Raw genomic sequence first — 72089 nt, forward strand, 5'->3', positions numbered from 1 at the left:
CAGTCTCTAAGTATGACTATGTCAGGCCTCTGTGGTAGCTCAGTGGGAGGATGAGGCTGAAGAAATGATGCTGATACAGAAGTAGATGACAGAGAAATGGAAGTGTTAGGTAGGTAGAATAGGGAAAAGGAGTCCAAAATGGCGGCGGCTAAAAGACAAGGAAGGTCAAAGGAAGGTCCAAGGACCAGAGTGAAAACTTCAGGCAGAACAAACAGCACTCCTGGCTAAGCCCAATTTGCATAGGGCAGGCCCAGGTGGAAGAAATAACATATAAAAGGAGGAGCCAAAGTGCTTTCTCTCGGACTCTCTCCCGCGTGCATGCGCGCGCGCTTGCTCTCTCTCTCTCTTTCTCTCTCTCTCTCTGTTTCTCCCTCCCCACGCACTCCTCCACTCCCTTCTCTTCGAGTCTTGGATTCTCCTGCTATCTTCTAAATAAAATGGAGCTGTAACACTGTGTTTGCCTAAGAGCTGTAACACAGTTTGTCCAAGACCCGAGAGCTCTGATGCGCCGAGGGCTTTAATGTCCGTTGCTCCAAATCTTTGTTGTGACGAGACAAAGAACCAAGGAACATACACTCGCGTGACAGAAGGAACCACCATACCCTCTGTCTTTGATTCTTCCATAGGCCAGAATACACTATCTGATGTTGAATTTGTGTCTGTTTAATTAAATTGATAGGAAAATCCAAAAACATAGAAACCAACTTGTGTTTTTGGTCCAGTGATGACAGGAAGTACCTATTTTTCAGAAAAAGAAAATAAAATTGCTGCCTAATATCCCTGAAAGAGTGAGATTTTTGCTAAAATATCTAAAGTACACATTCTACAGAAGCTCATCCATGCCAAACTCGGTGAAGCATGGGTGTAAACGAAGTCCTGTGATATAAATGTCATTTCTACTGTCTCTTGTTTTGAAGATTTTTTTTTTGGATGTGACCTTTTGGGGGGTAAATTTTTTTTAATTTATATTTTAATTGTAGTATAATTACTTTATAGTATTGTGATGGTTTCTGCCATACATCAACATGAATCAGTCATAGGTATACATATGTCCCTTCCTTCTTAAACTCCCCTCCCACCTCTCTAGGTTGTCACAAAGCACAGGCTTCAAGTTCCCTGTGTCGATGATGTGGACCATTTCAAAGTCTTCATTGAATTTGTTACAAGAGTGCTTTTATTTTATGTTTTTTGGCCATGAGGCCTGTGGGATTTTAGCTCCACAATCAGGGATCAATACCCCCTCCCACCCCAATCCCAACCCCTACTCCCCTGTATTGGAAGATGAAGTCTTAACCACTGGGCAGCCAGGGAAGTCCCTCTGCTGTCTCTTCTATGTGCACAGGAGGACACTGTGCCCCCTTCCATCAAGTTAGATTGTGGCCACGTGACTCAGGGCAGCTGTGATGCCAGCTGCTTCCAGGCCTGGAACTTAAATTCTCTTTGGGTGGCCCTCAACCCCTCCCTTCATTGTGGCAGTTGACATCCTGACCTAGAGACTACATATTGTGCATTGTGAAGTTGTCAGATAGAGGAGGCTCACCTAGCCTGAATTGGCTTTATATGAATGAGAAGAAAATATTTTATTGTATTAAAGCCACTAAGATAGCAAGTATAGATTCAGTTCAGTTCAGTTCAGTTGCTCAGTCGTGTTCGACTCTTTGCAACCCCATGAATCGCAGCACACCAGGCCTCCCTGTCCATCACCAACTCCCAGAGTTCACCCAAACTCATGTGCATTGAGTCGGTGATGCCATCCAGCCATCTCATCCTCTGTCGTCCCCTTCTCCTCCTGCCCCCAATCCCTCCCAGTATCAGGGTTTTTATCATAACTAATACATGACCCCTCCCACAGTGAAGAAATGTGTTTTCTGCTTAGTTCTATTTTATGGTAGTTTTCCAAAACACTGGTTCCAGCTAATTAAAAGGATTTAACGACCCCTAGTGGGTCCTGATCCCTAGTTTGAAAAACACCCTTTTAAAGAATGCTGGCATTCAGATAAGGCATTGCAATGTTCCCCATTTAAACAAGTGAATGAAATCACATTCTTGAAGACTTTGGGCCTATGGTTCAGACTGATCACAATTAGTTGGTTCTGTCGTCTCCTTAAGAAGCTAAAATCCTATGTCAGCCTTCTCATCAATTGCTAACAATAGGAACCACCTCTAGAGACTTGCATTCTTCAAAATGAGGCAAATACTATTAAAACATCATGCATATTAATGACACACTCCATAGAAAGGACAAAGGAAATGAGGTATAAATTTCTAAATAATTGTTTGTTTGTTTGTTTTTTCTTCTTAATCTGTGATGGCTTAGACTGCCTTACTGGGTTTTATTTTCATGCACCATCTTCTTCCTTATAGGATCCCAAGCTCTCACTCGTATCTACAGCTTCCTCGAGCAGCCTGGCTGTGGAAAATCCCCAAGAACTGCTACAAGGCCAACAGCTCTTCCTCTTTGAGGCTTAAATCCTCCAGGATAAACTTGAAGCCTTTTAGGTCTTGACCTTTTAATAGCATTTACCTTCAATGCAATGTTCGATCCCTGAGTTGGGATGATCCCATCGAGAAGAGAATGGCAGCTCACTCTAGTATTCTTGCCTAGAGAATTCCATGGACAGCGGAACCTGGTGGGCTACAGTCCACGGGGTTGCAAAGGGTCGGACATGACTTCGTGACTAACACACACACATGCACACACAATTAACTCCAATACTTAAGCTCTAAGAAAGGTTGTCCACTCACTGGGGAGCCAAATGTTTTCTCAGTGTGCTCATGGCATCCTCAGCCATGAAACTGTTCGAAGAAACTTTGAAAATGTTTTCAAACAGAAGAATGTTGGCAAAGTAGCACCCTCACCCCCTTTTGTTTGTTTTTGATTCTTTGTTTAAAGTAATATGTTGGTCAAGCAAGATGGTATTGGGCTTGGAGTCAGCAGGTCTCTATCACTTCTGAAAAATGTAGGAAGTCTGGATAGGGGTGTATTCTAGGCTTAGACCTGAGTCCGTCCACCCTTCTATCTGTCAGTTTCAAATGATTTTAAGTGGACTTCCCTGGTGGTGCATTGGATAAGAATCTGCCTGCCTATACAGGGGACATGGGTTCCATTCCTGGTCTAGGAAGATTCCACCTGCCAAGGGGCAACTAAGCCCATGCCCCACAACTACTGAGCCCATGTGCTGCAACTGATGAAGCCTGAGTGTTGAGAGCCTGTGCTCCGCAACAAGAGAAGCCACTGCAATGAAAAGCCTGAGCACTGCAATTAGAGAAAGCTGACGCAAAGCAACAAAGACCCAGTGCAGTCAAATACAAAAAAATAATAAATAAACGTAAAAAAAAAATTTTAAGCACTCAGATTTTTTCGGTCTGTCTCTACTTGAACTGTTGGGAAAGTTTGATAACAAGGAGCCAAGTTAACTTTCTGCTGATAAGAACTTTTATTCTTAAATTTTTTTTCATTAAGCCATCTTAATATTTCAACATAACATATTAGGAGCAAATTTAAAACAGATTCTGACCTAACTTCCTCACAAGTTGAAATCCCCCGATGTTACTTAGTTTGAGGGGGGGAAATGGTTAGTAAATGTTTTCACCCACATAGTTAAAAGCATGAGGTCATGCTCTTATGTGAAGATTCCACATTCTGTGGATTTGCAGTATATGAAGAGAAATGTAAGAAAATATATGAAAATCACGAAGTGTTAGATAACAAGCAAAGGCATAAATAATTAACATTCAACAGGGCTTCCTGGATAGCTCAGTTGGTAAAGAATCTGCCTACAATGCAGGGGACCCTGGTTCAATTCCTGGGTCGGGAAGATCCCCTGGAAAAGGGATAGGCTACCCACTCCAGTATTGTTGGGCTTCTCTTGTGGCTCAGTGAGTAAAGAATCCACCCGCAATGCGGGATTTGATCCCTGAGTTGGGAAGATCCCCTGGAGAAGGGAATAATCCATGGGGTCACAAAGAGTCAGACATGACTGAGAGACTTTCACTTTCACTTTGAGGTTACCGTTTACAACAAGACTAAGAGTTTACTAAAAGTGATCACTTATTTCAGACATTTAAAAACAGAAAGGCAGAAATCATGGTAAAAGTTAAAGTGCCATCTTGGAGGACTTATTCTAGTTACAATAAATTAATCCCTACCACTAGTTCCTATATGCATTGTGAACAGTGATTATTGTTTAAGGTCACTGATAACTGGAATGAACTATAAACAAAGGTAATTAGGCTGTTAGAGCCACGGGTTGCTGCTGTTATTTGGGGAGAAGTAGAAAGCACCAGGACTTTCCTGGTAACTCAGTCGGTAAAGAATTCACTGCCAATGCAGGAGACCAGGATTTGATCTCTGGGTTGGAAAGATCCCCTGGAGAAGGGAATTGCAACCCACTCCAATACTGTTGCCTGGAGAATTCCATGGACAGAGGAGTCTGGCCGACTATAGTCCATAGTGTTGCAGAGTCAGATGCTACTGAACAAGTAAGACACACATTTAATATGTATATATATATATATATATATATATATATACACACACACATATAACTGAATCACTTTGCTGTGTACATGTAACGTAAATCAATTATGCGTCAGTTAGTAACAAAAAGAACACAGTAACGAGATGGTTTTGGGCATAATGTGATCAATTCAGTTTTGAACCATTTGAGTTAAAATTTTGTTAAACCCAATTTATGATAGTCTTTGAAAATCAGGTTCAAAAGATTTAACTTTGATACTGTAATTAGACAAGGACAATTGAGCAAAATTATGGAATTATAAAGATGGTATTAAAATATAATTGATTGTATATCCATGTATCACTTTTAAGAAAAAAATAGATTAAGAGAAATCTGTCTTTGAGAAACTAATGATATAATCATGGTGATAGCAATAGAAAAATTTAGGAAGAGACCACAGAAGGCAGATTTGACATCATGTCATGTAAGGAAGACAGAGTCTGGGACCTATGTAGCATCTGTACCTAAGTAAGAAGGAGGCCATTTCTCCAGGTAAAGTAAGTCCTTCAGGTAGAAAGTTTGACAAGTGGACCTAATTGGTGGGGTTGGGCGGGTGGTGGGGGTGGGCGGTAGGGAGGTGCGTGCATGTGTACTCACTCAGTCGTGTCAGACTCTTTGCAACTCCATGGACTGTAGCCCACCAGGCTCCTCTGTCTATGAAATTCTCCAGGCAAGAATACTAGAGTGGGTTACTATGCCCTCCTCCAGGGCATCTTCCTGACCCAGATGTGGAACCTGTGTCTTCTGCATTGCAGGCAGATTCTTTACCACTGAGCCAACAGGGAAGCCCTAATGGGGTGGGGGAGGGCTTCATGACAATTATATAAGACACCCCTCCTGTGGTTGTCCACAGCTCTATGTTGGAGCTCAACACCTAGCACAGAGCCTGAAATTCAGGCTGAAATTTCAGGCTCTACTCATGTGTTTGACCTAACTACTCTTTGCAGAGCAGGTGTTGGTGCTGGAGTAAGGGTAGGTAAGCCTGGAGGCATTTGATGAGATAAGAGAAAAGAAAGGGAGCCAAGTTTTGTTTTTATTTTAAGTAGATAAAAGGAGCTTCCCTGGTGGTTCAGACAGTAAAGAATCTGCCTGCAATGAAGGGCACCAGAGTTCGATCCCTGTGTTGGGAAGATCCCCTGGAGTAGGGAATGGCTACCCACTCCAGTATTCTTGCCTGGAGAAGTCTGTGCACAGAGGAGCCTAGAAGGCTACAGTCCATCAGTTTGCAGAGTTGGACACGACTGAGCGACTAACACTTACTTACTTAGATAAAAGACACTCTTGGGGAAGGAAGATTAGACTTTTTCAATTGGGTTTACTGGATGTAATCATAACCAGCAGACCACTATTTTGAAAGAGCAGGTAAACATTTTAAGTAAATAAAACTGCTCAGAAGCATGACTACATTTCTTGAGAGACAGTGAACTCAGTCATTGGAAGTAATAAAATGGACTCTGGATACCTAATTGATAAATATTTTATAGGGGAATTCTTCAAGAAGTCTTTCAAGCCTGTGATTTGATGATTACTTGGGTGTTATGACCAATAAATCTGTGACCACAGAGGAGAGCTAACTGGCTGGAATGAGGGAGACTGAACTTGGTTAGGCCCTTGTAAGAGGAATATTTTCTCAAATACAAAGATTTGGGGAAGAAATAGAAGAGCCCCTTCCCCCACTCCCCAGTTATTTTGCTCATATTTGTATAGCTGCATAATGTTTGTTACAGTTGACTATGATTTAACCTATCAGCTTCATCCTGAAAGTCCTGGATTGGATTGATGGATTAATCTAGTAGAAGCTGGTGTGGATGAAATCTAGATTTGGCTTTGGTTACATTATATGTCTGCATCCCCAGACTTTCTAATGTAGATAATTGGATAGCTAATGTTTTTTTGCTTTCTGTTTCTGCATTCAGTTGCTTTTGATTTGGTATATCTCACATCTAGAACATTAATTTTATTTCAAAAGGGAGGTCTTCATTATGATCCAGGTCTGAAAGTATATAGGTATCATGTATTTGTATTTAACTGAAATAAGAAAGTAAGAAAAATAAGTATCAAAGATCTAGTTTCATTGAATATTAAATTAATTGACAAACTAACTTCAGATCAGATCAGATCAGATCAGTTGCTCAGTCGTGTCCGACTCTTTGCGACCCCATGAATCACAGCACTCCAGGCCTTCCTGTCCATCACCAACTCCCGGAGTTCACTGAGACTCACCTCCATCGAGTCAGTGATGCCATCCAGCCATCTCATCCTCTGTCATCCCCTTCTCCTCCTGCCCCCAATCCCTCCCAGCATCAGAGTCTTTTCCAATGAGTCAACTCTTTGCATGAGGTGGCCAAAGTACTGGAGTTTCAGCTTTAGCATCAGTCCTTCCAAAGAAATCCCAGGGCTGATCTCCTTCAGAATGGACTGGTTGGATCTCCTTGCAGTCCAAGGGACTCTCAAGAGTCTTCTCCAACACCACCGTTTAAAAGCATCAATTCTTTGGCGCTCAGCCTTCTTCACAGTCCAACTCTCACATCCATACATGACCACAGGAAAAACCATAGCCTTGACTAGAGGGACCTTTGTTGGCAAAGTAATGTCTCTGCTTTTGAATATGCTATCTAGGTTGGTCATAACTTTCCTTCCAAGGAGTAAGCGTCTTTTAATTTCATGGCTGCAGTCACCATCTGTAGTGATTTTGGAGCCCAGAAAAATAAAGTCTGACACTGTTTCCACTGTTTCCCCATCTATTTCCCATGAAGTGGTGGGACCAGATGCCATGATCTTCATTTTCTGAATGTTGAGCTTTAAGCCAACTTTTTCACTCTGCACTTTCACTTTCATCAAGAGGCTTTTGAGTTCCTCTTCACTTTCTGCCATAAGGGTGGTGTCATCTGCATAGCTGAGGTTATTGATATTTCTCCCAGCAATCTTCATTCCAGTTTGTGTTTCTTCCAGTCCAGCATTTCTCATGATGTACTCTGCATATAAGTTAAATAAACAGGGTGACAATATACAGCCTTGACGAACTCCTTTTCCTATTTGGAACCAGTCTGTTGTTCCATGTCCAGTTCTAACTGTTGCTTCCTGACCTGAATACAAATTTCTCAAGAGGCAGATCAGGTGATCTGGTATTCCCATCTCTTTCAGAATTTTCCACAGTTTATTGTGATACACACAGTCAAAGGCTTTGGCATAGTCAATAAAGCAGAAATAGATGTTTTTCTGGAACTCTCTTGCTTTTTCTATGATCCATCGGATGTTGACAATTTGATCTCTGGTTTGAAAAAAAGTATAAGCTAATAAAAATCGGGTTTTGGGACTTTCCTAGCAGTTTGGTGGTTAAGATTCCATGTTTGCACTGCAGGGGCCAACAGTTTGATCCCTAGTCAGGGAAATAAGATCCCACTTGCCAAACAGTATGGCCAAAAAGAAAAAAAACAAAACAAAACTGAAAAAACCGAATTCTGTTTAGACTTCAGCAGTAAAGAAAGTTGAAAGAAAATAGGAAAAGGAACACAACTCACTAAGAAGGACAAAGAGGAATCTGAACCAGTGGGTTAGTTTCACAGCTAATGTTGTTTCTGTCATTTTAAAGGATAAATAGAAGGTCAGGAAGACAAATACACAGTTTCCTGATTCAGAGGGTTACTGCACATCTTGGAACATAGTCTACCTTCCAAATAACAGCTCTCACTGGAGATTAGAAACAGATTCTAACAGATCATTGTGTCTAAAAGTTAATAGTTTTGCTAAAGTGGAACATTGGGTCTAGTAGTTATGTAAACCAATACTTTGCTGGCATTATGGTGCCCAGCTAGTAGGTCAAACCTTATCCTGGTGTTTCTGTGAAGGTGCTTTGGATGAGATTAATACTTAAACTGGTGGACTCTGAGTTAAGTAGCCTGCCCTCCCTAATGTAAGTAGACCTCATCTAATTAGTTGAAGACCTGAATAGAGCAAAAAGATCAGCCCACCCAGAGTAAGACAGAATTCTCCAGCCTGCTGGCTTTCACATTGGAAAAGTGGCACTGGCTACGGTGAGTCAATAGCATACCTGTGTACCTGCAGAGTTTGAATTTTCCACCCACTATTGTACAAGTCAATTACAATAAATCTCTTCATATATATTTAATATATTTATATCTATATCCATATTTATATACACACATCCTACTGGTTCTATTTTTCTGCAGAATACTGACTAATACACAGATTATACTTATTTCATGAGGGTGGGCAGAACACTGTGCCATTCCTTCTCTCACCTTGGCTCCAGGGAATAAATCCTCTCCATTCTCTTCTTGGTCTCAGTTAAACTCCTCAAGTGATTCAATATGCACATTCCTAAAGTTTATTCCTAGCTGAAACTGAAACTCTAGTACTTTGGCCATGTGATGTGAAAAGCCAACTCATTGAAAAAGACTCTGATGTTGGGAAGGCTTGAAGGCAAGGGGAGAAAGGGGTGGCAGAGGATAAGTTGGTTAGATAGCATCACCAACTCAATGAACATGAGTTTGATAGTGATGATGATCACTATTATCACTAGATAGTGAAAGACAGGGGAGCCTGGTGTGCTGTAGTCCATGAGGTCGCAGAGTCAGACACAAATTAGCGATTGAACAACGACAACAACAAAAATCCAGTATGACTGGTGTCCTTATAAAAAGTGGAAATTTAGAGAGATGGACACAGTGGAACACCATGTGAAGATGGAGACAGAAATCAGAGTGATGCTTCTCCAAGCCAAGGAATGCATGAGGTTGCCAGCAAACCACCAGAAGTCAGGTGAGAGGCATGGAACATAATTCAATGCCTTTGGAAGGAATCAACTAGACTGACACTTTCTGATTTCTGGCTTCCAGAGCTGTGAGACAACAAATTTCTGTTGTGTCACCCAGTCTATGGTGCTTTTTGAAGGCAACTCTGGCAAACTAATATAAAGATTGCAGGAAAAAAGACAAATATACAAAGGATAGTTGACATTGACATTGACTTTCCCTTACAAGTATCCATAGATCTCAAGGATATACTGAACCTCCCCTATTTCTCAGTTTTGGTATAGGTACTCAAATAGGACATTTTGAACAAGGTCTGCCCTATTATGGCCAATACTCTAAAGGATAGTTCCATCTGAGTAACTTTTTATTCTGATATGTTCTTAATTTTTGTTGAGATCCATGTGATACAGGAGGCATGGGCAAGCCAATCGAACAATGAGTCTCTGGGAGAAGCTAAAAGAAAATTGAAAGGCAGTTTCACATATAAAGAGAATAGATTTTGAGTAAGAAAGATATTGGGGCTTACCTGGTGACTCGGTGGTAAAGAATCCACCTGCCAGTACAGGAGACGTGGGTTTGATCTCTGGGTCGGGAAGATCCCTTGGAGAAGGAAATGGTAACTCACTCCAGGTTTCTTGCTTGTGAAATCCCATGGACAGAAGAGCCTGGCAGGCCACAGTCCACGAAGTTGCAAGAGTTGGACATGACTTACTGACTAAACCATCATCACTAAGAAAGATACAAGTTCTAACACCTGCACTGTAACTTTGGGCAAATTACAAACTTTGTTACTTGGGATGTTTTCATTCACTAATCTCATCTCTAGTTTTGCTGCCCTGTGTCTTCTGAGAAATCCTTAACCCACTCTGCTGGCCCTATACATTCTGGATCTCCACTTGAGATTATTCACCTGTGTTTTCTTCTCTAGATGATGTCTTATGTTGCAAACCTGTCCTTACCTTGCTCATATGCAAACCCCTGCTCTGACCAGAATCTATTTTCCACAGAGATAAAATAGTTTCAGGGAAACCTATGAGCTCCTTGTGGACAGAAAATATGTCCTGTGGTTTCATCCTCACTGCTTACCTTGCACAGTATCTGGCACCTTACAGGTCCTTGATGAGTACCTGCTGAATGACTATTCATCTGAACTTGGACATGAGGGGTTCATGTGTTAAATCTCAAGAGTAATTTTATTTTTCTCATTTCAGTGTTCTTCATTTGTTTCATCTGAAGAGACCCTACTTACCTATCAAGACTGAACCCCTATGTCACCCTTCCTTGGAGGCCTTGTACAGGTGACTGATGAAACAAATTATTCATTTCTTCATGCTCACCAAGCACTTTGGCTATTTACTCTCATCATCTTCTCCTTGGGTAGACTATGATCTCCTATTCATCATTGGATTCCCAGTGCTCAACAGATTGAATAAAGTGTTCAATAGTTATTGAACACTTTCTTCAACAATCGAGTTGAATGGGAAGGGAGGCTATATTTAATTATTCCTATGACATTCAGTTTCAGATTGTTTTAAGGAGAAGCTGATTTAAATAAACTTGAAGGACAGTAAGTAAAACAGGCAATGTGCAATAATTGGGGCATGCAGGGGATGAAGGGATAGACTAGGTTTGATTGGTAACCACAGTTTATGGGTGTATGTATAGAGACCAACTTTTCCCTTTCTTGGCTGCCTCTGGTTTCTGCCTGGTACCAGCAGGAAAGCCACTAGAGATGGCAGCACATTTCATAAAAGTTAGCAAATTAGAAGTCATGCTCTAACTTTAGAGACATCCAGATATTAAGAAGAGATGGCAAGAATACACAGAAGAACTGTACAAAAAAGATCTTCACGACCAGATAATCACATTGGTGTGATCACTGACCTAGAGCCAGACATCCTGGAATGTGAAGTCAAGTGGGCCTTAGAAAGTATCACTACGAACAAAGCTAGTGGAGGTGATGGAATTCCAGTTGAACTATTCCAAATCTTGAAAGATGATGCTGTGAAAGTGCTGCACTCAATATGCCAGCACATTTGGAAAACTCAGCAGTGGCCACAGGACTGGAAAAGGTCAGTTTTCATCCCAATCCCAAAGAAAGGCAATGCTAAAGAATGCTCAAACTACCTCACAATTGCACTCATCTCACACGCTAGTAAAGTAATCCTTAAAATTCTCCAAGCCAGGCTTTAGCAATATGTGAACTGTGAACTTCCTGATGTTCAAGCTGGTTTTGCCAACATCCGCTGGATCATAGAAAAAGCAAGAGAGTTCCAGAAAAACATCTATTTCTGCTTTCTTGACTATGCCAAAGCCTTTGACTGTGTGGATCCCAATAAACTGTGGAAAATTCTGAAAGAGATGGGCATACCAGACCACCTGATCTGCCTCTTGAGAAATTTGTATTCAGGTCAGGAAGCAACAGTTAGAACTGGACATGGAACAACAGACTGGTTCCAAATAGGAAAAGGAGTTCGTCAAGGCTGTATATTGTCACCCTGTTTATTTAACTTATATGCAGAGTACATCATGAGAAAAGCTGGGTTGGAAGAAACACAGCTGGAATGAAGATTGCTGGGAGAAATATCAATAACCTCAGCTATGCAGATGACACCACCCTTATGGCAGAAAGTGAAGAGGAACTCAAAAGCCTCTTGATGAAAGTGAAAGTGGAGAGTGAAAAAGTTGGCTTAAAGCTCAACATTCAGAAAATGAAGATCATGGCATCTGGTCCCACCACTTCATGGGAAATAGATGGGGAAACAGTGTCAGACTTTATTTTTCTGGGCTCCAAAATCACTACAGATGGTGACTGCAGCCATGAAATTAAAAGACGCTTACTCCTTGGAAGGAAAGTTATGACCAACCTAGATAGCATATTCAAAAGCAGAGACATTACTTTGCCAACAAAGGTCCGTCTAGTCAAGGCTATGGTTTTTCCAGTGGTCATGTATGGATGTGAGAGTTGGACTGTGAAGAAGGCTGAGCGCCGAAGAATTGATGCTTTTGAACTGTGGTGTTGGAGAAGACTCTTGAGAGTCCCTTGGACTGCAAGGAGATCCAACCAGTCCATTCTGAAGGAGATCAGCCCTGGGATTTCTTTGGAAGGACTGATGCTAAAGCTGAAACTCCAGTACTTTGGCCACCTCATGCGAAGAGTTGACTCATTGGAGAAGATTCTGATGCTGGGAGGGATTGGGGGCAGGAGGAGAAGGGGATGACAGAGGATGAGATGGCTGGATGGCATTGCTGACTTGATGGACGTGAGTCTCAGTGAACTCCAGGAGTTGATGATGGACAGGGAGGCCTGGCGTGCTGTGATTCATGGGGTCGCAAAGAGTCGGACACGACCGAGTGACTGATCTGATCTCTGATTGATGATGGAATTCCAGGCCGCATGGCTGACTTACGGCAGATATTTATAACTTTTCAAAACACACTTGGAAGCCTCTGAGTGGAACGGTCCTGCTGAGACAAGTCCATGGGCCTTCCTTATGTAACTCATTAAAGGAAATATGTGAGTAACCAGAGCTGCAGTGGAAGGCAGAGGGATAAATAAGGACCAGCTTCAGAATCAAATTGGTTATCTTGAAAATCTGTCACTTCACCCTTGCAATACCTCATAACTTTCGGTTATTCGTAAATTTAATTATCATGCTTTTGATTCCACTTCTCAATCCAAAGATTGAGGTGTTTTTAAATAGACTGAACTTCAGTTTCCTAAGTTTTTTTTTGGAGATATTTAACCTTTTCCTTTTCAGCATTTCTAAGAAATGTTTCATTGATCATATATGGTCTTAAACCATCACGGAATCTGCAGGCATTTCCTTTTCACTCCTTATTTTATACTTGAATACCCTAGTGGTAAAGAATCCATCTGCCAATACAGGAGACATAAGAGACACGGGTTCTATCCCTGGGTTGGGAAGGTCTCCTGGAGAAGGAAATGGCAGCCCACTCCAGTATTCTTTCTCGCCTGGGAAAACTCATGGACAGAGGAGCCTGGCAGGCTACAGTCCTCGGGGTTGCAAAGAGTTGAACACAACTGAAGTGACTTAGCAAGCCCGCATGCACCCATTTTCTAGTTTCTACTCTGAAATGTTGAACAAAACTAAAGTCAAGAATTTGTGGATACAGTTTTTCCAAGGATCACTGTCAAGAATTTCATTTTTTAAAAAATTTATTTATTGATATTTATTTTGGCTGCATTGGATCTTAGTTGTGGTTAGTGAGACTTCTTAGTTGGATATGTGGGATCTAGTTCCCCCATGAGGGATGGAACCTGAGCCCTCTGCATTGAGAGCAGGAAGTCTTACCCACTGGACCACCAGAGAAGTCCCCAGGAGTTCCATTGTTAATAGAAAGACCCTGAAACTCCTCCTTCACTGTGGGGTTGATAAGAGAAAGTAAACATTGTTGAGGAAAAAAGGATTTAGCCTTGGAAAAATTTTGTTTCTCTCCGTATGTCTGGTTTGACCTCGGGAAAAGGAGTAAATGTTATTGTTTTCAGACGTCAAGTAATCTGTGGGTTTTGAATTTTCTATCCATGTGTGGAATCAACATATGCAGGAAAGGGAAGAATAGGAGACTGAATATTTAATTTTTTAAAATAAAACTGATGAGACAGCAAATTATATTCAATCCTATTAAAGAGACTAAGCACAGACCTTAACAAAAAAAATCCTTACATTCCTTGCATTGGGATTGTGTGATATGGTTCCACAATTCAGGGAGATTGGAAATTACAGAACATCTGCAATGAAATTGGTTTTCTGTGGAAAACTGATGAATCACTTACTGCCAATGACTAGAAGGAAAAGCACTTGTTTATGCCCTTATGTAATGAATTTTTATGAGGTGAAGTTTGCTGTTTATAAAAAAAATACACTTTAAGCTGCTGTAGATGTAAAATAATAGAATTCAAAATTCGGAGCAATGCATTACTGCAAAGACAGTCACTAGCAGAATATTATCTGCTTACAAAACACCAAAACAGGGCTATTACTTCTATAATGGAATTAAAAAAAAATCTCATCTACCCAGTTGGATTCTAGAAGAAAAAGTATTTAAAGAGACATAGCTGAAATTGACAGCTCCAAAATTGCATGCATTTTCAAAGAAAAGTTATTAATTCTCTTATTGTGCTCCTGAATTCCAACTGTTTTCCCTCAAAGTAAGAATGCCACAGAATATTTTAAATTAAAAATGGTACTCCTAAGATTCACCACAAAGACAAACTGGGGGTGCTGGCTTCTCTATGGTGTTACAGAAATGCATGTAGAAATCTTTTCACAATAATACCCTTAGTTGTTCAGCTCCATGCTTATGAAAAGCTTCATGATCAAACCCCAAAGCCTCCTGCCTTCTTCAAACACTGAGCATTTGCAATGTGCCAGTCACTGTTTTTGGCTGCAGTGTCACAAAATAATGAGCAAGACACAGTCTCTATCTTCACAGCCTGTTTTGACATTTGAGAGAGTCATCTGTCTGAAATTGAGGACTATTCTGGTTGCTTTGAGAAGGGGCACTAAGAAATATTGCATATAATATTAGATGGGGGCTTTCCTGGTGGCTCGGATGGTAAATAACCTGCCCACAATGCAAGAGATTTGGGTTCAATCCCTGGTTTCGAAGATCCCCTGGAGGCGGACATAGCAACCTACTCCAGTATTCTTGCCTGGAAAATCCCATGGACAGAGGAGCCTGGTGGGCTACAGTCCATCGGGGTCTCAAAGAGTCGGACACGACTGAGTGACTTCCACTTTTCCATCTCAAAGAATTTATCTGCCTTTTGTATTTGGTCTGGAGCTAAGCATTTTTAAAGCAATTAACTATAATTTCCATGAGTGGAAAACAATTGTATTTTAGAATTTTGTTGACTAAAAAGGCACTCTTACAAATGATAGGGGTTTGAAAGAAAAGAGGCTGTTAGGAAAAGATGCTATTTCCTGAGTGCTTAGGGAATATGTTTACCAGGGAACCATCCTTGACACCTTACAAGACGGTAAAGCCTCTGGGTCTGCTAATTCAGGACTGTGACTGTTTAGATAAAGTATCAGCTGCAGTTCATTTGTATTATTGGCAACCAGATCATAAAAATATCTTAGAAATGTCAGGATTTCTGTGTCCACATTTGGAAGGAATACAAAATCCTGGGTCAGACTCTGTCTTGACTCTTAGTTGAGGATATATGGTCACCTTACAGGCTTAGGTGAATTGCTAATATATTTATGTCATTTGTCTTGATCTACTGTACTAGTTCTAGATATTTTAAAGTAACTAAACCACTTTCGTTTAAAACTACGTTACATGTATTTATAAGTATCATACAAATACTTTTGGAAAAGGGTCTGGGGAACTTTTTACCTTTTTGTTGCCTACATATTTCTAAGTGGTTGAAAAAAATGTATATGCTATGAGTCAGAGGTTTAAAATGTAATTTAAAATGCATGAAATAATTCAGACTGTTTTAAGAGTTGCGGGCAGTTGGCCATAAAAAAAAAGACAGACTTTATTTATTGTAATGCAAAAATAGGTACTCTAAGGTTTTTAGGATCTTATATCTCCTAAATTCATATTGTTCAAGGATTTGTTTACAAGCTGTGCAGATGTTTACCTTTGAATTGAACTGAAGCGAAGCTGGCCAGGAGATTTTAAAGAAATAAGTAACTTGTTTTGTTGTGATTAAAAAGTATTACATGCTCCTTGTAGAAAATATAGGAATACAGAAAAGTATTTTTTAAAAAAAGCAAAACTGAATTACTTAGACACTGATTGTAAGATATATGTGCATGTTTATCTTAAAATTGAGATCACATTGTACTTTATATCCTCCTTTCATTTTAATAGTATATTGTAAGTATGTTCCCATTATAAAATTGTGTATATTTTTACATAAACTTTTTCCCATGGTATTTATAACACTGACTTATTAAACAGCTATACCATTTTACTCATTTCCTTATTTTTGAACATTTGTGTTATTATTATGAATAGTGCTATATTGAACACCATTTCAATAAATCTACATCTAAAATCTTATTGTTTCCTTGAGACAGATTCTTAAGGTCAGTGGTATAAACATGTCCACATCCATTTGATTTTAAATTCAGCTTTACTTCAATAGATTTATGTTTTATTGGTTTGCGGATTTCAGCAGTGGCATGACCCAAAACCTGTTAATGTGAAGTTACTTTACTGCTAATGAGAAGGAAAGAGTACTACCCATTGAATACTGTACACTTGGATTTCCTGGTTTTAAGAGTGACTTGGTTTAACCTCATTTGACTTGTTTTAATTGCCAGAATAACAATTCAAAGACAGGTTTCCATGAAGGCCCTTGCTCAAAATGGTGCTTCCTTTTTTTAAAATGACATTCTAAAAACCATAAGATTTTTTTTTAAAAAAATAGAGAAAAAATAAGAGATGACCTGCAAACATAAAAGCCTATTCTGTCTTGTTACATGATTTACATACTCTTTGAAGGAAAAAAAAAATACACTCGAAATACTTGCCAACTTACTGGTGGTGATGCATATAAAATTTACTCTACACACTAATTTTAGCTGCAGAGAACCATGGAGCATCAGTTCTATAGACAATATGGCCTACTGGCTTGGCTAAAAAGTCTGTTTGGAATTGTTTCGTTGCTGAAAATATCTTTTCTTAATAGAGTAACACTTCATTTAGGGAGTGCTGTTAGGAAAAACAGCTTTTTAAAAAGCAAATGTTCCAAATGAATCAAGTTTTTGCTTTGAGTAGCAACACATTTTGAAGGCTTCCTCAAATAAAACAATGCTAATGTCACTGCCTCCTTAATCAAATGATACAGATTATATGGTAGTTTTTATTGATGATTTAAGGTCATTTTAAGCCACAATTTTGCCGTTGTTGTCATTTAGTCTCTAAGTCATGTCCTACTCTTTTGTAACCCCATGGACTGTAGCCCGCCAGGCTCCTCTGTCCATGGGATTTCCCAGGCATGCATACTGGCGTGGGTTGCCATTTCCTTCTCCATAGGACATTTGCACCCATGGATCAAACCTGCATGTCCTGCATTGGCAAGCAGGTTCTTCATCGCTGAGTCACCTGGGAAGCTCCAAGCCAAAATTACTCTTCAGTTATTCTTCAAAGAAGTCCATGGGTCCACTCTAAATATTACCAGATTAGTTTTTAAGTTTTTTTTTCCCATTGATATCAAGTTTTCTATTATTTCTTGTTATTGTAAACAGGCTTGCGTTTTACCAGTGTCCTCTGTCTCGCATCTCTTAGTTTTCACCTGGTGGTGAAAGTTCACAGAAATCTAGTTAAAGAAAAGCAGCTTCTAAATGGGGATTCAAGGAACCACCCCATAGGTAGAACTTTGGTGCATGAAATCTATCAACATCTATTTTAGTTTCTCATGGCTTTGCTGGTTTCCATGTCTGTGACCATTTCAGAGAGTGATGCTGTTAATGTACCACAAGCCTAATAGAAATTGTAACAATTGTGGCTTGTTATTTGCTGTAGACTTTGAACTTGTTTTCTTGCTTTTACTCATAACTCTACACACATCAGTCATTGTGATCCTTTAAAAGAGTGTGTTTGATGCCATTTCTTGGTTTAAAGTCTTCCGGCAGTTTCCTCATACTTAGAATGTGTGTGTGAAAGTCAGTTGTGTCTGACTCTTTATGATCCCACAGACTGTAGCCTGCCAGGCTCCTCTGTCCATGTAATTCTGCAGGCAAGAATATTGGTGTGAGTTGCCATTCCCTACTTCAGGTAATCTTCCCAAACCAGGGATAGAACCCAGGTCTCCCATATTGCAGGCAGATCCTTTACTGTCTGAGCTACCAGAAAAACCACACACTTGGAATAAATTCAGGTACTTTTTCACCGTGGCCTGCATGGGCTGGCCTGGCATCCCCTCGTCTCATTGCCTCATGTCCTAGTCTTGCTTGCTCTGATTTCTTGCTTTCTCAGAACAGGTGATGGATGCTCATCTGAGACCTGGGACACTTGCCATTTTCTTATCCTGGCACCCCTCCTCTGCTTGGCTTTCTCTCTCTTTTCATTCAGATCTCTTTAAACTTAAGCTTCTCAGAGAGGACTTCCAGGAGCATGTAATTCAATACAGCATCCCTTTTCACTCTCCATTCTCTTAGTTTATTTTATTTTTCTCAGAGTATTCTAACATCTGAAACGATCTTACATGTGTTTATTGTCTATCACCCCTCCAAGAATGTAAACTCCATGAAAGCCAAGGTTTTGTTTTATTCACGAATGCATCTGAGTACTGAAGAATGCTTGTAAGGCCTCGAGAAATAATTTTTGAAAGAATGATATGCTATTTAATTCCCCATTACAGTCTTAGTGGAGTCGCTTAGTTGTGCCTGACTCTGTGACCCCACGGACTGTAGCCCACCAGGCTCCTCCGTCCATGGGCTTTTCCAGACAAGAGTACTGGAGTGGGTTGCCATTTCCTTCTCCAGAGAATCTTCCCGACCCAGGGATCGAACCCAGGTCTCCCACATTTCAGGCAGACGCTTTACCGTCTGAGCCACCAGGGAAGCCTCAGTTACAGGCTTAAGAGGTCAACATTACTAAATGTCCATCTCATAGGTTGGGCAAATTGATTAGAACTCAGGGAAGTTAAATAAACTTGTCCAAACCCCACAGACACTAAGTACTGAAGGCAGGGGAGCTGGGAATGAGGGAACAGGTCATGGCTTGTGTTCACCTGGACTGATGTCTTTTAGATACGGTCACTGAAGCCAGTTGGACACACTAAACACACAAGGAGCAAACCTGACTTGAGAACAAGGTGCATGGGAGGGAGAAGAAAAATGTTAGTGTAGAAGTTATTTTCCCAAAGGACCACACTCAGGGCTGAATATTAGGTTCTGAATGCTAAAGTGGGAACATACGATGTAGCTAGATACGACCTAGTAGTCATGAACTTGGAGCCCTGCAGCCACTGGGGAGTGGGAACAGAAGCACCAGTGTTCAACCAAGTCCCCTGGCAGCCCTGGGGCAGCAGGAACTAGGTGGCATCTGGGCCTGTCATTGCAGCTTGGCCAGCAGGCCTGTTTCTGGGGTGAGGTGAAGCTCCCTTAGGTGGCACTCAATGTTCACGTCACCCACTGATGAGAAGCTGCACACCAGCTGCCCTCAGTGTGCTCTTTGCCAAGAATCCTTACAAGCAGGAAAAACAAATGTGGAAAACTATGAAGAAAAAGGATGGAGAGACAGGGTCAGGTGTGATACCCAACTGGCCCTTCCTTTAGGAATGGCTTTGTGGCCCAGCTGTGGGGGTGGGGGTGGGGTGACCAGGGCAGCAGGCTGCCTCGGGAACAGAGCTGCCAGGCCTGCGGTCGTGCCCTCCTGAGTGGCCACCACCAGCATCTGACAGGTGGAGGTCAAAAGCCTGACTGCTCTGGCTCCACCTAGGACATCCAGGCCTTCAAAATGCTCCAGGGCTCTCCTCTGGGTTGGACAAGTTTCCTTCAGCTTATTCCTGCTTCTTCACCATTTGCTTTCACAGGCATGGATTCCCTAATGAGTATCTTGTACTTCAAACCCTTTCCCACCATAGAACCCAATCTGTGATAGGTTTCGCCACTGGCTCACAAGATGTCTGTCTCGGTACCCTGGAACATGTGGCAGGGTCTGACTATCCAGTGATGGGCAGAAGAGCTATAGGCTCTGACCTCATGGGGGGATATCACTTAGCGGGGGTGGCAGATACTAAATTTAAAAATATGTATTTTGTACTAAGTGCCATGAGGGTCTATAGAAAGTATCCGCCCACATCCATAATACTGACAACTGTTAGCATGCGTGTTGTGTTTTCATGTTAAAATTATGACAATGTGGGCACCTGCTCAGAAACTGCTATCAAAATCACACTGTAAAAAAATTGTTGGTAGAACAAAATCGTGACCTTATTTCATCCTTTCAAATCTGCAATCTAAGATGACCATTCAGTTGCTAACGTACTTGCCAGACTAGATCACTGGTAAAATTAGAGGCTGGTGTAGACCTCCAGGACAGAGGGCAAACGGAGACTGGTCCAGATCACTTCTCCCCCGCCCAGTGGCCACCATGCTCCTAACTAGCCCCTGTGGTCACCTGCTTCCTGTCCTGTATTAGGTTCCTGGGGTGTTTGTGAGGGAGCATCATCCAGCTGAGGGACTGGGAACAGTATTTCTCCATCATGGTTTAGGAATGTGCACACAATTTCAGGCTGACCAGACTGTGGGCTCCTGGTGCCAGACTATTAGGCGAGAAGCTCTTTGGCCAGTGGGATCAGGAAGCTGGTAGGATGGAAGTCTTGAGCCTCTGGTGGCTGTCATTAGCTCTGAGAATGAAGCAGACAGAACCCCTTAAAAGCTGGCTTCAGAGAAAAGCTTACAATTACAATCAGAACATTGGGTCTGAAAGTTTCAAACAACAGGTCTTCCTCTTGTTATTGTATAATTTTCTGGTGTCATTTCTGAAAATAAATGCACAATCAGCCCAGAGTCTCCATAATCTTTTATTTTTAGTCTCACTCCTTCCAGGAAGTGACAGAATGAAGGCACATTCTTAGTGGTCATTTGTTAAAAAAAAAAAACCACCAGAAACTGTCCATTATTCTTGATGTTAAAAATTAAACACAATGATTAAAAAAAAAATAGCATGTTACCATTTATATCACATATTGAGGATCATGTGGTTTCCAGGACGAGTAGAATGTAGTTGTGCCTGGGAAGGAACAGAAGGCAGTGGCTGAGAAGCACGTGTCCTCATAAAACACATCTAAGTAGTACACTCAGGATGACTCATGCTAAGGATTTAGACATAATACAGTTCTTCTAGGAGAACAACTTTAGTTTCTAAGGGACACTCACTTCTGCCATCTCAATGCCCGATTTCAAGGGTTGCAGGCTATGGACTTCTGTGCCACACTTAGGACAAGTGAAGGACATGTCAAATAAGAAGCTACTCTTCACGCAGTAGTAGCAAAAGACATGCTCGCAGCCAATGGTGTGTGGCATGGTGGGCCACTCCCCACACAGAGAACACTGTCTGCCACTGGTTGCCAGCGTGCTGTCGCTGCCTGGGGCTCCAGTCAGTGGGACACACCATGAAGAGAGCTTGGCTCTCAACTTCTGGACGTTGATTAGTGGGAGGAGAAAAATTAGAAACTCGGCAAAGCCGTGCCAGAGGAGTTCCCTATTCATATACTCAAAGCCCACTTCTCGGACACTTTGGGGCTTGTGAAAGACAGAATGGATGCCCAGTAGACGTTCGGTCAAAGTTGCAAACTTGCCCCTTTGGAGGAAGATCAAGAAATTAATCAACCCGCCTAACTTCAGAAGTCCGACCACCAGATTCATGCACTGCTTGGCTTTCCTGAAGGATGCGATGTGACGGTTCCGAAACAAATCGTAGCATCGTTCTTCTAACCACTTGCCACCAATCGTACAGACAGCGTACCAGAGCTTCTGATTTCTGCTCGGTGGCTGGTAGCTCAGGTTTGGGGAAAGATCGTTCTGGTACTGAATATTCAACACTGACTGTCCCACTGTGGCATTTCTAGAGTAGATGGTGAATCTCCACAGGAAAAGCCACAAGAATGCTTTCACCTCTGGTTCAAAGCGGGCTAACAGCCCCGGCTTAAATCCATGAAAGCACTGAGTAAACTGGGACCAAACGAGCTGCTCCAGGGCCTTGTTTAGTTCAAGTGCATCCAACTGGCTGATTCTTAGCACTCTGTTCCTCCGCTCTGCATTCTCGTCTCTGGAAGCCATGCCTTTTCTGAAGGTCTCTAGGAAGAAGTACAATCAGAAACCATCACTGATGGAGCAGTTTCTCAGAGCTACCTAAAATGCTGTCTCCTGGGCTGCAATCCTCATTTTGCCCCAAGACTTAACTCCCTCTCCCTCAACATAAAAAGAAAACATCATCGAACAGTCCCAATCTTGTACTGTCTTCCCAACTTAGAGCTGGAAAACTGTGGCACACAAGTGACAATGGACAGAGGAGACAGGAATTCTGGGAAACCCTTGCCTCACGCTAGCCAAGAGCTGTAGGGAAAGAAACAGGTCAGGACAGAGCTGCCCTTCTTTTTTTTATCCATTCATGACCCTATCCCCTCCCAGCCTTTTCTCATTCTGGCTGCTCTGAGCTCCCCACTGGATGATGTCTAACGTTTGTCTTCCCTTTTGCCTCCTTCAGTTCCTGTCCCACACTGCAGTACTTTGAAAACACAAGCCTTCCCAAGTGGACCCCCAAGGCTGCTTTCCTCATGCTTCACCCTCTAGTTATAAAGTGTCCCCTCCTCTTGTTCACTACTGGACATTTGTTGCCTGTTCCCTTCACCTGGAACAATCTGCTCCCATTCTCTAACTGGAAAACTCACATTGCCTGGAAACCTCATAGACAGAGGAGTCTGGTGGGCCATAGTCCATGGGGTTGCAAAAGAGGCGGAAGTGACTTAGTGACTAAACAACTAAGTTTTTAAGTACTAGCTTACGGACCACTTCTTCTAATTTAGTTGCCTCTCTAGCTGTTTCTTTAGCTCTCTGTCCTTCCTCTTTCATGATTTTATGTCCCTACTGTATATAAACTACTTTTCAATTGTCTATTTCTTCCACTGGACGATAAACCCTATAGCAAAGACTGAGTCTTTTTACAGTTGATTCTAAGCAAATAGCCCAGTTCTTTGTTTAGAGAATGCTTTCCCACAAATTCAAGATGAGTGGAACAAGAAACAGGATGAAAGTCTGGAGTGGGTGAGTGGTAGAAAATACAAATTCCTACCCAATTGTTGAACCCAATTGTTCAACCCAAAGGTTGAAAAAAACCTTTCAAACGATTTTGAGTTACCATATCTTGACTGCTGATCGCCACATCTTTCAACATGTTTGTTGCTCACCAGCTTTTCCCCAACGAATGTGTCAGAAGCCCGTGATAAAACGGGAGAACACAGTCCCAACCCTTGTGGAGATCATAATCAAGTGACTGGGAAGAGGGAGGAAGCAAGAGTGTACTGCTGCTGCTGCTGCTGCTGCTAAGTCACTTCAGTCGTGTCCGACTCTGTGCGATCCCGTAGACGGCAGCCCACCAGGCTCCCCCGTCCCTGGGATTCTCCAGGCAAGAACACTGGAGTGGGTTGCCATTTCCTTCTCCAATGCGTGAAAGTGAAAAGTGAAAGTAAAGTTGCTCAGTCGTGCCTGACTCTTAGCGACCCCATGGACTGCAGCCTACCAGGCTCCTCAGTCCATGGGATTTTCCAGGCAAGAGGACTGGAGTGGGTTGCCATTGCCTTCTCCGAGTGTACTGCAGAAAATAATACATAGGCAATTACAAGATGTGAAAGGTGATGTGCAAGGGGAACTTAAGAACATCGTGCTTACAACTAGAAGGTCCAAGGCGGCTTCACGGAAGAGGCAAGATCTTCTGAAGGTAGCCACCTGAAGGACTGGCAGTGTCAGGAGGGTAAAGATAGGTAAGAAAACCATTCCTACAGAGGGAACAGCGGGTGCTGAGGATGGGAGGAGCCAGGACAAAAGATCAGGCTGGAAAGGTAAGACTGATGGTAAAAGCCGACTTTGAGGAGGCTGCATTTTATCAAGAAGGTAACGGGGAGACACCACATAGCTGTAAGGAAAGAACTGATCAACTCTGCATTTTAAAGTGTGTTCTGGCCACACGGAGAATGGATTAGAGGCCGAAAGACTAGAGGCAGAGAGACCAATTAAGATGATTGTTAACATGATTTAGTGAGAAACTAATGATGGTCTAAATTAGAAGGGTATCAGTGGGGATGGAGAAAAATAGGTACCTTTGAAAGCTTCGAGGCGGAAGGATGGACACGACTCAGTGAGAAGCAAGCCAAGAATAACTGACTTGAGTAATGGTGTGGATGGTAGTCCAATTCTCTGAAATAGGAAACATATGCAGAGATATAGGTTTGAAGGGAAAGATAATAAATCTGGGTAGTTTTAGAAAGCTGAGGCTCCTATGAGACAGCTAAGTGGAAAAGCTCAGTAGGAAGTTCTGAGGATATATGGGAGAGATATTTGGGGAGGAGATTTTGTGTGAGCCCCTCTGATGGGACTGATCTATTTTAAATCTACTTGATCTATTTAAATGCTAAGATCAGGAAGACAGTCGTCTAAAGATAGGTCGGTCCTGCCCATTCACAGCACATCCAACTTTCTTTGTACAATATAATCTTATTCCCCTGGTTTCCTTCTCCAGCCACTGTAGTGTTTCATGGGTCATGATCACTGCCATCACCAACCTTTGACCTTTCAAAGCTTTCTCTGCTGGGGTGTGTGTATCACAGTCCTGTTGTCTCTCTGTGCTTGTAGTCTAGTGGCCTTCACACCTGAGCATTAATCACCATCACATGCAGGACTTGTTAGACTGTGCCCCTCAGTTCCAGAGTTTCTGATGTCCTCTGGAATGGGCACCAATAATTTGCATTTCTAGCAAGTTCCCTGGTGATGTTGTGAATGACTGGGCTAGTCCATTTCCAGGCAAAACTCACGACTTTGTGGGCACACCTGTCACCCACCCAGCTCAATGCTGCATGCCAGTCCTCTTGCCTTTTTTGCTTGGTTTTAGTCCACAGATCTGCAGAGGCTCTTACAGATCTCACCCTGATTCAGTTTTCTCTTTCTGCTACTATGTAGTCCTTGTGAGACTGAGACCACTCACAGATTTCACCAAGTCTATGAGCAGCAACGTATCCCAGCTCTGCAGGTGCTTGGGATGCAAATGAAGACGCCAACCTGGGTCTGCACAAGGAAGCAGGCCAATCGATGGACAAGTCAGGCAGCAGCAGAATTACATGGTATTGCAAGATTCTTGAAGACACTGCATAAAATTTCAGAACTATCTCAACAGAAAAAGACTTTCAATCTTTATGCAAAAAAAAATCATTAGTGATTATTTTTCTCACATTTTATGCAATTAAAATCTTCTTTATATGTCATTTATGTAATTAAATAAAGGTCCATATAGTCAAAGCTATGTTTTTGCTGCTGCTGCTGCTGCTAAGTCGCTTCAGTCGTGTCCAACTCTGTGCGACCCCATAGACGGCAGCCCACCAGGCTCCCCCGTCCCTGGGATTCTCCAGGCAAGAACTCTGGAGTGGGTTGCCATTTCCTTCTCCAATGCATGAAAGTGAAAAGTCAAAGTGAAGTTGCTTAGTCATGTCTGACTCTTCATGACCCCATAAACTGCAGCCTACCAGGCTCCTCTGTCCATGGGATTTTCATGTTTTTACCAGTAGTCATATACAGATGTGAGAGCTGGATCATAATAAAGGCTGAGCACCAAAGAATTGACACTCTTCGCACTGTGGTGCTGGAGAAGACTCCTGAGAGTCCCCTGAACAGCAAGGAGATCAAACCAGTTAATTCTAAAGGAAATCAACCCAGAATATTCATCAGAAGGACTGATGCTGAAGCTGAAGCTCCAGTACTTTGGCCACCTGATGCAAAGAGCCAACTCACTGAAAGAGACCCTGATGTATTTAAGAAACATAATTAAGAAAAAAAGAAAAAAGAAAAAAAAAAACCAGTATTTAAAAAAACCTCATAGGCAAATCAAAATCTGTAAAATTATTTGTTCAGATTTACCAAATCATCTCTTACTTCACTGACCCCAGGATAAAGTACAAACTTCTTAGATTCTAGCCCAATTCTGTGTCCTTCTTTTTAACCATATAACCAGTTATTCACTGAAGAGTCTTTATTTTACTTCTAAAAGATTTTTTTGTTGTGGACAATTTTTTAAAGTCTTTATTGAGTTCGTTACATTATTGCTTCTGTTTTATGTTTTGGTTTTTTTTTTTGGCTGAGAGGCCTGTGGGATCTTAGCTTCATGACCAGGGATGGAACTGCACTCCCTGGGCTGGATGACAGCAACGGTTTAACCACTGGACCACCAGGAAAAACCAAAGAAATTTTAACTGACTCTCTTTTGGTCCTGCCTCTATGCCTTTTCTCACGTACCTGGAACCCTTACCTTCTCTACCATCTCCTCCTGCCACCCTCAAGTACACTGCAACCCTATTTCAACATTCTGCTTCACAATTCTCTAATTCCCACTGTCACTATTTTTAACCATCACAGTAACTGTCTGAGCCATGTGCTTGAGTCCTTACTCTAGTTGTCTGAATACACCTTTCCCTAACTTAACCATAAACTAGTCAAGGGAAACTACCTCACAGCTGCTTCTCAAGGTACCTGCCATCCACAAAGACTGATACCTAACTCACTTTTCCTCGTGCAAAATTCTATAATCACTCAGGATAGGTGAAATTATGGTATATACAATTCCTCTACTGTGAGTCTGGGCAACTCGGCATGTTTTCCAGATTTTGTATCCTGTGGTCAACAAGATAAAGGAAGTTCTCTTATTTGTCAAAGCACTCTTGAAAAGCTCAGGCTGTACTGGACATCAACTTCAACACTTCAGCCTTCTCCCGTCACCCCATCCCTGCCCCCAGTACTGAACCGGATGGATTGGTAATTTTTTTCAGTTGCGTGCTCAGTTTCTCAGTAGTGTTCAACTCTTTGCGAGCCCACAGATTCCCATCAGGCTCTTCTGTGGAATTTTCCAGGCAAGAATACTAGAGTGGGCTGCCATTCCTTCTTCGTTTCAGTTGCGTAGCAGATGAAATTTATGGCATGTGTTCACAGCGCCAGTTGTGCCAACTTATGTATCTTCAGATGTTAGAGTCACAATTAGTTCTTGGTAATCTTTACAGAACTTACTGCAAAGATGGGCCAGCTGTAGTGGTTGCTCAGTGAAGGTCTGCTGAACTCATATGTGGTGGAGCAAGTAGTTTGGTAGTGAATCAATGTTCAGATTGAACACTGTGGATAAACTGGAGTCTGAGGGCAGCTCTCTCTTCTCAGGTTCCTTACTTGTATACAGGAAGAAACTGGTCAGAGAGACTGGCTTCTGACAGGAATCACTAATCTCAAATCCCTCATTTATGGAGGAATCATACTTAAGTACAGTTAGTAAAGACAGGAATTTTTAATGGCTGCCAGGAAGGAAGACTTAACACACTAACCAATCCAATATTTAACAATCCTTATCATCAGAAAATTCTCTTATACCTTCTGTTACAGTTTAACTTTTTTTTTTTTCTTTCCTCTTCTTCACCCCAGGCCTGGCTTCGGTGAAGATTAAGAACAGCTGGGCCCGATCTCTCTACAGAAGACTCTTTACTAGAGCAAAAGACTATTATTAAACTGTTCTTCCAGAAGAATAATTTCTTTTTGTTTTTAGGTTTCAGTATCCAACATTTTAGTCATTTATGTGACTTCTTTTCATTGTAAACACAGAACAGGCATTGTCTATGACCCATCACAGTGTGTTAAAGTAGGAGCATAGCCTTCCTATTGCTCTGTCATCCTGTTCAGGCGACTGGGACAGAGTAGAAAGACCAGGTTTAAAATCAGATAGACTCGGGCTCCAGCTCCAGCTTGGTCTCTTGGCTGCTAAGTCATCTTAAAAAAATCATTAGCAGTAGATTCTTCTAAGAGTTGGAAATGAATGGCTACCTGGCCACCTCAAGATGTTGCTGAGATTAAAGCAGACAAAGTTGTGTAAGTGGTTTGGAAACAGGCAGGCAGTACATTATTGCTACTTTGGCTAGGGATGAACTTTAGAAGAAAAAGACTCGGCTGATTTTGCCAAATCTCATTTCAAAAGACTGAAATCTTCATTATTACTCATCTAATGCCTCAAGCTGGGCTGGAAGAAGCACAAGCTGGAATCAAGATTGCCGGGAGAAATATCAGTAACCTCAGATGTGCAGATACCACCCTTATGGCAGAAAGTGAAGAGGAACTAAAAAGACTCTTGATGAAAGTGAAAGTGCAGAGTGAAAAAGTTGGCTTAAAGCTCAACATTCAGAAAACGAAGATCATGGCATCTGGTCCCATCACTTCATGGGAAATAGATGGGGAAACAGTGGAAACAGTGTCAGACTTTATTTTTGGGGGCTCCAAAATCACTGCAGATGGTGACTGCAGCCATGAAATTAAAAGACGCTTACTCCTTGGAAGGAAAGTTATGACCAACCTAGATAGCATATTCAAAAGCAGAGACATTACTTTGCCAACAAAGATCCGTTTAGTCAAGGCTATGGTTTTTCCAGTAGTCATGTATGGATGTGAGAGTTGGACTGTGAAGAAAGCTGAGCGCCGAAGAATTGATGCTTTTGAACTGTGGTGTTGGAGAAGACTCTTGAGAGTCCCTTGGACTGCAAGGAGATCCAACCAGTCCATTCTAGAGGAGATCAGTCCTGGGTGTTCTTTGGAAGCAATGATGCTGAAGCTGAAACTCCAGTACTTTGGCCACCTCATGTGAAGAGTTGACTCATTGGAAAGGACCCTGATGCTGGGAGGGATTGGGGGCAGGAGGAGAAGGGTAAGTCAGAGGATGAGATGGCTGGATGGCATCACCGACTCAATGGACGTGAGTTTGGGTGAACTCCGGGACTTGGTGATGGACAGGGAGGCCTGGCGTGCTGCAATTCATGGGGTTGCAAACAGTCGGACATGACTGAGTGACTGAACTGAACTGAACTGAATGCCTCAACCAACCTGTGGTAAAAGGATTCCCACCCCCATCCCTCCAGGAAATACTGCTACACCATTAAAATATAAATTCTGGCAGTTACACAGTGAACATTATGTCACTGTGACGTGGGCATGTGTGGGGGTCAGATGGGAAGAGGCAGAAACGTGGTCCAGTGGAACTCATGCATCATATCAGAGGAGATGCTGGGGTGGGAATCCTGAGAGCATGGGGGTATCCCAGCGTGACCTGCTCTCTCGGCTGTCTCACCTCCATCCACATGGCTGGGCCTGTTTATCCGGAAGCAAAGAAACCTCTCCAGAATGCACACTGAGAGCATCTAACTCGAGGGTGCTTCACCAAACAGGGCCTGGCACAGGCAGTCCGAGACAAGCATCCAACCTTGGTTTACCATCAACATGCTCCATTCAGTTCCTCCTCCTCTCCCCTCCTCTTTCTAGCAGGTACAGTTATTCTAGGATATTGGCTTTAGAGAAGGGCACTGCTCAGGAGTAGAAGAAACTGATGAGATCGAGTAACTGCAAGTTTAATTCATCTGATTATGGAACTTCTTCCCTCCACTGCTGGACAATAATATTTGGCTGAAGTAGGTGTAGGACACAGAAAAAAATGCCGTAAGTGCCTTTAGATCACATAAAGTTATTCTCAATCTAATGGAAGAAGATTGGTTTTCAGTGAATTCTAAATCTGACAAATTGCTACTCAATTTAATATTTATTGAGTGCCCACAAAATGCCTGGCATTCTCTTACATTTCAGGGGTTTGATCCAAATAGTTAACTCTTAGTTAACTTCCTTTTAGTAAGGCATTTCTAAAGAAGTAGGACGTTACAATAATCAAGACTAGCCACTGATCTGTGAAGAAAAGAATGGATCTCAAAATACGAAAACACTATGAAGGATCACAAAACTCCCTGGGACAGAAAAGAGAAAACTTGGATTTAATACTGTACAAACTGCAGAAATATCCAAGCACTGACCCCAGCCATGGTCCACCTGGGAAACAGGGGGAGATGGGTTTCAACGGGAGCTGCATCCTTATGAATCCCCACTAACGTGGTTGTACTTGTTCGGAAGTAAAGAAAGAAGTTGTCTGCTGTGACCACAGCAGAATGGCTTGGCAGGAGAGACTGGCTGAAGAGTTGCTGCCGCTGCTAAGTCGCTTCAATCGAGTTAACCCCCTGCAAAAAAGACTCCGTTTTAAGGAAATTGGTTTTGTAGCCATGAGTAATCACTGAACAGAAGGGACTTAACAGGACATAAATTTTAAAAGATTAACCTGATTGCAGAGTTTAAGAAAAGGAAAACTTCAATTCTGAAGGCCCAGTTCCAGCAGTTGGCCCCCAACCTTTCTGGCACAAAGGACCAGTTATGTAGAAGAGTTTTTCCACGGATGGGAGTGGGGATGGTTCAGGTGGTAATGCAAGTGATGGGGAAGGATGAGGAGCAGCGGCAGATGCAGCTTCACTGTTCACCCCTCCGCTCAACTCCTGCTGTGTGGCTGGGTTCCTAACAGGCCACAGACTGGTACCAGTTGGTGGCCCGGGGGCTGGGGACTCCTGTGACCGTTCAAGGACCTTAACTGGGGTGTTGATTAATAACGTTCTGAACGAATCTTAGTAAGTTGACCTGCTTCACTGACAACTATGAAAATTAGAAAGATTACAGTATCCTCATGTTTTTGAATCAAAAATCTCCAACTCTTCTGGAAACCAGTGCTTTCCTGACTCTGCTAAACTTATTGCTATCCAAGGCCTACTACTGGTCGGTCTACTTCTACTTTCAAAAATTTAAATATTAAAAGTTGTATTATTATTGGTTCTTGTAGGTTGGTATTTAGTTTCACAAAAGCAGCTCAAACGTAAATGGTTTAAAAAAAATACAAACTATTTTTTTTTTTAAAGTTGGGATTGTTTTGAATTGAAACAAATACCATCAGATTTCATTCAAATTGATTTTTCCAGAAACACAAAATCTGGTGATGCTTTTTCCTGCTCTGCAATGAGATCTCCTTCTTTTAATGCACAATCCTATCAATCTCTCCCTCTCCATCCCCTGTTTCCCTAACTATACTAAGATTCTGAAAAGCTAACCCAGGGAAAACATTTATGGCCATGCAAAAAAGACTTATAAAAACAACTAAAAGTAAAATTGGCACTAAGTAACTTCACGTTCAGTGAAGGATACTACTATGTTAAGGACATGTGAAGAAGATGCTTAAGGCAAAATCAAGACCAGATAAAAAGTATAGCATCTATGAGGGTTACTGTGATTAACTTGTCACATAAATATGTTTAAGACAAAATGATTGAGCACTATAAAACTATTAAAAAGGTCTCCTGCTGACATTTTATCACTAGACATGTCACACTGCTTTTCTTTCACAGGAAAAAAACAACTGAAAATTCGTTTACTGAGAGCAGCGATATATAACCTTATCCCTTAAATAACTCATGCTTTCCTTTTAAGCTTTTCATTCCCCAAATAAAACTTTGTCATCTATATTGCATTCCAAAACGAAGGACTTTTTATCTCACTACAGTGGGAAGAATTTCTCAGGACGTCTTCCAGCGCTTTTATTGAGTATCGTACAAATTATGAATGAATATATTTTATTTAAAAACATGTTATTGACAGAAATCTATCAATACTAATGTGGGTATTGTCAAGGGCCTGTCAATATTAACGTAATTATGATTAAGGGCATAACATGGATTTTTAGCTATAATACCAAGTAACATCTCCGGCATTACTGCTATCAATAAACACATTATTATTGACCTGTTTCAAGATGCTCAGTACTAGATGTATTACCATTAGGCATGCTTGTCAATGCATACTGCTGACAAAAATTCTACATTTAAATTTACAGTCTTTGCAAACTTTGTCAGCAGAAACATGTGATTCCCAAGCAATCGCTAACGTTTCAAATCCATCCACACACTCTCTGCCAGGCTATTCTTTTCCAGACCCACAATCATCGACTGATTTTCAGCACGACAATGTTGCTGCCACACTGTCTTAAGGGTTCTGGTGATATAAATGGATGAGACCATTTCTGCCTTTTAGTTGTGTTTTTTTTTATCTTAACTGGCATTTCACATTAGGAGGTTATATGAATAAAGTTCTACAACCTGAGATCTTAAGCTTTGAACCTCTACCCTACTATTTTATTTCCTTTGTGTAGTCAGATAGATTTACTGTCCATTGTATTGAAATCAATACTAATAAATGGGACATGCATCAAAGAGAGATTTTTAACAGGACGTTGATTCCCAGAACGTACTGCAAACATGAGCGAAAGAGGAAAAAACCTATGGCGGGGACCCATAAGACCCTTGTGACCTCTGGCACTGTGAACAGGCCTAGAAATCAACAACTGTAAGTTCAAATCCCACTTCTGCCACAGCCTTGCTAAGTGACACGTCACTGCTGTTTCGTTCATCTTGTTCATCAAATATAAACGAAGTCCCGATAGCTTATAGGTATCTGATGATATAAACCCCAACTGTGCTCATTTGGCAGAGAAGGCAATGGCACCCCACTCTGGTACTCTTTCCTGGAAAATCCCATGGGCGGAGGAGCCTGGTGGGCTGCAGTCCATGGGGTCGCTACAAGTCGGACACGACTGAGTGACTTCACTTTCACTTTTCACTTTCATGCATTGGAGAAGGAAATGGCACCCCACCCCAGTACTCTTGCCTAGAGAATCCCAGGGATGGGGGAGCCTGGTGGGCTGCCGTCTACGGGGTCGCACAGAGTTGGACGTGACTGAAGAGACTTAGTAGCAGCAGCAGCAGTGGGTATGTAACAGAATGTCTCTACAATGTATCTTAAGGATAAACTTCCAAATAGCACATATTTTTCAAACACATGAACAACAATAAGTTATTCTTTTTATTTGGAGAGAATTGGGAATTCAACTCAAAGACTAAAATCTCCACCACTATAATCAGTCTTACACAATTGAGCACCTTACCTATTTCACTTACGATATATTTACTCAAGTATCTGGAGGTAACACAAACTTTTTTTTTAAAACCTGGAGACGGAATCTCCCGTTACTTTGGCCTTTCTTCACAAATACATTTTAAGCATGGCACTCATCTTTTCTCTCAGAAAACTGATACTCCTGAGTCTTTGAGGGAGAAAGCACACTGTGGAAACAAAGAGCAAACGTCTGAATGAACACGGGGCAGGAGACTTAAGCTGGTTCCGATTAGCTCTGTATTCTGGTTCACCAACAGGCTGTGTGACTCTGGACAAGTCATTTTACTACACTATACTCTTCAGCAGTTTAAAAAAAAGTCTTATAAAAAGTCTACTTCTCTAGAATCATCATGGGAATTATTTTAGAAAACCCTGGAAGAGAAGATAAAAAGTAAAAGTACAGTCATTTCCAACTGTAGTAAGGGTTAATGTCAAACATGAGTAAGGAAAAGGCTAAAGAAAGTAGAGCAATCAGAACAGTAGCACCCATGAGACAAACTCAATCCTTACAGAAAAAATACAGCGAAGCCTGATAGAAGACAAACCTAAATGATTTGGGAGTTTACAACTGCATTAAACCTATACTACTTACTTCCTGGATATGGAGTGCTAATAAGCGACCACTACAGCTAAATACCCTTTGCAAAAAAATCAAATATTAAATTATTTAATCCTTACAATGTTATGAAAAAGGTTCTTCTGGTATTTTGTTTTAAAGCAAGGAAACTGAAGCACAGGGAGATGACTTGTGTGAAATAACACAAGGAGGAATGGTGGGGCCATGCTCTGCACCAGCCTCCTCTATGGACAAGGTGACGGCAGACCTAATAGATGACCATAAACCCCTTAGGATGTCACTGCAGGACGTGCAGATGGGGCTGTTTAAGAGACTAAGTACGAAGTGATGAAGAGCACCGGTATGAACTTCAACAAAAACTGCAATCCAAGGATGAACAAACAAAAGACATGGGAAACTTAGAGAGCGACTAGACCTTCAAGTACTCTATAAATTTGGAGAAAGATTTTAGGATCTAACTGCCTAAGAAGAGAATTCTAAATGACTTCAAGATTATTGGAACACAGGTTTAATTGCACATTTTATGGAACATGAGAGAATATGAAAACAGCCACAAGGGAACAGAGGTATCAGCCACGGAAGAGGAGGAAGTACCACGGGATACATACTATGAAGAAGGCACTAGATGTTTTCTTTACAGTTTCATGACACAGTCAATGTTATGTCCACTTTAAGAAGTCAAAAATTAAGAGGGGTCTGATAACGTGCTTAAGGTCAAGCTGGCGATTTAGTAAATGCTAGAAAAATGGTGGAACATACAAAAGGAAGTCAGTATAGATATTTGCTAAGCTTGGATCAAATTCAACATCACAGAGCTCAAAACAAAGTTTTTTCTCTCAAGATAATTCTGCAGACCAGACTGCCAGTCAAGCTCTCAGGACTGTAGATGGGAGGAAGAAATTCAAGGAAGCTGGTAAAGTTGCCCATGTTGCCTGCAATTCACCTTATCTACTTTCCCTGCCTTTCCATGTGGTCAGAGAACCATTTGAAGAAACTGAATGTCAAAAATGAACCAAAGGAATATGGGGGTGAGAAAAGGAGGTGCAAACAAATATTATGAACACGTAATATGGGAAGTAAAGGCAATGCAAACTCACGTGACCCTGGAAAGGAACAGGTGTGCATAATCAAAATGGAATTACTCTAGAGCTCCTTTTTTTTTTTTTTAAGGTTTTAATAGTTAAAAAGAAAGAAAAGATAACTTGGATGAAATTTTATCTGATGTTGTTGACAAACAGGTAAAAAGGAAGAGCTCTGCAAAAAAAAAAAAAAAGGAAAATAGATAAAAAGCAATCTAGAAAAGGGCATTTTGATTCCAGAGATGAGAAAAGATGTGAGAAATTTAGAGTACACAATGGGAAGGCCTCTTGGGTGGCTCAAGTGGTAAAGAATCCACCTGCCAATGCAGGAGATGATCCCTGTGTTGAGAAGATCCCCTGGAGGGGGAAATAACAACCCACTCCAGTATTCTTGCCTGGAGAATCCCACAGAGGAGCCTGAACGCACACACACACAGAGGAGCCTGAAGGACCACAGCCCATGGGGTTGCAGGGAGTTGAGCACGACTTAGCAACTGAACACACACACACACACACAGGGAAGGACAGAGGGTGCTAGACACCCTCTTCCCTGCTCCCACGTGCAGAAATTAGTGCCAGGCTATGTGGGGCAAGTGGGATAGTCAGGGCTTTTCTCTTGAGGTTTCTTCCACATTCCAAAGGAACTGAAGAGGAACATGGAATGTGTGAAAATGCTGTCATTTCACAGCAAAGAGAAAAGAGAACGTCCAATTTGTTTCTAGGTTGTTCAACTCAGATAATAAAGTGAAGAAAGAGGCCAGTGACTCAGAGCAGAACTTCTATCCGTGAATAAAGACTGCTTTGTCTTGTGCTACAGGAACCAGAGCACGGTGGCGTGCAAAAGGCGAAGAAACTAAAAATTTACTTTATGCTTTAAGGAAACGTGAGGCTAGGACTTGGAACTTTACTAGTAAAATGATGTTAGGTAAAACCGCTAACATCTTTAAGGTTCAGCTGCCAAAAATGGAAAATATCTGCCCTCCCTATTGCAAACACTGCTATGAGCTTCAAAAATAAGCAAACATTAAAAAGTAGGGGGAAAAGAGAAAAAGACTAACTGTGATCAAAAACAAAGTATTAAACTTAAAATTTGTATACCCACAAAGGTTTGTGGCTTTTGGTAATGAATTAACTGTGCACATATGCATTTTATTGTTTAAAAACCTGTAACAAATGAATGCAAGTTGAATACAAATGAACAATTAATTTACGAAACAAAATTATAAGGCTAGTAGGAAATATATTATGTAGTCTAAGATACAAATTTAATTTTCTTAACAGGACTACTGTTTTTCAAGCAGAACAAAAAAGAATAGTTGTTCTTGTAAAATACTGCTGAGGGTCAGCTTGCTTTGTCTCTCCTCTGCATGACTCCAGGACATTTCTATAAGAATTCTTCCACAGAACAGTTTTAAAACCACAGACTGAGTGCTCCTCCTAATTTCTAAAAATAAGGAGAATGAGGCCAAGAGGCAGAGCTGGTCAGGAGTAGAAACTCAACTCTCTTGATTCAGTCTAGCATGTTCTTTGCTATGTCCTCTTCTGTTTTTTCCCCCATTTCTAAGAAAAATAAAATAAGAGGTTCTTTTTCACTTGTATTGTCAATAAAGAATTCCTAACTCCACTCTTTCTTTTCTTCCAAATCTCCTTCTGACTCAAAGACTATTCAACTTTAATGTTTCTGGATACAAGAAATGGATAATATGGGCAAGATGAGGGAGAAGATACAGTGAAAAGAAAGAGTCGGTCATCCTGAAATATTCTGCCAAGGCTTAACTAAAGGTAATTCATTAGGGGAAGGCGTTCAGACTGTAAACTGGTGTGGATGGAACCTCAGCCTACCTATAATTTCTACTGTTCAGATATAGTGTTCCAGGGACATCACAGAATAACAATACCATTAGATGTGAACAGTCTACAACTTAGTCTCATTCTGTGAACAGCCCTTTCACTAAATGTAGTATTTTCGGAAAATGGGACCTAAAGATAAGTAAACAGTGAGTTTTAAGGCCTCACAAGAAATATGACTTTTATATTCTATTTGTCAGGTATCAATGTTAAATGTAACTCACTCATTGTAAGTAATTTTCTAAGAAAATTCTCAGTAGTTTTTTCTCCCCAAGAAAATGAAAACTGCTTTTAAGTTTATAGGCTTTTAAAAATATTGGAAACTTAAGCCTACTCAACTTTTTGGTACCAAACAGCGCTATACAAGAACCATCAGATACTAAGAAAAGTTTGGACCCTCAGTAATTCTTAAGCCGTTCGAAAGGGTTAAATCTCACCACCGCCAAGTGACAGGAAACGATTTCCAAGAATGTTCTAGAAAATCACTTCCCAGAACGCAAAGGAAGCTCAAATCTAGCTGTCCTTTTTTTTTTTCTTTTTTTAAGAATGCCATCCTAAGACTATTTTTAGGCGTTTAGGTTTGCTCCACTGCCTTTCCCAAAATCAGACTTTGCCTCTTCCAGGAAGACAGGAAGCCAATTAAACAGGGAAACAAGCAAAGGGCGACAATTACAAGGTCGTGAAACTCCACGCCCTCCCAGTTGTAAGCAAGACCGCAGGTCCACACTCCGACTCTCTCGGGTGACACTGACCTTAGGAGTCTGCGAAACGCCCCGCTCCAAGTAACTGTTTCTGAAACATCTCTGGGAAGCTTGGCTTTTCTAAGCCGAACCTGCGGTCCACAAGCTTCCGGAACTCGTGGGTTTGCGGAGTGACGCAGAACCCGGAAGTGCCTGGAAAAAAAAAAAAAAAAAGTGGAGCTAAACCAACGAGAACCACGCTTTAACGCTCAGCGAAACGCCGAACTCCGACGAGCCGAAGGGCCGAAGAGCCGAAGGGCCGAAGAGCCGACGAGCCGAAGGGCCGAAGAGGACACCCGCGCGCTGATTGGTCTGCTGGCCGTGGGGGAAATCCGCATCTGATTGGCAGGAAAGGCGCGAACCCGGCAGCCCGGGTCCTGGGGCCGCGCGTGGAGAGGCTACCGGGTCAAGGGGCCGCGGGGAAGCCAGGGCTCTGGAGGGCCGGGCTTTCCCTGCCTTCGGACAACGGCAGCCGGCCTCTGAACGAGTGCCGCCGAGTGGCGGCGGGGTGCCTCCGCGTCTTGGGGGCTCTTCGCTCGCCAGGTTGGAGGGCCCACTGCGAGATGGCCGGGTGGGGATGGGAGCCTCCGGCTGCAGCTGCAGCATCCGGGCTGGGGCAGTTTTTGCAGCGCGTGGCTGCCGTGGCGGGAGGGGCGGATGGCTGGTTTGCCTCTGCGGGCTCAGGGAGGCGGGTGGCCTTCAAAGCCTCGGCCCGGGAGGCCTTGCCCTACGAATTGGACCCTTTCTCGCTCGCACAAATCAGAACCTTGAGCTCCCTGCCGCGGGGTCGTTGTGAATCATCCCAGACCTTTAGAAACGCGGACAGTAGGGTCCCCCAGCCCTGGGGAGCTGAGGCAGGATTTCTAGTACTAAGGGCCCGAGGGAAGGTATTTTTTGAGCATTGATCAGGCAATTATGTGTAGCCGGCATTGAGAATCGCCTCTGCCTATAATAAAGGGATGGCCTTATCTGTCTGGCTTGTTTGCTCAAAGGTTTGAATGAAGTCATGTGGGTACAAGCTCTCTGCACTCAGTAGGTCTTAAAAGCTTTTGAGCGCATGTCTCCCCCCCCGCTGCACCTTCTCAGAACCCAGGAGTACGCAGACCTGCAATAAATGTGTTGACAGACATTGGAGAGCTCATGCTGTAGAAGCAGTGTTTGATTAATTATCCCGTGGAACAGTTGTTATTGAGAATTTAAACATTATGGACAAGATAAAAGAACATTTATCAATGAAGTCTTACATTGTTCAAATTTGTTTTTACATTGAAGGTACACAATTAGCATCACTTATACCTGGAATTTTGTCCTCTTCCATACATTAAGGAGATCAGAAAGATCAGGCCTAAAAGAAGATGGTGATGGTTTCTCGAATTAATAAAATTCCCACTACAGGAACCAATAGTGTAAATGAGATTAGCTTCCCTGATGGCTCAGAATGCGCCTGCCAGTGCAGGAGATGCAATTTCCATTCCTAGGTGGGAAAGATCCTCTGGAGAAGGGCATGGCAACCCACTCCAGTATTCTTGCCTGAGAAATCCCATGGACAGAAGGAGCCTGATGGACACTCCATGAGGTCGCAAAAAAGTCAGACACCTAGTAGCAACTGAACAGCAAAGGAGCTCCAAGTTGAAAGGATATGTAGTTCTCTTAGGTACAGGAGGGATGGTGTCTCCAGAGCTCCAGTTGGCCAACTAGTTGCTGCTAGCCACCTGAAGCGTGGGTAGGCTGGATTGATGTCTGCTTTGCGTGTAAGATGCACACTGTATTTCTAAGATAAAAGGTAAGAAAAGAAAAGAATGAAAACTACCTCATTTGTTGCATTGGCTACATGTCAACGTGCAAATGTTTCAGAAAATGTAAAATTACATATATGGCTCCTCTTACATTGATGTTGGGTAGGGCTGTTCTAGAGGGTAAGAAAAGCTCTTTGAAGACGACCAAGTCTTTCATGTAGCAATTATAAAGGAAGGTAACCATGTTGAGCCTACATCTGTGCTTCACTTAATTTTTATGAAAAGGAGAAAATAGGACCCTCCCCCCCAAAAAAAAAGACTAACATAGGGGACATTTTCAGAATGCAAGTTCTAATTCATGGAGCCTTATGTATGTCACATGAAAATATCGTGATATCAGTTGATGATAAAAAGATATGAAGCTATCAAGAAATTTGAATTATGTCTTAAGGAGTCTGATTATTAGGGCAAAGCATATAGAACATTTAAGATTTCTATTGAAAATGTTTCAGATAGCTTCTGGGTTTTATCATGTAACCTCTAGATATGGTGAACTTTTTTCAGTTTTCCAGTGAGGTTTCAGGTAAGTTTTTCCAATACATTTATTTTTCATTCATTTATTTAACAAAGCCTGCTGAGGGCTCTGGGTATTGCAAGGCAGTGTTATAAAGGTGAACACTCAGACACCGCCCTTACGCTCTCATAACTAACCAATATCAATTCAGAAACAGTGAAAAAGTACATAATAACCAAGTCATAGTGTCTTTTGTCTTTGAGTGAGTGCTTTACCTTGGTAAATTCAACACATTAATTGTCTTCAACCCAGTATTTATATATTACTGCTCATGTATTAATGAAGAGTCTTATAAGGACTAGATATGGGCTTAAAATATGTTGGTAAAAAATCAAAGTATACTTAATTCATCTGTTAATTTTCAGAACTTAAAAAAGAAAATAAATTTGAGTATTCACCTTTAAATAGAAAAGATGAAAAAATTACAGTACCATCTTATTTATGATACCTTCTTTTAGCCTTTCAGCAACTTTTAGGTTATAAGGAATTTAATAATAGAAATGTAAAAGAGACATTGATTTATGCCCCTAACATAGTTTAAAATTGCTGACTTAAAAAAGCTAAATTTATTTTAGCATATTACAAAGTTCTTAAATCAATATATTTGAGTCTTTTAGGAAAAAGGTAAACATAAATCTTATGTTAGTTTACTACTGCTGCTGTAACAAATTATTGCAAAGTTAGTGGCTCAAAACAACACCAGTGTATCATCTTACAGTTCTGTGGTCCCAAGTCCAACTGGGGTCTCCCTGGGCTAAAATCAAAGTGTCATGGGTTTGTGTTCCTTTCTAGAGCATCTGGGGAAGAATCAGGTTTTTTTGTTTATTCAGATTGTTGACCAGATTCAGTTGCTTGCTATGGTAGTATTGAGGCCCCTGGTTTCCTTGCCAGCTATTAGCTGAGGGATGTTCCCAGCTTCTAGAAGCCTTTCACATTCCTTGGGTTGTGGCCCTCCTGCTCTATCTTCAGTCACCTGTCGTAGGTTGAGATCCTCTCATCCTTCTGATTCCTCTTACTTTTTCTTTAAGTTCAGTAAACCTCCTGTTAGGTTGAGCCTACCTAGAAAATCCAGGATAATCTCTCCATGTCAAGGTCTGCAACCTTAACCACATCCTTCAAGTCCCATTTGCTGTCGTGAAGTGACATATTCATGGGTTCCAGGGATTAAGGCATGGGCATTTTTAGGGGTCATTATTCTGCCTACCATAGATCTTAATTGGGTCCATGCAGTATAACCATAATTTCTTTTTTTTTTTTCTGGAAATATTTTGAAAATGTATTAAGGTACATATACAAATCCAGGGTATCCATGAGAGTAAAAGCAGCAGGGAAAACTGTTATTCTTGTCATTCTGCCTACCACAGATCTAAACTGGGTCCATGCAGTATAGCCATAACTTCTTATCAGTACTCTTAGTACTTTAGGATAGAATAACAATGTTTATAATAACAGGTAGACTGATGCTGAAGCTGAAGTTCTAATACTTTGGCCACCTGATGTGAAGAGCTGACTCACTGGAAAAGATCCTGATGCTAGGAAAGATTGAGGGCAGGAGGAGAAGGGGGCAATAAAGGATGAGATGGTTGGATGGCATCACCAACTCAACGGACACGAGTGTGAGCAAACTCCAGGGGATAGTGAAGGACAGGAAAGCCTGGAGTGCTGCACTTAAGGGGTCACAAAGAGTTGGACATGACAGTAACTAAACAACAACAAACTTTACTGGATGTTTCATATATTCCAGGCACTATTCTCGGAGAAGGAGATGGCACCCCACTCCAGTACTCTTGCCTGGAAAATCCCATGGACAGAGGAGCCCGGTAGGCTGCAGTCCATGGGGTCGCTCAGAGTCGGACAGGACTGAGCAACTTCACTTTCAGTTTTCACCTTCACGCATTGGAGAAGGAAATGGCAACCCACTCCAGTATTCTTGCCTAGAGAATCCCAGGGACAGGGAAGCCTGGTGGGCTGCCGTCTATGGGGTCGCACAGAGTCGGACACGACTGAAGCGACTTAGCAGCAGCAGCAGGCCCTATTCAAAACCCCTTTTCTGCATTTACTCTTAGTCCTCAAAAATGCCCCAGGAGATAAGCGCTGTTGTCCCCACTTACAGATAAGCAAACAGGTATAGAGTAGGAAAGTGACTTGCCTACTTCTCATAGCTGTTAAGTGGTGGAATGAGGATTTGAATCTACATGGTCTGTCTGATTCCAGGGCCTCTGCAGGCCCTGACCCACAACATAGAAGAAATAATTTTGAACATTTGGATTTACTAACCATGCTTTAAAGATATAGTGACTATGAGTTCAGGCTCTAGAATCACCATGTGTGGATTTATATTCTATATTTACCAGTTACTTGATGACCTGGACAAATTACCTAACCTCCCTGGGTCTCAATTAACAACAAACTGAATTCATAGTAACACTTGAGGATTAAATGAGACACTATAAAAGTATGTACTTACAACAGTGCCTCTGCATGAGCTATTGCAGCTATAATTATTGATGACAATTCAACTTCTAAAAACAGCAGTTTATTGTAAAAAGGAGTGTTTCCTTTATGAAAATTCAGTCGCTTTATGAAATAAAAACTGAAAGTTAATCTTTTTCCTTTTCAAAGACCACACTGTTTTCTCCTTCCCCAGTCGATAATTACTCTCCGATCCAACCCAGCTGCCATCGTTCTGGCAATGTTACTTTTTCCAATCAGGTGTTACGCTATTGTACACTTTAGGCACTTTGTCCAGACTCTAGTTCCCCCAGGTTAACATACAAATTCCTTAGAAAGGCACCAGGACTCAAACTCCAAGTACCGTGTGCTGCCCGGTGTTTACACAGCCCCCATTTCTAACTTCGATTTTCTTTTGCAATTGTTCCTGGAGGAGACATGGTGCTAATATACCACTCCAAACCTACCCCCTCTTCCAATAATCTTTGCTGCCATTGCTTCAATTCAAACTGTCATGCTTTCTGCACTTTAAGTCATCCCCAACAAATTCATGGCCTCCAGTCTTACCACCCTTCAAACTTTTATTACTCTCCTCCCTGTTCACCAGAATAGTCTTTCTAAAATACAAAACTCCACATTACTGTCCTCCTTCAAACCCTTGATTGTCTTTTCCAGACCCCATTCCTGCAAATACTATTCCTTTCCTTACATCTCTTAACACTGACTAAGTGCTTCTACTGTTGCATTCAAGGTATGCTTATTTAAGAACTTTCTTCTTGCCTTCTAAATCATGAACACATTGATAGGGATTAAGAGATGCTTTTGCTTGCATGAATTTATTCCATTATTTTGTTACTGCCTATTTACATGTCTGTCTGTTGTCTCTGAACTGTGAACTCTTTAAGGGGAGGTTTGTGGTATTATTTCTCTTTACCTGGGTGCCCAAGAGGTAGAAGGTGCTTAGTCATTGTGAATGAATGAATAAAGAAAAATAACCCCACATACATACAATTGAAACAATGCTGCTTAAATCCCCAAATGTGTTTATTGAGACTATATAAGGTCCTGACTTTAGAAGCTACATAACTGGTGGTTAACAGCATGGACTCTGGAGTCAGTGTTTGGCTTTGAATTCTGACTCTGCCACTTACTACCAGTTCACTATGAACCTTGAGTCTATGCTTTGTAAAACAGGGATGATAACAATATAACTATCTCTTTGGGTTAATAGAGCCAAATGAGTTCATGTTTATGAAGTGTTTACAATAGCATCTACCACATAGTAAATATTTTGTAAGTGTTGGTTAAGTAAAATTATGATAGTTTATGTTTTTATTACTCTTGTAGCCCACCAGGCTCCTCTGTCCATGGGATTCTCCAAGCTAGAATACTTGAGTGGGTTGCCATTTCCTTCTCCAGGGAATCTTCCCAACCCAGAAATCGAACCTCGGTCTCCTGCATCGCAGGTAGATTCTTTACCAGCTGAGCTACAAGGGAAGCCCTGATAATAGCTAATGTCCTTATAATACAGTGATAAAAAATACCACAGTGTTTTGTAATTGTGATATTTAACTAGAGATTTTTAAACTTTCAATGATTTTTAATATCTTAAAAATATATAAAATATATTTTGATGAGTAAAGTTGTGATGTTGTATGTTGCCCTGTAAAGAGGCCAAGGAACTAAGGACAGCACCTGGCCAAAAGCCAGAAAGGAACCAAGGTCCTGAGTCCAGTAGCTTGCTAGGAACTGAGTCCTACCAAAGACTAGATCTTAGTACTTCTAAGTACTTCTAGTACTTAGAAGTGGACCTTTCTCTGGTTGAGCTTTGAGATGCCTGCAGCCCCAGTGAACACCTTCATCTCAGCCTTGTGAGAGATCTTGAGCCAAAGGACACTGCTAAACCTCACCCAGATTCCTGATCCATAGAATTATGAGATAATAATTTTTAAAGCCATTACATTTGGAGGTAACTTGTTACACAGCAGTAGACAGCTAACGTGTGTCTGTGTGTGTACTCAGTCATGTCTGAATCTTTGTGACCCCATGGATTGTAGCCTACCAGGCTCCTCTGTCCATGGGATTCTCCAGGAAAGAATATTGGAGTGGGTTGCCATTCCCTTCTCCAGGGGATCTTCCTGACCCAGAGATCAAACTGGGGTCTCCTGCATTGCAGGAAGATTCTTTACCATCTGAGCTACCAGGGACTAATATATTAATGCTATTTCAGTACAAATGTGTAACTAAAACACTTGGAATGAAAGGCAACTTTGTAGGTTTCCTAGTTATTAATCAAAGCTCTTTCTACTGAAAACAATGATGATAATAATAATAAAATTAGAATATTAGTAGTAATTTACATTTTTTGAATGCCTACTAGGATATAAGGCACCTTTCCAAATTATATTTATAAATATCAGTTCAGTTCAGTAGCTCAGTCATGTCAAATTCTTTGCAAACCCATGGACTGCAGCACTCCAGGCCTCCCTGTCCATCAACAACTCCCAGAGTTTACTCAAACTCATGTCCATTGAGTCGGTGATGCCAACCAACCATCTCATCCTCTGTTGAGCCCTTCTCCTGCCTTCAATCCTTCCCAACATTATGGTCTTTTCAAATGAGTCAGGTCTTCACATCAGGTGGCCAAAGTATTGGAGTTTCAGCTTCAACATCAGTCCTTCCAATGAATATTCAGGACTAATTTCCTTTAGAATTGACTGGTTGAATCTCCTTGCAGTCCAAGGGACTCTTAAGAGTCTTCTCCAACACCACAGTTCAAAAGCATCAATTCTTCAGCGCTCAGCTTTCTTAACAGTCCAGCTCTCACATCCATACATGACTACTGGAAAAACCATAGCTTTGACTAGATGGACCTTTGTTGGCAAAGTAATGTCTCTGCTTTTTATATGCTGTTTAGGTTGGTCATAACTTTTCTTCCAAGAAGCAAGCATCTTTTAGTTTCATGGCTGCAATCACCATCTGCAGTGATTTTGGAGTCCCCCAAAATAAAGTCTGACACTGAAACACTGTTTCCCCATTTATTTGCCATGAAGTGATGGGACTAGATGCCATATTCTTAGTTTTCTGAATGTTGAGTTTTAAGCCAACTTTTTCACTCTCTTCTTTCACTTTCATCAAGAGTCTCTTTAGTTCTTCTTCACTTTCTGCCATAAGGGTGGTGTCATCTGCATATCTGAGGTTATTGATATTTCTCCCACAAATCTTGATTCCAGCTTGTGCATCTTCCAGCCCAGCATTTCTCATGATGTACTCTGCATATAAGTTAAATAAGCAGGGTGACAATATACAGACTTGACATACTCCTTTCCCTATTTGGAACCAGTCTGTTGTTCCATGTCCTATTCTAGCTATTTTTTCCTGACCTGCATACAGATTTCTCAAGAGGCAGGTCAGGTGGTCTGGTATTCCCATCTCTTTCAGAATTTTCCAGTTTTTTGTGATCCACACAGTCAAAGGCTTTGGCATAGTCAATAAAACAGAAGTAGATGTTTTTCTGGAACTCTTTTGCTTTTTTGATGATCCAACGGATGTTGGCAATTTGATCTCCGTTTCCTCTTTTCTAAATCTAGCTTGAACATCTTGAGGGTCATGGTTCATGTACTGTTGAAGGCTGGCTTGGAGAATTTTGAGCATTACTTAACTAGCATGTGAGATGAATGCAATTGTGTGGTAGTTTGAGCATTCTTTGGCATTGCCTTTCTTTGGGATTGGAATGAAAACTGACCTTTTCCAGTCTTGTGGTCACTGCTGAGTTTTTTTTTTAAATGCAACAGCTTGTAAGATTGTTGTTTTTTGTTGTTTAATTGCTAAGTTGTCTCTGACTCTTGCGACCTTATGGACTGTAGCATGCCAGGTTCCTCTGTTCATGGGATTTCCCAGGGAAAAATACTAGAACGAGTTGTCATTTCCTTACCCAGGGGATCTCCCCAACCCACCTGAAGTTCCTCTTGTGTCTCCTGCATTGTAGGTGGATTTTTAACCACTGAGTCACCAGGGAAACCCCATAAGATAGGTATTAATTATAATTATCTCCATTTTATAAGTAATGGAATTAGAGCTAAGGGAGGTTAAATAAAGGACATGCCCAAGATCCCCAGTTGAGTAACAACATATTGGCAAGATTTGAACCCAGGCTGTGTGACTAGAGTTTTCTCTCTGAACTACTATAATAAATTGTTCCCTAAAGATCCATGATCTAAGGCAAAGGTGATGGGTGTGGCAGGAAGAAAGGGCAGCACTCTGAGTTCACAGGGAAATGAGCTTAATCCTGATCTAGGAAATGCTGGGGTGCCAGGGCGGCATCTGATCTGACTTTCAAATGCTGGGTGGAATTTAGGTGCGTGGCTCTTAGAGGAAGGAGTCTATCAGCTGAGCAAAAAGTTGGAAAAGCATGAGACACAGACAAGAAAACATCACCTCACAGTGTGTCTGGAGCTCAGCTAGTGGGAGATAAACTTATGTAGTTTGGAACTTGGTTATAGTTCTGTGAAAGATTTTGAATATTTTTAATAAAAAAAAACTAGCTCTTGAGTTTTTTGTTTTTTTTTTTTGATAGTAGCTTAAATCAAGTACCTCTTAGTTTAAACTATACTGCAAAACTGTTAGAGAGAGGATATTCTGGTGAATTTGAAATAGAAAATCTGATTGTATGTGTTGTATGAAAATATGAAATTTAATTAACATGAAGTGCAAAAGAAAAATAGAAATATACACAGAGCATTTCATGTGGTTAAATTTCTTAACACATTCAAAGATGTGTTCAGCTTGTATTTAGTTTCAGTAAAACTGCAAGGATATCAAAATTTGTAGACCTTTTTATTTCCTTGTAAAAACAATACTGTTGGTGGTTACATTCAAAGCACATCAAGCATTTCACTAAAAACAGAGCCTAGAGAAATTAAAAAAAGTTATGGTTGTGTGTTTAGTTACCTGGGAGTGGACCTTGAAAACAGTACTATGTAAGGCATTCATATGAGCAGGGCTTAAAATATTATCCTTTTTCTCAAAACATCATTCAAGTGCCCTAGATGGAAATTTAATTTTGTAAGATGTCTGTACTGTTCAAATTTGTTTATGGTGTGAGCTTTCAATTTAGACAATTTATCATTACTTGGAGAGGAACTTTTTCTCTTAAGCCAGATTGAGTTTCCTTTCCAGGGAATAGATGAATCCAGGAAAAATGTTTCCACAGCTCGTACCTAGCCAAAAGCCATGGCCATGGAGGAATGGAGAGCTCATTGAATAATGACAAAAGGAAAATATGTAATCCCCTTTCCCTTAGCCTCTTGTGCCCTTGACTTGTCTCAAAACTCTCCAGTCCATAGATTCAAGCAGTGTCTATTTTGATTCTCAAATTTAGGGGTTGAACTTCTGCTTCACAACAGTATTAAGCAGACGATTACAAATATGATATACCTACAGAGGTCTGACTCTAGTTTGCCTGACAATCGTATAATCTTTGGAAGGTCTCTTTATGACCTTTGGAAGGTCTCTTAACTGTCATGAGCATTGATTTCTTATTCTCTCATCTGTTTGACATATCCTCAAAGATTCCTTTTGGTTTTAATGGATTAAGATTCTAAAGGCCAATTTTGCATGACTACAGTTTCACCCCAATGCTACATTTAAACACTTGGGTTTCCATGCTGTCTCCATATATTTTTGAATTCATCTTTTCTGTGTCTGTGTTTTCTGCAGTAACATAATTACATGCATAAGAGAGGCTAAGTCCTAAATTTGTCTCCTTTTCTGGTTATTTTTGATCTCATAATTTAGGAGATGATACTCCTTCCATCTCAAGGGCTACCAGTGCTACAGAAATAAGTTGGAAGTCATTTCCTTGTAAAATATCTCTCTTTTCTGTATGTATTTACATATTTGTACTGTATATCTTGGCTTCCCAGGTGGCGCTAGTGGTAAAGAACCCTCCTGCCAATGCCAGAGACCTAAGATGGAAGGTTTGATCCCAGGAATGGGAAGCTTCCCTGGAGAATGGAATGGCAACCTACTCCAATATTCTTGCCTGGAGAATCCCATGGACAGAGGACCCTAGGGAGCTATGGTCCATAGGGTCGCAAAGAGTCAGACATGACTGGAGCAACTTAGCATGCACCATCTTACTGTTATAACAGAGGAAGTTGGTGAGGAAAAGAGAAAAATATATATGGCAATAATTTACCCTGACACCAATCACCTTAGCAAACTCAGCATCCATCCAGCCCTCCAGCTTCCAACCCAAGAGGATTGCAGTGAGCCTGAGAGGCAGGGAATTTCTTCCAAAAGAAGTCTCTGAAACCACGATAAGCTGTTCCGAACAAGAGCTATGTACTCATTACATGAGAAATTTGGACTGGCCTGCAGGCAATATTCTTGTCTCGCTCAAAAATGTAGGGAATAAAGGTTTATATAGGTGAGTTCAAATTTCACATAATTTCTAAGAAGTCTGGAAAGCATCCGAAAGTCCCAATTTTTCTTGAATTTCTGGATTAGGGCTTTGTTCTTTCTGTGACTCATTTTTGAAGGCTCTAATAACTAAACATTTCTCCTGATTGTCTCTGGGTCATAGGAATCCCCTATAAGTTGGGTAAAGGTGAGCTGTGGAATTACAAGAACTGAATTTAGTGTTAAGGAGACAGGATCACTTATGTCCACCATGTATATTGAGCTGAGTGCTCTTAGGCAAATGGCAGTATTCTTGATGGTCCCAGTGATGTTGAAGAGTATGGGTAAGATAACTTTTGAGGACTATTTTAGTTCTAAATTTCTACGGTGTTTAGAGTAAATTGCCACATGCTTGTAGATATTTTGGATTAGACCCAAAACCAAGGTAAATAAATGTTGAAAGTTAGTGCTACTTAGCTGGGCTTTGATATTATCCAGAATTGTAGAAGCTTAGGTTTATCTACTTTGATTCCAAGAACTGCTGAAGAGAAATGTAGCCCAAAGTGAATGTAAGGCTTGCTCTTGCTGGTGTCAACTTAAATTGAATAACTTTGAGGTGTTCTTTTTAGCCATCATTACAGAACAACAATGTAAAGTATATGACTTTTATATTTACTCCTTTTAAATTCTATCATTTAAAAATTATCCTTGTTATCTTTAGTAATATTCTACCAAGTTTCCCTAATCCAGTGACAATCAGTGACACAAGATTTTTACTGTATATACAGTGCTATGCTAGTCGCTCTGGAAGGATAAAAACACCTATGACAAGGCACCTGCCTTTAGGTGCTAGGAGAAGAGAAAAACCATTAAGAAACAAACATATGAACAGGAATGAAAGAATAAAAAACCCCAGGACATTCTGCAGGAGAATGGGTTTAACCAAAAAGGGAAAAATGTATGCTTTGCTTTTCTAATAAAATAATTTTGTGAGCACTTTGTTCAATTAAAGATTATTATACTTAGAAGCAGGTTGAAATCTTTTTCTTCCCAGCATGCAAAGCTTTCTTAAAAGATAAAGATTGTCATGGTATTTTTAATTATTGAGGTTGGGTACTTATTTCCTTCTTACATTCATGTGCTTCCAAAGGGATTTGGAACATGAAAGAGTTTCATAGCTATTTAGAGAAATGAGAATTTAGGCCTTTATAATTATACACATTACTTTCCAGTTCTGTCTAAGTTCAGACTCTATTCTCTGTAGTATTGAGCCTTCCAAGTGGTGTTACACCAATATAATGTACGATCTATGTGCCTGGAACATCCAAACATTGGTGAGTTTCTAGAATACATTAAGGCAAATTAGTTTCAGCTAGCTTTGTCCTGTGGAGAAGGCGATGGCAACCCACTCCAGTACTCTTGCCTGGAAAATCCCATGGACGGAGGAGCCTGGTGGGCTGCAGTCCATGGGGTCGTGAAGAGTCGGATACGACTGAATGACTTCACTTTCACTTTTCACTTTCATGCATTGGAGAAGGAAATGGCAACCCACTCCAGTGTTCTTGCCTGGAAAATCCCAGGGACAGGGGAGCCTGGTGGGCTGCCGCCTATGGGGTCACACAGAGTCAGACATGACTGAAGCGACTTAGCAGCAGCAGCAGCTTTGTCCTGAGTGATTTTTTTCTATGTGGTTTGTGAATTATCAAATAAACATATCATTTAGGAAATACAATTTTATAACATCCTTCTTATTCCCAGTAATTGTAGCTCAAACATGATATAGCAATAATGCAATTTGGCTATCATGGGCTGACTACCTGAAGCAGTGTCTCAGCATGTTATTCATGAGCTTAAGATGACTAGAAAATGATAATTTTGGGGGGATGGATCGATCCCTGCTCACCTATCAAAATCTTATACTATAACCATGTACATTTGAGTAGTGTTTAGTGAAGGTAAATATTTCTGTCTTGTCATGTATAATTTTTTTTAAATAATGCTGATCTATCATAAGGGCTTTCTAGGTGGCTCAGTGGTAAAGAATTCGCCGGGCAATGCAGGAGACATGAGACAACAGGCTTGATCCCTGGTCAGGAAGATCCCCTGGAAAAGGAAATGGCAACCCTCTCCACCATTCTTGCCTGGAAAATTCCATAGACAGAGGCGCGTGGTGTGCTACAGTCCACAAAGTAGCAAAGATTCAGACACAACTGAACGACTGAGCAAGCAAGCAAAGCACATCTATAATAAAGTACTAATTTATAATAAAGTATCGGTGGTTTTATTTCTGATTAAGGTTAGACCATTTCCTTCTATTTTATGAAATAATATTAATGGCTAATGCTTATATCAGTTCAGTTCAGTTCAGTCACTCAGTCATGTCTGACTCTTTGCGACCCCATGAATCGCAGCACGCCAGGCCTCCCTGTCCATCACCAACTCCCGGAGTTCACTCAGACTCATGTCCATCGAGTCAGTGATGCCATCCAGCCATCTCATCCTCTGTTGTCCCCTTTTCCTCCTGCCCCCAATCCCTCCCAGCATCAGAGTCTTTTCCAATGAGTCAACTCTTCGCATGAGGTGGCCAAAGTACTGGAGTTTCAGCTTCAGCATCATTCCTTCCAAAGAAATCCCAGGGCTGATCTCCTTCAGAATGGACTGGTTGAATCTCCTTGCAGTCCAAGGGACTCTCAAGAGTCTTCTCAACACCACAGTTCAAAAGCATCAGTTCTTCGGCACTCAGCCGTCTTCACAGTCCAACTCTCACATCCATACATGACCACAGGAAAAACCATAGCCTTGACTAGACGGACCTTTGTTGGCAAAGTAGTACCCACTATTTTCCAGACACTAAGTGTTTTATAGGTATTGGTCCACTTCATGTCCAAAACAACACCATGTATGTAGCAGGCATTGTGATGATCACAGTCCCATTTTACAGATGAAGAAAGTGAGGCAGAGTGATTAAGTAACTTGTCCCAGATCATCAAGGCACCAGGTCTGAATTTGCACTCAGGCACCCTGACTCCTGACTCTGGCATCAGTGCTCTCTATTATCATGCTGTACTTCCTCTCCACAAGTCAGCCTGGACCTCAGCAGCCCTTCATTTCGAGGTCTGGAGCCCTAGTTTGGGGCTTGAGCAACTGTAGCCAAATCCTGTTTTTCACTTAATCACTCAACAATAAATGAGTGAGATGGGAAGAACTAGCTTGCAGCCAGCTCTGGCTCCATAATTCATAGAACTCAGTCCAAAAAAATGTGGGGCCTCTTGTACAAAAAGTAGGAAAAAAATAGGATTAACGATACTAAAATATAAAGCCTCTCCCTTCTTTCATGGTTTCCCCCTTGTCATGGAATTTTTCATCTGCCAGTGAATGTTGTCCTAAGTAAAGAAAAATTAAAAATTGAAATTATTAGCATGAATTTGCCATTCATCTTTGTGTTGTGCAATGTCTATTTTCAGGGCAAATAGAAAAGCATTTAACTTTTATGTGGAATCACCAAAATCATACAGTGATTTTTTGTAACTTGTACCTGAATATCTTTTTTTTTCCTTTCTTACCAGAACAGTGGAAACTCTGCATAAAACTAATTCAACTGTTTTTATTTCACTGCTTGACATGCACATTTCACCAACACTTTCTCCTTCTGGCTTACTGATGAATAGGAAGGACTGAAGGGAATGTGAGTTGTCCTGGTTTTTTTTTTCCCCACTCCTTCTGTGTTATAATTTTTAATGTAAAATAGTTCATCAATAGGAAGGAAGTAGCCTGCTTGGTTGTGTCTGACTCTGTGACCCCATCAGGCTCCTCTGTCCATGGAATTCTCTAGGCAAGAATACTGAAGTGGTAACCTAGCCCTTCTCCAGGAGATCCTCCCAACCCAGGATTGGAACTGGGGTCTCCTGCATTGCAGGTGGATTCTTTTCCAGGTGAGCTACCAGGGAAGCCCAAGTTCATTAATAACTGAAATTAATATGAGTAAGAAAGGATATGATAAAATTCCTCGGTTCATGTTTCTTATAACACCACTGCTTTTCTTTCTTTTAGAAGCAATTCTGTTTCAAATAGGAAGTGTATCCTCTGTGGGTTCAGTTGTAGAAGCAACAAACTTACTGTGCCCTTGATTTGCATCTCTCTCAACTTTCACTTATGGTGGGTCCCCTGGAATCCAGTGCACATGGACACACAAACACTATGTGTGAATTGGGAGGTAAGGGACAGTGCAAACTGACATGCATTTTGCTTGTGTCTCCTTTGCTCATGTGTATGCTCCATTGTACCATGGGAGGGACTTTGCTTAAAAAACACAAGTGCAAAAATGAGATTTTGGAGAATTTCATGATGGCAATAGCAGAGTTTTTTGAGGGCAAGGCTCTGCACAGGTTGTATGCCTGAAGTAAGCCTAGCTTTGGGCCATTAGATGAGACGGAAGCTGAGTTGAACTAAAACCACTTTTTCAAGTTAACCCCAAACATCCCAAACATCATGCTAAAGATTGGGATAGATGTATGTATACTGTCATGTGTAAAATAGATGGCTAGTGTAAATCTGCTGTACAGCATAGGGGACTCAGCTCAGTGCTCTATGGTAACTTAGAGGGGTAGCATGTGGGAGAGAGGGGATATATGTATACATATAGCTGATTCACTTCATGGTACAGCAGAAACTAACCCAACGTTGTTAAAGCAGCATCTGCTGCTGCTGCTGCTAAGTCGCTTCAGTTGTGTCCGACTCTGTGCGACCCCATAGATGGCAGCCGACCAGGCTCCCCCGTCCCTGGGATTCTCCAGGCAAGAACACTGGAGTGGGTTGCCATTTCCTTCTCCAACGCATGAAAGTGAAAAGTGAAAGTGAAGTCGCTCAGTCGTGTCCGACTCTTCACAACCCCATGGACTGCAGCCTACCAGGCTCCTCTATCCATGGGATTTTCCAGACAAGAGTACTGGAGTGGGGTGCCTTTGCCTTCTCCCATTAAAGCAGCTGTACCTCAATAAATAAATAAGTAATAAATAATATTAATAATATATTTTTTTTAATGTAAGAGATTGGCCTGGGACTGTTAAGTGTAGTCACAAGTGATCAAAAAGGCCACCGTGCCTACAAAGGCAGTGGAGTTGGCTGACTACTGCCCTACTGAAATGAAGCCCTGCTGAATGATGATGAAAAATGGCCTACCATTAACAAATGGTTAAGTGTTAAGTGTAAAAACTGGAGACCCTGGCTGGTTTCAGCATAGTTAAAGGGCAGGTATAGTCAAATGGTAGAGAGGAGAATTAATTAGGAGGGTTGCTGAGATGTTTGGACCCTCGGCCGAGGCAGATATGCCCTGCAAAGGTCAGAGTCCTAGAAGGAAAACTAGGAATTCTGCGAGGTAGGACAGGGCTCTCTGGGTGTCCCTGAGGATATTGATTCTACAGCCCCCCTGAAGCCTCCAGATATGCAGAGGCGGCCACTCTGCCCTTCTATACAAACAGCTGGCACTCCAGCTGTGCTGGAAGATGCTACAGACTCTATCCTCAGGTCAACTGGTACCCTGGTCAGATTCAGCCCTCATTCATCTCTTCTGACTGCCAAGCCAATAACTACAGATTGGATTTTTAAAACTGCTTGGTCAACAGACCAAAATGTAAGCCTGAATAAGCAAGAATGTATTAACCTGGGGGCACTTTCTTGGGAAATAAGGATTAACACCCTAGAAAAGACTGTAGTCATGGGGCACATATGCTGCTGTGGTGGCTTTTGGAAACCTAGAAAAACAATGTCCAACTCTCAGTAAGTTAGGAATGCCTGAGTTGACCTGGCTGATGGTGGATGAAGGGAAAAATTATGCTTGAGAGAAGTGGGCATGTTGGAGTGGATATATTAAGGAAAACCCACAAAACCCATCATGAGATTATATCCCACGACAGAGCTGAGAGAGGACTGACTGTATGTTAAAACTACCAGGAATGTACTGGAGAGAGATGCAGGCCAGCGATGATGACCATTATCAGACTCCATTTCAAGGTAGTTGGCAAAAGAATATAGTTGGTTAGTCACCTGGGTTCTAGCCCTCATTCTAAAATAACGGGGTGATGCAGGATAGTTGTAAAACTATCTAGGCAAATCATTCAGAAAATTTCATTTTGGAAAAGAGAAGTCTTTATGGTTTCCTCAGATCCGTATAAGTCTATGCCTCACTGCTCTCAGCCCTTAACACTTTTCTTTGGCTGTGTTGAGTCTTTGCTGAGGTGTGTGGACTTTCTCTACACGCAGTGCTCAGGCTTCTTTTTGTGGTGGCTTCCCTTGTTGCAGAGCACAGGTTCTAGAGTGTGAGACTCAGTAGTCGGGGGCTTAGATGCCCCTAGGCATGTCCCCAACCAGGGATCGAATCTGTGTCCCCTGTGTTACTGGCAGATTCTTAACCACTGGACCACCAAGGAAGTCCCACATGTTTATTTTTAAATTGACTTATTTTTCCCTAATGTCTGAAGAGGTAGATAATATTATTTAAGTTTTAGGGATTAGGAAACAAAAGGTAAGAGAGTCTAGATGATTTTGCACGTTTTAAAGTTGACAAGAGAGAGATAATTACTTACTATTGCAAATCATGAAGCAAAGTGGTCTATGTTTGAATCAAGGCTCTGTAGCTAACTAACCCTGTGACGTTGGGCAGTAATCTACATTTTAAACTTAGTTACTTTAACTGCAAAATGAGGTTAAGGCTAAAATTTGAATTATAGATTATTTGGAATATTACCTGTGATAATCCAAGTAAAATGCATGTAGCATATATTTCATAAGTATTAACTCAAAATACATTTCTTTTGCTGTTACTGTTGGGCTTGCCACTTGCATCTGAAACATAGATCAATTGCCTGCCTGATCTTTCAAATTCCATTTTTATTTTGGAATTCCAGGTACAGGAAGATATGACAAAACTCTGTTTTTATTTAAAAAACAAACTAGTATACAAGCAAGAGGAATTTATCACTCTCTCATTTCCAATATCAAAATTTACTAATCGATGGAGCCCAAATTTGAAAATGTGCAGAGTTCACCATTAAATCACTTCACTTATTTTCTCTTTTCAAAAATATATATATTTTTTTAAAACAGCAGGAAAAAAAAAGAAAATCATGTTCAAGAGAGGGCTGTTACTCTACTACATTTCTTTAATGATTGGTTGTATTTTCTCCCAGGACTCAAAGAAAAGAAGAGAACATGAGGGTTGATTGCATCAAAAGTGTGTCACGAATAAAGGAATCAAGAAATCACATATGTCTGCACAGAAGTCAACTAATAAATCAAAAGCATGTTCTTAGCTAAGTCAGATGTTTCTTTGAAACAGCATATTGCACAATTCTAACATACTCTAGATTCAGCTACCTAACAGGCTGTTGCTTTCAACTAGTGAAAAAATCTAGCAGCGCAAATGTTTATAAGGCTGGTAAAACATTTTAACTTTATTTAATGCCCTGATTAGCTATTACTGGTTTGATGATTACATTGTAAAACCTAAAATCATAAATGGAGAAAATAACCTTTTGGCAAGAGTGAACCCTAATTGTTACAACATCCTATATTATGTGTTCATCATTTCTCTTTAGCAGTTATTTTGATGTAAAATTTAACAAGTTTTCTTTCATCCCATATCAAGTCTATATTTTTCTTTAAATTGTGGATTTAAATTTCCACATCACTCTTTTAGAGTTGAGAGTCATAAAATTAACATATGTCATAATCATTTTAATCAAATCCTCATGATAGTATCGTGTCCTAATCAAGGAACAATAAAAATTATAACCCTTAAAAATGTTAAGATGACTGTATCTTACAACAAAGAATAAGCCAATCACATTATAGTGGAAGAAAACTAGTTCACATAGTTTTAAGCTTTAAATATTAAAAAGTTCCTGACTATGTGAAGGTTGCTGTGGGTGTGTGTAACTTTGTAGCAAAGGAGGAACTTCTTAGACTATTATTAATTGACAGAGGTAGGAGGAATTTGGCTCAATTGATCATTATTCTATTTTTCAATGATATTTAATTGCTCTTATATTGTAATGTCAATGGTAGTCAATGTCAAATCTGAAAACTGTATTCTACCCCCATTCATCCTTTGACCAAAAAAGTGCAGCTACATGTGTTTGTTGGTTACTGATACCAAGGAAGGACAGTCTTCCAGAGGAAATTATTGAACACTGTATTTTATCAGATTTAAAAAGGAAGGAGGGTCAGGGGATATTAGTGAAAAATTGGGGAATAGAAAACTAGGAGAGGAATCATTGGTTTAAGTTTCTAACCAGTAATCACCTAATTATTCTGAATGAAAACCAATCTTTCATCTTGAGTTACCAAATTCAGCAGCAATGAGAAGGAAGAATGGCCTCCTTCCTATATGTGGAGCTACTTAAGTGCAATGAGAGGGCCCTGGAGTTGCTTTGCCAGAATTCTGAAATCCAGGGTCTTTTTTTTTTTGCCTATTTCTTCCTTTCATTAAATCTACTCATTATTTTCCAAGGCTGCCAATTCTGTGTGTAGTGTCTATTCACAGCACTTAATATTTCATCAGAGCTTAGTGCTATCATTAGGAGCCAAACAAATAATGGAAAAGCTAGGCTACAAAGCCAAGTGGTCAAATGGGAGGGAATGGCTATATGGTGCCGAAGTACAGCGGCTGTTTCAGTTGTGTGATTTTTTCCCCATCTGGCTCCCAAATCAAATAATTGAAGAACATAAAAAGGGAAATGGCACTAGTGAAATGTTCCCTCTCTGATAGACACTTGGCACCCACTGTCTTCATCATGCTTACACTGATCCAGGCCCAAGACCAATTCTGTTCATAGTTAAGAAATATTAATGAGGCTTGCAACAGTAACTTGCTGACTTAGTGTCAGGCCATCCCATATGAAAGAACTGGCCCCTTGCTTGTGCCCTAGTTGCAATAAGGGGTGTTGTAAAGCCTTTGAACACAAATGTGCCCTTTCCCAGTCTCCTGCTTAATTTCTCCATGACTTGTTCTTCTCCCTGAATCTTACCCAATTCTACCTAATACCAGGCTTCTGGATCTCTCTGTCTCCTTTCCCGTTTGCTTGCTTATTCAGACTTCTGATCGCCTGCATGTGCTTCCCACTAATAATCATGCCCCACATTTAGCTGTTGGGATCTTCCTGCCATGTATTGCCTGATCACTTAGATTTGCTGTTAATCCCCTGACATACCACATGTGGAATCAGAATTACTCCCTTTTCCTGCTTTGGCATTCATCTTCATTTGCCTCATCTTTTCATTCATTCTGGTTGGTCTGATATGCTCTGTGTGCTCTGGTTCTTTGATTATGGGAAGCAGGAAGAAAAATATGGTCAGAGGGCCTAGAAACATGGCGGCAATGAGAAATCTAAACTTCAGAGTTGTCTCTGCCTTGCTGCTATCTTGGATAGATTTTTCCATCCTTTGTTCCTTTTGCATTGTACAGAGAAGGCTTTTGTGAAGTCTTGATTAATCTGAAACTACAGTGTACGACAGCTCACAGGTAGTGATTTTGGCAGCTATTTTGAGTTTATCCACATGTCAGTAGCGGTAATTGCAAGCTTCTTTTCTTGTTAATTCCTGCAGTTGCCACTCTCCTTCCCCTGCTGTGAAATTTTGTCCCTCTCCCAAACAGAACACATTTTTTTTTCCTGATGTGCAGAGCACACTCATTAATTTCTCACTTAGTGATGATTCATTAATCATGGAAGGGCATGTGAGCTGCAGTTAAAGCAACTCCTTTAATTTAATTTAACAAACATTTATTGAGTGTTTAATGTGCAGAGCAAAGTGCTAAGCATGAGACCCGAGGATACCCAGTTTGTAGGATATGTAAATTATCTTTTCATCAGGATAAGTGTTTAATAAACTTATCTGAATGAAAATCTAATTGGTATATATTTTATTATGATTTTATGTTTAGATAAAAATTTAAAATAAACTTTAGTTATAATGAAACATACTTGGATTGTTTCTATGGAGAATGAGTGTGTTTTATTTAAGTAACTTACCTACAGTTCATAGTCTTATGAAAACAGTGCCAAGTCAAAAACTAAATCCTTCAAAATATCACAGCTTATGTTTCCCTTTTGTACATCATTTCTTTTCTTCTCTGTTGATTGCATTGTGTAGGAATAATACAGAGACAGAATCAGGAAAATGGTTAGAAAAGAAATGATCTTTGAGCAAAACTAGGATACAGTGTGAAATAGTCATTTTATATAATCGAATTATAGAATCATGGAATGTTAGAATAGATAAGATCCAGTCATCAATTTTATTTCAATCATTTTACAGGTAAGGAGGCTCAGACCCAGGAAAGAAGGAATGGTTTCCTCATGATTGCCCAGCTAGTTGGAATCAGAAACCAGCTTTTGATCCAGGTCTGAAGTATTAATTATGACTCCCTGAATGGTGAGAACCAGAAAACAAACTAACTTGGGAAATTGTTGGTCATGCGTTTGAGAGGTGGGTGGATTGCAGTCATGGCTTGATCTAAGCATTCCAGCTGTTCTAGTTTCACTCATTCTCCAACTCCAGAATCGGTTTCTGTCTCTGGTAGACTCAGTTCCTCCTAGTGGGGACAGGCTTCATCCATACTACTGGTAAAGATGTTCATAAGTAGCCACAGGATAAAGTGTTCCTGGCTTACTGGCTTAATATAAAACATGAAAAGAGAGTCATTTCTATTATTTGAACATCACTCAGGATCCTGATTGCATCTTCTTGGTTCATGTGGGCATCACCACGACAGTCAGACATGGCTCACATATCCATTGTCTTTGGTCAGAGAAGCCCAACTGCTATCAAAACAAGGGCAATGCTAGGAAAATATTCTGGACAGACAAAAACAATGGCTTCATAGCCCATGACATTAAAAAAAATCTTAAAGGATTTAAAATGGCTCATAATTAAAAGAAAACAAAGTTGAAACCTAATTTTATATTTTTGGAATATTGAAGAAAGTTGGAGATATTGATTAGGACATGTTTGCTCTATTAGAGCTTATTGCAAACAATGAATAACTGTTATCAGCATAGTTCACTCTCCTTTTTCCATAACCTTCCCTTTTTCCATGGAAAGGTTCCCCCCTCCTCCATGACCCAAACCTATCCACTACTAATTAGCAACCCTCACCTTTACATTCTCTCTTTATCTCTCTTATTTTTAACTGTAAAACTCCAGGTAGACATCAGAGAAAATTCTTATGAAAAAAGCATTTAAGAGTTCTTGTTCATATTTTTGCCCATAGTATGTTCATAATTGTTCAATATTGCTCATAAATTATTGTTCAGATTATTTTGATTCTTTGATACTCATTATTTCTATTATATTGTAGTGAATACTAATGAATTAATGAAGAAGAGTAATTTACTTAGGACATTGCTACATGCAGAGAAAGTGCTATAAGGTTTTGTTTTTAGACAAATTAAAGCTTTTTGAAAGTTTATCCCTCTGAATATAATTATTTTTGTGCCTGTGCATTATCAAATTCAGTCACTGTAATTCAGTGTGCTCAAACTCATACAACATACATATTCATTCAACACTCAGGAAGTTCTTTCTAGAATGAATTAGCTAATAAATGACTATTTATAAACACAAATACACACATTTATAGACACCTGACCTCAAGGCAAAGGGGATTAACAACACTCAACCACTTCTAGACTTTACTGATCTGTAATTCCACTTCTGTGATATAGATGTTATTCCTATTTAAATGATTAAGTAATTAGCCCCATATAATATTAAGAGTAGCGGTTTTGTCAGATCCTATGGGTTTTAGTTCCAGCTTTGCTTCTTACTAGTTTACTTGCCTTTGCTAAGTCTTTGTTTCCTCACTGGAAAAATGGTGAGAAAAAATAGGATCTAAACATGCTTGGCAAATAACACTTGGGTTTGTCTCATTCAAGATTTTTTGAGGAAAATAAAGTTAGTAAATGATTCCTGTGTTAAAAATCAAGTGAAACATAGATAAGTTATGGCTTCCCAGTTCTCTTTTACCCCAGTTCCTCCCATTCAGTTGGGTGTTGTAGCCAGATTTAGACTTTCAATTCCTTGAGTTCCTTATTTCTAGTTATTTTCCCTCTTACTTCATCATGGTCATCCCACACCACAGAAATTCTCTGAGCCTGGGCAAATTTTGAATTCCTCTACCTCTGAAAGGCTACCTAATAATATTTCATTGTCACTGCCATCTCTTACTTTCCTAACACACATTGAGAACTCTGGGTCTAGAAATCTCTTCTCTCTCCCTATTAGCTTCCTTGCCTACTGCCAATGCTTTAGGCTTATTTTCTCTGAGAGTAGACACTGTCAATATACCCAGTTCTCTTTTCCTATTATCTGTTACTCTGTGCACTGTGACCTTCAATCTCTCTCCATCTCCCCAAGCTCTATACTCCAGCAGAACTAAAAGTACTGGAAGTTCCTTAAATGTGCCCTGCTGTTACGGGTTTTTGTTCCTTTGCTTGTACCACTCTCTACTTGAAATACCTGTCATACAAAGATACATTTAATTTTAAAGTCTTTCTGGGAAAAAAAAAATCTCTGTAAAGATTTTCGTGATCACCCATCCTAGGTTAAATCTATTACTCACCCATTTGGTTCCCCACAGTGTTCTGCATCCATACAGGAAGACACATGTTCTACTCATTTGCACTTATTTGATTTTTATATCCACCTTCCACGGCTGCTTAATTTCTGTATGCTCAACATTGGTGTAGTGCCTCACATGTAGTAGGCTATTAATAACTATTTATTGGATGAATTTATTAAATGAATTTAGCAAGGGGAAATACTGCCTCCCTGGAAAAATTAAAGTTTTTATTTTTCCAGTACTAAGGCACATACAACTCTCTCTGCCTTTCTCTGCAGCTGTTGGGAAGGACAGGGTCAAGTGTGTGAACAAAAATTATTAGCTATGTTAACCTCATTTTGGGTGTATTTGAATACTTTCTTTTACTTTATGTAGAGTTTCACATGAGTAACTTCAGATTACATGATTTTAAAAAGTAAGGGATGTGTGTGCCTCTGTGTGTAGAAAGGTGGGTAAATAAATAATTTCAACAAGTTCTATTTCAGAAAATAACAGTATTTTCCTTGACACATTTTGATACTTATATGTGCACCAGATTAACAGAGTTTTTCAACTTGCTGTAAAATAAGATGAATGTTTTGCATGAAGAAAATCATATTCCAGCACCAACAGTAAATCTCCCCTTTTTGAAATTTATAGTCAATGCACAGAAATGTTAATATCTTGAATAAATCTACCACTTAAATCTGTAAATTTCAAATAATTTCCTTGACACAAACATTATCTATGGTTCCTGAAAATATCTAGCCAAATGTTAAGATCAAATCCATAAATGGTATTGTGCTGAACACTGAAGTCTAAAGTTTGTGATCTATATTTCTGACAAATATAGGAGAAAACATTGAGATACATAAATTCATTATCATATAAAAGAAGAATAACTAGAAAAGCACATGCCAAACCACTCAAAAAAGTCCTCAAGTTTGGTAAACTGGTTTTCACAACAAAGGTATTTAGTTAATTATGTCGAATATTGGAATGCATAATCTAACATTGTAGTTATGTATTCCCAAGTGGCTCTAGAGGTAAAGAACCCACCTGCCATGCAGAAGAGGTTAGAGACATGGGTTCCATCCCTGAGTTAGAAAAATCCCCGGAACAGGAAATGGCAATCCACCGCAGTATTCTTGCCTGGAGAATCCCATGGACAGAGGAGCCTGGAGGGCTACAGTCTATAGGGTCTCCAAAGAGTCAGACATGACTGAAGCAACTTAGCACGCACATTACTGTAGTAGAATTTGCAGTCACTATCTTAAACTAATAAAATGTGTGTACATGTAATTTGAGAGGAACTTTTGGAATGACTGAGTTCATAATTTATTATAGAATTCATTTATCAAACAGAGCATAATTTATAATTATTGATATTGACATTGTTGTGCTTTGCATAATTAACAGAGGTATGCTGGTATATGTTTAGTAACTATTCTCTGAGGAAACAAAGTCCTGATTTGTAATGTTTGCCAATTTCCATGGTATAAATTCTCCTACTGCAGCTAACTTAAAGCCACCAATGTGAGGTTACCTAACACAGTGTTAGGAAGAAAAGCACACAATTGACTCTCCTGAGGCATACAAGCCAGCTCCAGCACACCAGTGCCAAACTCTTATGTAGGTTTCTGGTAGAAGCTCACTGTTTCTATGAAGATATATGTTTAATTAAATGATAAAGGAAGCCATACCAATGAGGCGGATACTTGGAAGAGCTGTACTCAAGAATTCCTTTTGTTTCTCTGAATTCCTTCAAACAATTAAAAGCAATAGAGTTCAAGTTGTGTTTTTTTTTGTTGTTTTTTTTTTCCTAATTAAGCCTGAGGTGATACTTTTCTAAGAATTGTATTGAAAATTTCAAATGCAGGAAGGCTTTACCCATCCATTCTGTTGTCTGGGCAGCTTGAATGTTGCTCTTAAATTGGGCCCAGAGTCTGTTGTTGATAGGTCTCAGAAAATGAGGAAATATCAGCTTCCAAGCATGTTCTGTTTGAATGTTACATCTATAATTTATAATGTATTTGCACATTGGCATTCACTTTTCTTTCTTCAGTTTTTGAAATTTTTCCAGATGCCATTGTGGGTTAGTTGTTAAAGATTAGGTCTTTAAAGCAGGTTTACATAGACAGGATATGAAATCTCTTTATCTGTAAGTTGGAAACAGCATAATATCATGGAGGAAAATAAGTTAGATTTTTATGGTCACTGTCTGAGTGAGTGAGTGAAAGTCACTCAGTCTTGTCCAACTCTTTGCGACCCCATGGACTATTGCCCACCAGGCTCCTCTGTCCATGGGATTCTCCAGGCCAGAATACTTGAATGTGTTGCCTTTCCCTTCTCCAGGTGATCTTCCCAACTCAGGGATCAAACCCAGGTCTCCTGCATTGCAGGCAGATTCTTTACCTGCTGAGCCACAAGGGAAGCCCATGGTCACTCTCTATTGTGTAGAAAATACCCCTTGCTTAAATAAGTGATATTTTGGGTAATATAAGTAAAAAGTCTACACTAGTTACTTAAAACTTATTCAAATGTTTGTTTTTAATATTCAAATTGTTGCAGCTTTATCTTTTATATATACTTAGCGTCTTTGGGATTTTTAAGAGTGATATACCGGCCAAAGTATGAGTGTGAAAAACGTCTGAATCAAATAAAACCAAATGTCCTTCTGAGCCATTGAAGTTCATATAGTTTTAATGTATTTTTATGGGTTTTCTAAAAAGGATTGTCTTCCAGAACACTCTAGTTTCATCAATACTGAAAATATTTCTGCAATAATAACCTTGCCCTTCAGATTTCTTCAGATCTCATTCCCAAATTGTGTACTAGAGCACACAAGTCCCATGGGATGGTCCTTGAAAAAAAAGAGGAAATTTTACAGTCAGGTATGAAAATGGTTATATTCACTGACTCCCTTTAAAGTCAAGATATACATAAGAATATTAAGGACTCTGAGTAGTGCTTCAGAGAAAGATATCATATTTACTCTAAATCATTTTCCAATTATATTGATCCTAGACCCTCTTTTTATGTTATCTTGAAACAGGGGGGAAGGGAGAATGGCACAGTCTTTAAAAGAATGATATAGCCATACGATATTGATGAAAACTGGTTAGAATCAAATAGGTCCAAGATGGCAGAATATTCAACTTCCAGTGAACCTTGAGCTGCATCATACAGTTCATCGTAATTCATAAGCTGAGTGACACACCCACCAGTGCCATGACAATTCTGAAGCTGACCATCAAAGAGCAAAACTTGGGCTGGAAACCTCTGCCCCATCCCCCAAATAATTGGAATAATCCTCCCATTCATTAGCCAATGAAATTACCCAGTCCATACAACCTAACCCCGTGATATCTCCAAGCCTCACTCTCTCTCTCTTCCTCTCTCTCTCTCGTCATCTGAGATGGTCAATACTCTTGTCTGTGGAATGTGTTTCTTTCTAAATAAATCCATTTCTTGCTATCACTTCATCTCTGAATTCTTTTGCAATGAAGCGAGAACCTTAAATTCACCAGCAACAATCCTATTAACATCCATGAAACATACTTTTGGCAATATCTTCTTTACAAAATCTTTTTGAAAAATATTGAATTTATACTTTTTTATCAATATTGTACAATACACAGGTAACTTCAGAAAGAAGTTTATCAATTTTCTAGACACTGGAAATAACAAAAATTGACTCAAGAGATATAGATACATTAAACCAAACAATGATCATGGAAGGAATTCATTATGTTGTTAAATCAGGGCCTGGCCTATACAAATACCAAAGAATTTCATGGATGAATGTTTTCAAACCTTCAAAGAACAGGTAATTCCTATGCAATTTAAATTGTTTCAGGCACAGAAAATAAAGCATTCCAATTTATTAAAAAAAAAAAGCCCAAACTACTATGACACTGACTCCAAAATCTGACAAAGACACCACAAAAAAGAAAGTGATAAGCCATCATATTTATGAATATTAATGAAAGACAATAAATAAAATCCAGAAAATAAAATCCACTACTACATTAAAAGAGTAATATGCCATGACCAAGTGGGGATTATTTCAGGAATGCAAGACTGTTTAACAGTATCAAATCTTCTAGTACAATTGACTACAGGTCAAAGAAGAAAAATCTTTCATAAACTAGTAGGAGAATAATACTTCATAAGTAAAATGATACGCATATCTCAAGCCAGTTTCTAGAATTGTTCTTGGTGATGAAACACTTCAAGCTTCTTCCCTGAAGTCAGAAATAAGTCAGGTGTCTGTTGCTTCCCCATTATTATTCACTAATTATCTGGAAATGTTCTAGACAATGAAATTAGACATACGGGTGAAATAATGATGATAAACATTGGAAGAGAAGGGGCAAGATTGTCATTATTTACATATAATATGATTTTATATATTTGAAAAACTCAAGAGAATCAATAGGAAAAAGTACTGTTAGAATGAATAGAGGAATCCAATAATGTGGTCACAAATATTAATATATAGAATGGGTTTGATACAACCATAAGGAAGAAAATGATATTGGGAATATATTCCACTTATAACTACAAATAATAAAAATAGTAATAACAAGCCAAACGCCTCAGAATAAGTATAACAAGGAATATGTAGATGCTAAATGAAGAATGATATTTGAATAAATGGACACATATACCCTTGATAACAATATGCAATATTAAACTATGAAATAGTTATTCTAATTGATGTATATATCCATTGTAATTCTAATTAAAATTCCAACAGAATAACTCTGAAGTTCACTTAGAATAATAAATTTGTAAGAATAGGCAATATCTTTTAGTACTATTCAAGCTTCTATAATAAATAATATGATAGGAAATAACATTAGTCAAGCAGCAGAATATTCCTACGATCTCACTGACTTAATGGAATAGGAATTTATATGTCATTTAAGTCAGTCAGTGGAAGTTTGCCTTGTTGGAGGTGCCTCTTTGTTATTGTTCAGAGGTCCAAGCTTCTGTTCTCTTGTGGCTCCACCTTTGTTTAAGTCTTTTGGATTCTACCTCTTAAGAGTTGCTTCTTGATGTTTTGTCCATAAATGTGCATCTCTTCCTGGCCAGATCTCAGACACTTAGTCTTAATTGTTTGTGGAGCTAAGAAATGAAATCTAGCTGTGTATACTTAAAGATAATAAAATGTATTTTGAATGAGACAGAGCAATCTGACAACACTTTTATAATCAGAAACCAAACAGCAGATTCTAAAGTACATAATGTGCATTACTGTGTCTGTCTTAAAGAAATATTAATGATCCAAGTAACTAAGGGTATCAGTGCTTTTTAAAATAGAGATTTTCCTTCTTAGATTGAATAATACTATCATTTAAAAAAATTTTATTCATTTATTTATTGCTGCCTGGGCTTTTCTCTAGCTGCAGTGAGCAGGGACTTTCTACTTGTGGTATATGGGCCTCCTATTGTGGTGGCTTCTGCTGTTGCAGAGCACAGGCTGTAGGGCACACAGGCTTTGGTAGGTGTGGCATATGGGCCCAGTAGCTGCGGCTCTTGGGCTCTAGAGCGCAGGCTCAGTAGTTGTGGAGCATAGGCTTAATTGCTCCAGGGTAAGTGGGAGTCTCCTAAATCCGGGATCGAACCCATGTCTCCTGCATTGGCAGGCTCTTTGTCACTGAGCGACCAGGAAAACCCCAAACAATGCTATTTTGCAAAGAGAAACTAAGTGTGTAGAAACATGCTTTATCATTTGTGCACAGCTGGGCTACTTGGAAAAGCTAAGTGGGTGGATTTTCTTGTAGTTCTCAGTGCTTCCTACTGTTTAGGAAACAAAACTTCACTGAAAATTTGTGTGGGCTTGGTTCTTGCTCCTACATCTGGAACATAGAATGAACAAAGCAGATGAAACTCAATCTGGCGAACATGTAGTACTGAAGACATCTTGAGAACACGGGTGTGTTTCAACAATTATTACAGTCTGTGAGCACTGATTTTATGTTGTGTGAGCTATGAGCTTGGAAAATCATATAAGGATGTTTCTGAAACATATTCTAAGTGTAGCCATTTCAAATTATTTTCATGAGAGTCAATTGCAATGATATGTGCAAAATTATTGTTTTATGTAAGAAATGTGGGCTTCCCTGGTGGCTCAGAGATAAAGAATCTTCCTGCCAATGCAGGAGACGTTGGTTCAATCCTTGGTTTGAGAACATCCCCTAGAGCAACCCACTCCAGTATTCTTGCCCGGGAAATCTATAAACAGAGGAACCCGGAGGACTACAGTTCAAGAGGTCGCAAAAGAGTTGGACATGACTTAGCAGCTAAACAACAAAAACAATAAGAAATGTACAATATGGTAGCTCTTTTAGATCTTTATTCTTTCCTTGTTATAAACCGAGCACTTACAGCACCCTGACCCTGTTCAAGGCACCAAGGATGGTGGTCTTGATGAAAATGGACCCACTTCCTGCTTTCAAAGAGCTTCCAGTTTAGGCGGATTGCAAGCAGGAGACATGAAATGAATACATAAACAAGTAGAAAAGATCATTTCAAATAGCGATGTGCTACATATGACATTAAACAGCCTAGTGAGATGGAGGCTGGAAGGGAGCAAGGGCTGACTATAGAGCTAGGTAGAAGTAAAAGTGAAAGTCGCTCAGTCGTGTTCAACTTTTTGTGACCCCATGGACTGTCCATGGAATTCTCCAGGCCAGAATACTGGAGTGGGTAGCCTTTCCCTTCTCCAGGGGATCTTCTCAACCCAGGAATCAAACCCAGGTCTCCTGCATTGCAGGCAGATTCTTTACCAGCTGAGCCACAAAGGAAGCCCTAGAGCTAGATAGGCATGGCGTATTTCAGAAGGCAGTGCTTGAGATGACACCTATATCATGAGAGAGGCAAGTTTTGCAAAAAAAAATACACTCAGCAAATGTTTGCTGAATGAATGCATCTATTTATTTATTTTTGGTTCATCTTTAAATTCATTTTACACCATGAAGTAAAAAGTAAAATATTTTTAGCAGCTTAAAGAACTCTACAGTTCAGTTCAATTCAGTTGCTCAGTCATGTCTGATTCTTTGTGATCCCATGAACCGCAGCACGCCAGGCCTCCCTGTCCATCACCAACTTCTGGAGTTCACCCAAACCCATGTCCATTGAGTCGGTGATGCCATCCAACCATCTCATCCTCTGTCGTCCCCTTCTCCTCCCACCCCCAATCCCTCCCAGCATCAGGGACTTTTCAAATGAGTCAGCTCTTCGCATCAGGTGGCCAAAGTTCTGGAGTTGCAGCTTCAACATCAGTCCTACCAATGAACACCCAGGACTGATCTCCTTTAAGATGGACTGGTTGGATCTCCTTACAGTCCAAGGGACTCTCAAGAGTCTTCTCCAACACCACAGTTCAAAAGCATCAATTCTTCGGTGCTCAGCTTTCTTTATAGTCCAACTCTCACATCCATACATGGAAAAACCATAACTTTCACAAGATGGACCTTTGTTGAAAAAGTAATGTCTCTGCTTTTCAATATGCTGTCTGTGTTGGTCATAACTTTCCTTCCAAGGAGTAAGCGTCTTTTAATTTCATGGCTGCAATCACCATCTGCAGTGATTTTGGATCCCAGAAAAATAAAGTCTGTCACTGTTTGCACTATTTCCCCATCTATTTCCCATGAAGTGTTGGGACCGGATGCCATGATCTTAGTTTTCTGAATGTTGAGCTTTAAGCCAACTTTTTCACTCTCCTCTTTCATTTTCATCGAGAGAACTCTACATCTGCATACAAATGCTTTTCCTGGCCTAATGAAGTTATGGGTTTGGACATTAAGCAGGATAATAGTTCAATCTGTCAGCTTAAAAAAAAATGGGATATAGTTGCTTTACAATTGTATTAGTTTCTGCTGTATAACAAAGTGAATCATCTGTGTGTTTACATATATCCCCTCCCTCTTGAACCTTCCCCACCTCCACCATCCCATCCCTTTAGGTCACCACAGTGCACCAAGCTGAGCTCCCAGTGCTTTATAGCAGCTTCCTATTAGTTATCTGTTTTACACGTAATAGTGAGTATATGTCAATACTACACTCCCAATTCATTCCCCTTCCCCCCTATATCCACATATCCGTACTTTACATCTACATTTTTGCCCTGCAAATAGTTTCATCAGTACCATTTTTCTAGATTCCACATATTTTAAATGAACTAGACATTTTAAAAGGAAATAGAATTTTGGAAGGAATGTAGCACTTAAAATTAGCTACGTTAGACAGATGTAAGTGTTACAGCTTCTACTTTTAACCACTCTCCACCATCTCTGTTTCTACACATTCCCTGTTCTCTTCCTTTCCAACATTGTTAGTGTCATTATTCTTGGTTTTTTTATCCATGTAGCTCCTCACCATGCTGGCAATTAAACAGCTATACCTGTCTCTTCATCTCTCAGATGGTAAAGCGTCTGCCTGCAATGCGGGAGACCAGGGTTCAATCCCTGGGTCGGGAAGATCCCCTGGAGAAGGCAATGGCAATCCACTCCAGCACTCTTGCCTGGAAAATCCCATGGACAGAGGAGCCTGATAGGCTACAAGGCTACAGTCCATGGGGTCTCAAATAGTCGGACACGACTGAGTGACTTCACTTTTCAGTCACTCAGAGGGCTGAAGTAATGATCGATTGTTATGATTTATATGAAAATACTATGTTATCATAAAACATTTTATATTTTCTAGGCTTATAGACCATTTTAATGCATCAGTGCCATCATTTATTAAATGGGTATGTTGACTTTCTCCACTGTTTCCTTCATAAGGAAGAAAATAAAAACACTTCTTTAAAACAGTGTGTTAGTGAATACAAATGATAATTCTCAGATTTTTGTCCCCTCAGCTGATTATCATCACTTTGTCTGGCTTGTCTTTCATGGGAGTGTTTTAGGAAATTTTGATGCTAATCATCCACTTCATGAATATGAATTCTTGGGGTTGAAAAGATCGGAAAGCAAAGCAAATAGAAAAGAAACAAAGTCTATCTTTGTGTTAAGAATTCCCTGATAGAAGGGGATAAGCTGATCAAAGAGCACCCTAAAATACTGTTCTGTAAATAACTTACATAACTTGATTTTATAGATAGAACATTCCAGAAGTTGAGTGATAAGGATCTTGGCTACCCTCAATAGACCTTTTAAATGTGCTGTTGGTTTAGTGTTTAATACACTGTACAGGGCAATTTAGTCAGGTAACATGAAGTTACTTTTGGTAAGGTTTTTTGGCAGCGTTAATGGTAACTTTGTTAGGAAAAACTCATTAATTTCTCAATCCCGCTCTCAATTATACCAGAAATTGCTGATTTTCCACCAAAAGTTATTTAAAGAACCACTAGTGAAAGATTCTAGCGTGGATGGAGAACTCTTACCCGAAATTAAGTCTTATGTCCAACATTAATATGGATTTATTTTAACCGAGGCTCCTTATTTCCTAGGAAATGGGACTGTGCGCATTTCCATTCTTTCCAAGTGGGTGTCAATTTTGGACTTATAAGCACAAATTCGGGCCAATTCCTGGATGTGCTGTCTGCAAGGTACCTATGTGTCAACAGCCCTCTGGAAGAGTGGTTCAATTTCCCCCAGAAGAAGCATTCTTTTTAGGGAGAAAATTTATGTTGATGATTTTCAAATTATTGGAACTCCTCAGGCAACTTTCCAGCTGGCCAACCCCTATACACTGACTTGAGAAGAAGTGCCAATTTTGGATTTTTGGCAGTCGTTAGCATGACCTGGTCAACTTCAAGAGGCAGCTCAGGGAAAGATTTCAGCATCCACATTTTAACACAATTACCGGTTTACTTCTGGATGGAATCCAGCACTTTATTTCTTAATATTTGAAGCTCAATCTCTCTTTTTTTAGTGTGCAGGAATTTATTTTTTAAAGAAATGCTGTTTATTAGATGGTTAATTTTAGAGATCTCTCTTAGAATATGGAAACCATTATACTGTGAAAGGAGTGAACATTTCCCAGTTAGTAAATTACTTTTTTTTTAAACTACATTCTTAATTTATTTTAAAAAATATAAAAACTGCACTGAAAATGGTAACAATATAGGCATATACATATTTATCTATAGATTATTTCTGAGACCAAAACATTGTTTGCCTTTTTTTTAAACAACATAATATTTCTTTATATTCTCAGAATTGGATTAGAACTTTCAAGCCCCATTCAATTTTTTTTAAAAAACATCACTAAAATAATAAGCTTTCTAGACTTTAAGCAGTAATACTAGATGCCAGAATAAATGGAACAATATCAAAGTTTTAAGTGAATATAAATTAGAAATCTAGCATTCTGTTCATACTTAGTCAAACTAATGGAACAAAAATGTCATAAATTTTTTAGCTAAGCAAAAATTCCATGTTTCTAATATATATATTATACATACTATATATCTATACATATATAATACATATATGTATAGATACATGTATAAAACTTTTCTACTGCACTTGCTAAAGGCTTAAGAAAGAACAATAACAGAAATAGAGACTGAGAAACTGGAAAACATAAACTAAATGAAATGGGAGCACTGAATATGAAATACAAAAAATGAAGCAAACAAGATAAAAGCAAGAGATTATCATACAGTCTAGTTATTTTTAAACATGGCTGCTCATCAGAATCACATCTGGAAATTTGGAGAAAAAAATAATACCTGGGCATTAGTGTTTTGGATTTTAAAAAGTGAGTGGAGGCTTTTCTATGAAATGGTAATTGTAATAATATCAGTTCAGTTTAGTCGCTCAATTGTGTTCAACTCTTTGTGACCCCATGAACTGCAGCATGCCAGGCTTCCCTGTCCGTAACCAACTTCTGGAGTTTATTCAAACTCATGTCCATTGAGTCAGTGATGCCATCTAACCATCACATCCTCTGTTGTCCCCTTCTCCTCCTGCCCTCAATCTTTCCCAGCATCAGGGTCTTTTCCAATGAGTCTGTTCTTCGCATCAGATGGCCAGTGTATTGGAGTTTCAGCTTCAGCATCAGTCCTTCCAATGACTGGTTGGATTTCCTTGCAGTCCAAGGGATTCTTAAGAGTCTTCTCCAACATTGTAGTTCAAAAGCATCAATTCTTCAGCACTCAGCTTTCTTTATAGTCCAACTCTCACATCCATTCATGACTACTGGAAAATAGCCTTGACTAGACGGACCTTTGTTGGCAAAGTAATGTC

General features: G+C 40.2%; 1 protein-coding gene and 1 long non-coding RNA gene across 4 annotated transcripts; one reads left to right on the plus strand and one right to left on the minus strand.

Moving 5' to 3' along the window:
• Nucleotides 1-20797: 20797 nt before the first annotated feature.
• Nucleotides 20798-37292, minus strand: PEX2 (peroxisomal biogenesis factor 2). Of its 3 annotated transcripts, none has more exons than XM_055546326.1 (3): nt 37137-37292; nt 24105-24201; nt 20798-22085 (listed from the first exon to the last, which is right to left on the minus strand). In XM_055546326.1, the coding sequence occupies exon 3, from the start codon at nt 22066-22068 to the stop codon at nt 21151-21153; it is 918 nt and encodes a 305-aa protein (XP_055402301.1). In that variant the 5' UTR covers nt 22069-22085; nt 24105-24201; nt 37137-37292; the 3' UTR covers nt 20798-21150. The 3 variants fall into 3 exon arrangements, with proteins under 3 accessions (XP_055402301.1, XP_055402302.1, XP_055402300.1); XM_055546327.1 differs by lacking the exon at nt 24105-24201 and adding an exon at nt 32870-33047; XM_055546325.1 differs by lacking the exon at nt 24105-24201.
• Nucleotides 37293-37464: 172 nt separating this feature from the next.
• LOC129627235 (uncharacterized) lies at nt 37465-50541 on the plus strand. The gene is made up of 3 exons (XR_008702499.1): nt 37465-37667; nt 38779-38907; nt 50302-50541. It is a non-coding gene; the product is annotated as an uncharacterized LOC129627235 (long non-coding RNA).
• The last annotated feature ends 21548 nt before the right edge of the window (nt 50542-72089 follow it).

Source organism: Bubalus kerabau, chromosome 14 (assembly GCF_029407905.1).
Source record: "Bubalus kerabau isolate K-KA32 ecotype Philippines breed swamp buffalo chromosome 14, PCC_UOA_SB_1v2, whole genome shotgun sequence".
Taxonomy (NCBI): Eukaryota; Metazoa; Chordata; class Mammalia; order Artiodactyla; family Bovidae; genus Bubalus; species Bubalus kerabau.

What these genes read in the sequence shown, in the direction of transcription:
- PEX2 (XM_055546325.1), bottom strand. Translation starts at nt 22,068, where the DNA reads ATGGCTTCCAGAGACGAGAATGCAGAGCGGAGGAACAGAGTGCTAAGA.